Raw genomic sequence first — 72,089 nt, 5'->3', positions numbered from 1 at the left:
AAAAAAAGCTTAATTATACTAGAGACAATAGAGGCAAAAGTATAGGCACCAGTGAAATTGAGAGCTCTGTAAATAAGCTACTGAATTCGATGGAGTTGCACACTACTGAAGGAGGGACTGGTGGAAGAATGAGACAAAATGTTGGTTGGAGCTGTAGTCAAGGGGATTGAGGGTTCTAGTTAGTCTTTAAAATTGTGGAGAGCAATCACTTTGGGATTATTGAAAATTATTACCATTTTCCTACCTTCTCCCTCTTCTAGCCTTCTTCTCTACTCTCTCTCTCTCTCTCTCTCTCTCTCTCTTGTTCTCTTGATCTAAGCTGCCGTGATCTCCAAGGTCGTCATCCCTCCCTCCTCATCTATTGTACCTCTCTAGACCCGTAGGATCGGCCTCTCCTCTCTCCTTTGCCCTCCCCATTTCTCTAATCTGCCATTATCATCCTCACCACCACCATCCCTCCACCCGTGTCCATTGTCATCATTACCATCCATCTACTAACTTAACCAACCTTGACCAAAACATAGCATCATGAAAAGTTAGGACATGAAAAATAAGTTCCCATAAAAAATAGTACTAATTCTACATTAAAGGAAAAGTTGCAATAATAGTTACATGATTCAATTTGCAAGCAAGCATGACACTGCATTAATGTTATGCAAAGTTGAGTTTTTGACCAAAATACTGCTACAATAAATATTTTTCCCAAACTAGATCACTGTTTAAACTATTTTCCAAACTAGTACTACAGGGAAATCGCTTTCTCAGATAGCAACTATTATTTCTCTAATCATCTAGGTCCCATCTCTAAGTAATTGGCGAAAGCAATTAATGAATCGCTCTATGGGAAAGTGATTCACAAATTGCTCTATGAGAAAGCGATTCTTGGGGGAGACTTAAACGATCCATCAACTTATTATGCAGCCACACTGTGGTTCATAAATCACTTTTGTGGAATGCAGCTTAATAATCACTTTCTCTGAAGGCGACTTATTAATCGCTTTCTTTAAATGTGACTTAATAATCGCTTTTCCAGAAAGCATTTCTGATACACGTGTGCCAAAACCTACAACAAAATTTGAAACTTTAACTTGAAATAAAATGTGTACCAAAAATTGAGTCACACAAAAAATTGATACTTACAAAATAAAATCTAGATTCAAAGAAAATGAGTTATATTAACAACTTGACAATCTGAGTCAACTAATTACACACCTACCAATAAAAATTAGGAACTTAACAATATATAAAACTTGCTATAAAACCAAAATAATATTTAGCAAAAAAGTTTAACAAAATCAGAATGCATCATAACTCCCTAGATATTTACAATAATAGAGTAAAATTAAAAATGAAAAAAAAAGTATCATCAACTATCCTCCTAGTAAATAAAAATGAAGGTGTGATGATTTCTTTTTCCTATAAATAATAACTCCTCGTGTAGATGGCTCTTGTGTAAGCTGGGATGTGGGGACCTCTATCTCTCGGGGTACCTCAATCTCGAAAAAGACCTCCAATCCCTCGTGTATAGGTCTATAAGACTCCCCTCGTCCTCTTCCTCTACATCCTTGACCCCACCCTCGTCTGCCACGTTCTATCCCTCGTGCAAATGGCTCTTGCGTCAACTAGAATGTGGGGACCTCAATCTCAAGAGGTGCAGCATCCTCATGAGCTAGAGTTGTAGAATCCTCATGAGCTGGAGCTACAAAGTCCTCATGAGCTAAAGCTGCAGCGTCCTCGTGAGCTAGATGTGCAAGACGACGTGACTCATCAATCTTATTTAATGCTGTCACACATATCTCTCACATCTCTGTCATCGTAAGATGCCCCCTATCATTGCTCCACATCTGTACTGCATTCATACCTCTACTATGAATATCGGTCAAAATATGAACCTACGAGTAAACCGCAAGTCAAATATACATAATACTATGAATAATAAATTTAGTTGTAAAAAACTATACATACCATAAAGGAGAAATAAGTTGCTGAGTGATCGTTCCATACCACTCCATATAGGGGTCAACAAATCCCATCAGTCCAATATGTGGGGCCTCATTCACTACTGTATCTATCCACTGCTCCCACATATGAATGCATGCTACATGTTGCGCCTGCCAATGATAACTGCTTTTTTCACGCTTATTGACCTCATGAAGTGCATCCTCTATATTCCATGCTATTGGAATCTGCTATATGCGACCAAACTGTCGCATAACACGATTAGAAAAATACCACTCCACCACATCAAAATGATACGACTCGATCGGATTGAATCCATTCGCGGCATATTGGGCTCATAGGGTTGAGCTTATTTATCTAGTTATCTATTTGCGTCCTTTTGGGCAGTTGCCTTGTTAGTTGAGCCATGAACTCAAGTATATGCTAAATATGGATTCAACTTGTTAATTGGTTAATTGAGTCTGTTAATTGGTTAATTGAGTCTAGTCAAGTCGATTAATTATTTTAGTCGAGCCATGAGATGTATTGTGAACTCGAGTTCAACTCGAGTTAGTCGAGTGGTATTGGTTGATCGAGTCCTTATCTAGGTTGGCATAGGGTTAGCCTTTATAAATATGTGGAGGAAATCATAATTTGATTATGATCTAATTATTGGAGCATTATTGCCCCTATCTCTCTCTCTCTAGCCGTCGGCTCTCCTTCCTCCTCCCTCCTTGCCCACCGTGCCATCACTCCATTGGTTCGGTCTCTCCTAGCTTCTAGTCCCCCTCTTCTCTTTTACTCTTTCTAATCTCTCTACCGTCGCCCTACCATCTACACCATCCCTAACATTCCACCACCAGTATCCCTACTGGTGCCACCCCATCACTGCTGGCCTACCACTACCATACCTCACCTTGGAGTCCATGCCTCCACCCACGGATCCCAAATACCGTGCAGACCTGATCTCGTAGGTCTGACCCTTCGACCTTTGTCTACCTTTTTTGAAGATATATCCGATCAACACATCTGATTTATGTGCAACTAGATTCGTTGGAAAGTTCTTTCACAGGGCTACCTTGTATCAAAATTTCTCGTTGATTTAACGACTAGATCCTCTGCAATATCTCTCAAAATTTCCATGCAAATTCTGTCCAAAACCGATTGCGAGACGATCAAACCTTCTGAGGGGAGATCGTAACACAAAGCATAGAGGGGAGCTCTAGTCCTCCATACATGACTATCTAATTTACAAATGGCAGGTAAAGTAGCCATGACATCCTCAGTATATGGCTCCCATATCATCTACATTACAATAAAGTAATTAGGGAAAAATAAAAGATGTTTACTTTCTATTATTAATTATCAACTACCTAATCATCACTTTGTTGATCTAATTGAATATCGCAATACATGTGGCGCCGAATTATGCTCAAAAGTCACGTGGCACCGCCATTTTTCACCAAGTGGATCTGCAGGTGGGGTTGGTACTACAGGTTGGTCATGCTACTCAATATGATCACCAACTACTTTGATAGGAGGTGGGAGCCTATCTGATCGTCCAACCTATAGGTGTTCCCATGCCCAAACCTAATTTACCAAAATATATCATCTTATAAATATAAATAGAACAGACAAAATAAATAGAAGTAGATTATACCTACAACAAGACAATGGGCCCAGCTATCTCTAATGCACCGAGGCGAGAAGCTTGATATAACTCTCGGTAAAGTACTGCTGGTGCTGCACTGCCCCAGCTAATGGTGCTAGTGTACTGCAAGTACTATAGTAGAGGTAAATAAATCAACTGAACCGCAGCTCCTGACTTGTCAACTAAAATGCAGCCACCCAAAAGTGAGAAAATATAGGCCTGAGCATATCTCTGTATAGTTTGATTATTAGCATCTGTGGGTAGTGTCGCAAATGTGTCACGCAACTGCATCCGGATTGATGACCTCGCATAGCAGTCTGAGGTGGCGTAACTCCTAAAAGCTCTAGAACAACTCCGGCCATTTGTAATCTGTGCTACTAGTGACAACTGGACCATGGACACGCAAACCCATAAGTATCACCATATCTTGCAGTCACGGTGGCCTCCCTAACTACAAGATAAAATGTGTGTCTCTCGCTGCCAACACTCAACTAGAGTTGTAATAAGTGCTCAGTCAATAGTAATCTCTACTACTCTATAGACAAAGTAGAATATGCTTTGAACAAGAAGATGAAGAACTTGTGAATGTGGCACCCACTATCTCAAAGTTTGTGTAAAACGATGTCGACAAGTGAGGCTATCTAGATCCTGTAATTTGCAAAAATAAAAATAAGTAAGTCATATGAACCACTTAGAGCATGTCATATGAACCATCTATAACAAGGCTTTTAACAATAAAAAATTCTATAACTAATAGTAAACTTTTTTTATTCCACCTTCATTAAGTTTTAAGAGAACAAGAAAATGGTAAGTAAAGATAGCTCTTACCTCGCCTCTCCAAATAGCCTCAAATTTATGTTGTTTTTGCAACCTCAAAATAGATCCATCTATAGGGCTTGGATTCTAATGTGCAGTCATGTGCTCACAATTGCACAAAATTACATTCATAAGTATGCTAAAGATTGTTATGAATCGTGCGTCCGTTTCCAATAAAGCTCGGATGCAGGGAAGCAGTCCGTGCAGTCAGAGAAGAATATTCTTAAATTATTCTCTCATAGTCAGAAAATTATGAAACTATATGAGATCGTTTCGTATCTAATTATCTATGCTTTTGATATTCACACTCTTGGCAGATTCTGATTGCACCTAGGACGAAAATAACAATGTTGCGGTGGAGGTGGAGATGGTGGGTGATGGTGATGATGATGATAAAGGTGGTGGTAATGGTGATGGATTTAGTGTCACAAAGTGATGAAGGGATAAAGATGAGGGGAGAGAAGTTGGTCGAGATCCCAAGGAAGGGGGAGGACCCGACAGTCGAAGAGGATTAGGAGTAACCGGCATCGAGATGATACATGGCTAGGGCTTGAGCAAGGAGGGAAAAGAGCTAGGGTAGAGGGAGAAGGAAGGAAAACTCAATATTCATTCATTCCCCAATTAGGTTGCCATCCACATATTAAGAGGCTAACCTAACAAGCCAAACTAACAATTAATAAACCTGGAAATAATGTATTTTCACTGAGTGTGTTTGAACGTGGGTCGAGTGCGTTTAAATGCACAATTCGCGTCCTCTGTATGTGCGAACGTATACAGGCGTTCAAACGAGTGCGTTCGAACGCACAATTCACGTCTTTTGTATGTGCGAACGTATGCAGGCGTTTGAACGAGTGCGTTCGAACGCGATCTCCTCGCGTTCGAATGCGATGTCCCCGCGTTCGAACGCGATTTCCAGTTCTTATTTTCTGAAGAAAACAACTAAACCAAAACAAGAAATAGGGTCCATAGGTTGTATCTATGCACATGATGACTTAGTGTGATCCGAATCACATCAAAGATCATGATATAAAAAAAGTAACATGACACATAAAATAGTAAACATGCTAAATATTTACAAAAGTGTAAAATTATTATATTTAAAGCAATGTCTATGTTTAACTCTTCATTTGTAACATGACAAGTTGGCCAATTATGGCCTTGCTATTTGCAACGCCCACATGTGATTGCTTGATGCCCTTCCCTTTCATCCATCTTATTCTGAATCCTTGTTGATTTTGGCCACCCTTTACTAATCCATCTCACTAATGGATCAGGTAATAAGGTTGGACCACGTACTTGGGCCAATAACCTTGATCGTTAACGGCGTAAGCTCAGGTCCCCATGTGTTCATATATGCTTCAATTTCATCTCTTTCTGTACTTCGTAAAGAACATGCAGTGGTAATGCCAAAAATACCTCGACGGTGATGAAACCCACGCACAATGTGTAAGTTTGCTATCTCAAGATCTACACAAATAGTAGTAGTGATGTTAGGCATGAACCATTGGTTGGGTCTTAATTAATCATCTCCTTATTTGTGCCTTTTATAGAAGTAGTAGACTGAGTGATAAAATGTTACTTGCACCAAATCTGTTATTGGCAAGAATCGAGCATTAAGCATTACATTATTAACCATTTCGGACAAATTAGTAGTCATGAGTTCGTAACGATGTCCACCATCGTGAGCTAGAGCCTACTTTTCAATTGGGATCTCATCAAGCCATTTCTTTGCATCTAGATGTAACTGTTCAATTCGTGACATCCGAAAGTCAAACTTTTGGACTTGATTTTCTATAGCAATTTGACAAACAAAATTCTTTAAAGTAGTATTGTGGAAATATTTATTAAAATTGCTAACTATATATTGCAACAAATGCTGTGACAAGCCATTAGCTCCTTTCAACCATTGTTAAGAGTCATTCACAACTGCTAATATCTCAGCATGCCGATCTGAAATCAAACAAATTTCTTGTCTTTGATGCACAACAAGATGATGCAAACATGCAAGAAATCAACCCCTACTCAATGCATTGTGGCTCTCTACAATAGTAAATAGAAGAGGAAATATCTAATCATTTCGATTAGTGCTTGTAGCAATAATTACGACATCTTTATATTTACCATATAAATATGTGGTATCAATACTTATTACAGGCTTATAATGTTTGAATATATGAATTGAAGCTCCAAAGGACCAAAAAACATGCCTAAACATCTCCGTATTTGGGTCATCCAATTTGAATTTATCCCACTGGACCATTGTATTAGGATTTTTGCGTTTCACTTCTATCATATATGAAGGAAATAGCTTACATGATTCTGCCTAACAACTAAATAGATTTGCCATGACCTTTTGTTTTGCTCTCCATGCCTTTCAGTATGAAATCCGATAATAATAAGTATGGATAATTTCTTGTTGGAGACTAATTATTTTTATACTTATATTCTTTCTCACAGAATCTATAAGTTTGTGAGCCACAAATTTGATATCTAATTGATGATGATCCTCATTTAGTGAAGGGTTGAGACAACTATGATGACCAATGTATTTTGTTATTTCCCACATCCCATGGCTATTACGAATATATGCTCGTACTCTCCATTAGCAAATATCATCTGTTGACACTTCACATATAAACTGGTAGGATTAGAATATTTAACCTTGTACGAGTGGTGTGAGGTAATTGTATACTTTTTTAAATACATCTACAACTTGTCTTTACTTTTAAATAATAGACTAACACGTGGTCACCACTAGAGGTGAAAACGGATCAGATACGAATCATATAGTGCTCAATCCACATTCGGATCCATATTTTTTTATCTGGATACAGATACTTGATGGATAGCAAAAATTAAAATCATATTCGAAAAAAATGGATATGGATCGGATATGTTAGGTTTTATTTGTACTAATGTAATTGGCAAATTGTGTTTCAAAATATAATTTTTATTTATATGAGCATATGCACAAGTTATGACAATTTATGAGATGTTTGAAATGAAAGATTGAATTTAAAGTCAAAGTATTCGAAATGGTTTTGGAATCGTCATTAAAATGCTTAAACGATGTCATGATGGTCAAAGTAGTATAAAAAATTATCCAAGGGCACAGGAACAATAACTCTGCATTCAATAGTCTACTCAGACGTTTGAACGGACTATTGGGTATTCGAACGCATTTTCCCAAGAAAGAAGAAAATAATAGGCATTCAAGCCCGTTCAAATGGGCCTTGTGGGCGTTCGAACGACCTTGGCTGATTTGACTTAGATTTGAGTCTATCTCTATTTATCTTATCTCTAAGAGAATCTATGAAGAATCTTTGAAGAGATATTTATCTTATCTCTAAGAGATACTTATCTTATCTCTAAGAGATATATATTTTATCTGTAAGAATATAAAAATGTTTAATCTAACCCTAGAAATGAGGACCGCTAAGTATTAAATTAGAGATCATTTTTTAGAGAAACCTGTCGTTCATGATATTGAGATTACCTTTTGGAGGCCATTGCAGATCAATTCTCAACTTTAGATAAAGTGCTAAATCGTTCTCAACTTTATGCATCTGTATCAGATCTGGAAGAACTACGTCTCGAGGGTCACTAAGACAGAAGGATCAACCTCGAGGGTCACTAAGGTTTGAAAACCTATCACGGGAAGCAGTGTGTCGTGGGGTTTAGCGAACAAGATTGATACAGATTGAGTCGTGGGGTTTGACGGGTGATTTGTAAGTTTTCTGTTAACTAGTACAGGTTTTAGTGATTGGTTTTGATCCGAGTTTGATTTCGTAGTTTTTTTACCCAGTTTTGGGTTTTTTCACATAAAATTTTTTTGTGTTTGCGATCGTCTTTTTCACACTTTAGTTTTCACATATTATTATTGATAGCATGTTATTGATTCTATCTCCTAGGGCGTTTCTTATGTTTTTCAATAGGTATCATAGTATATCTAAATATTCACGTAAGTTTTAGTTTTTTTCAGGATAGTTTTTAGATACGAATCAAATAGTCTTCGGATATAGATTGGATCCTAAACGGATACTTATTGGATTTTAAACAGATTATGGCCTTCCAACTTAGACATATCTCATGTATGTTGAAAGACAACTACTAAGAAAGAATCTTACTGATGATTGGAACTATCTTTGAAAAAGACAACTACTAAGAAAAAAAACCTCTCAATAGAATAACAATATGTAATAGACATAGCAATACTTCATTGTGATATCAAATTATAGACTTAGCAAAAACCTTGACCCAAGAATTACAACAACAACAATCGTGAGATTCTCTAACTTTGTCAACCATAAAAGCAAATAAAATATATTTGCACAAGTTCACATTGTCAACCATAAAAATAAATAAAATATTCTTGCACAAGGTCACATTGTCAATCATAAAGCAAATATATATCTTTGCACAAGGTCACATTGTCAATCATAAAGCAAATATATATCTTTGCACAAGTTCACATTGTCAACCATAAAAGCAAATATAATATCTTTGCATAAGTTCACATTATGAATCATAAAATCAAATAAAATGTCCTTGCACAAGTTCACATTGTCAACCATAAAAGCAAATAAAATATCCTTCAACATATAAAGTCTAGACACAAGTTCACATGAACTTCAACAAATAAAATTAACACAAGTTTAAAAGGTATCAACATCTCAAAGTTAGAGAGGAATAAAACCATCCAACTGTCTAAACAATCCTCCTCGTTCAAGTGCATCTGCAAAATAAATGAAACTAGATTAACCAACTTAAAATTAATGTAAAGAAACTAGATTAATCAACTTAAAATATAAAGTGAACAAACTTACAATGTGATTACTCCCTCTTTAATCTAATGAACTTATTGATGGAACTAATGATTGTAAATCAACAACTTCAAATTGTTCAACATCCTGAATAATTGATGCTACTTGTCAAAATAAGAAAAAAATATTAAAATTAGTAAACAATACTAATTTATAAAATGCTATCAAATATTATAATCATTACTTTTTCTTGTAGATCTTATCTAATCTTGAGTGCCTATTAAAACTTCCACCGATTCGGGATCCAATTTGCTACGATAAGCATCAACTACTTGGCCACCTGTACTAAATGCAGATTCAGATGTAACTATGGCGACTGGAATTGCCAATACATCACGGGCAACTCGTGATAGTATATGATACTTTCCACTTCCTTCCGTCTTCTACCAAGATAATAAATCATTACGTTGCCATAGAAGTGAGGCATCCTTAATATATTGATCCAAATCTACCTTAATAGATTGTTGTTGACATTCTTCACTTAAAAATTGCTCCAAATTTTCATCAACATCAATATCAACCCTACCACTCTACAAAGCTTAGCTATTATTTATATTCACATTCGGATCAGCCGGAGAAGAAAATTTGGATGCATATTCATTATACAAATTCCTTAAGACTTCACGAACTTTCTCTAAGTTCCTTAACACCACAAGAGGATAAATTTTAGGAAAGTAATACACCATAAGTTTCATCTTGCACCAAGGATCCAGAATTGAAGCCACAACTAGTATAAGATTGCATTGCTTCCAGTATTTATCAAAATTTTCTTGTATTGATGTTGCCATAGAAAGAACAAGTTCATAAAACTTTTGCACCATTATTTAATTTGCAACTGAATAGCACATAATTCTTTGAAAAATAAGTTAACTGTTGGATATGAGGTTCCTAAAAGCAATTCAGTTATCCTATGGAAGGTTTTTAAACATTTGCACAACATTGTAACTTTTTCCTATTGCTCATTAGTTGGACAAGCAACAAATTTAATTGGATCAGTATAATTAAGTCTCTTAAATGCATTGTTATAATATATAGCATCTTTAAGCATCAAATAGGTAGAATTCCATCTTATAGATACATCAATTGAAAGAGACTTATTTGTATCTAAATTGCATTCTCTTGCTCATTTAGCAATTGAAGAATCCCTTTCTTAGGTTAACATTTAACCATATTACATTGAGAGTGTTACGGTCGCTTTTGGTGAAGATCGGATTCTATCCGAATTGATAATTTGGACAGAAATCAGCATGAAAATTGCGAAGGTAACTGGGATCGATCTAACCGTTGGATTGATCTAAGATTTGGATATGTTGTTCCTCTATGAGTTAGCAATCCAACACAACTAGAATCACGACCATCGGATGAATAGATCGAAAGTTACGTATGAAATAATGACCAAATGTTAGGAGATAGCGGATGGACGTGGAATACATGGTTAGGGTTATGAAAGATCATTATGGTATGGTTAATGGATTAGCGCTTAGAACTAGATGAGGGGGGAGAAGGGAGCTTCCAGGTATAGCTGGTCACTAGAGGGAGGAGGGAGAAGTGACGGAAGATTAACCTCGGCGTAGACGAGAACTTGGGTTGGATACCAAAAGTGAGAAAAGATGAGGGATAAGATGACTAAGCCTAGATGAAAACAAATTCCAATATTCAATAATCAATCCAAACATCCAAAAATCCTAAACAAATCCTATTACAACCCAACTTACTCATCGTGCGTTCGAACGCACCCCGATCGCATTAAAACGACCAAAACTTGTAATCTGTATGTGTGAATGCGAGATCCGGCGTTCAAATGATCGCGTTCGAACGCCATCCATTTGCATTAGAACGCACCTGCTAGAAACTATTTTATTTTCCTAAAACATAAATAGAAACTAATACAAATTGAAGCGATTTTACTATGCACCTAAATCAAAAATCGCAAGAGAGAGAGAGAGAGCTTTACATTGAGAAAAAGGGAAGGAAATGCTATGAGAGACGGGGAAGGAAATGCTGCACTGCTAGTCAACAACCGACTGGCAACCCATGAGGATTGTGAGATAGAAGGAGATGGCAGCAAGAGAGAGAGTGAGGTCAACACTAAGAGAGAGAGAGAGAGAGAGAGAGAGAGAGAGAGAGCTTACAGTGAGAGAGGGAAGGAAATGACGTACTTCTCGTCGACAACCGACCGACAACCCATGGGGACTATGAGGAAGAGAGTCGCTTCGCTCGCTTGGGTGTGAGAGGAAGAAATAGAATACCAAGTGTTGTGGGTTGGTTTTTGTATAAGTTAAATCACTCTCTGGGATTGCGATTGTTAAGTCGCATTTTTCAAAATTGATTTATTTAGTTGCAAAACAAGGCTGTGGGATTTAGTTAACTAATCGCTTTCCCATACAACGATTTGTTAATCACTTTCACCAATTAGTTAAAGATGGAACTTAGATGATTAGAAGAATAATAGTCGCTGTATGAGAAAACAACTTTCCTATAGTACTAGTTTAGAAAATAATTTGAACAATAATCTAATTTGGGAAATAACATTTCCTGCAACAGTATTTTGGTCAAAAACTCATGCAAAGTTAGAATATTAAAAGATATAACACCCAACCCCAAGAAAAGCAAAATTTGTGAAGAAGTTGAACCAATAATTACATTTTATTTGCACAAGAATTATTAATAAGGACAAACATTTTTTTTAATAAAGACGAACTCATCCAATGCATGTGTTGTTCTGCTTCTCTACAATTCTGGACAGCCGAAACAGAAACTTACAAGCATGCTTATGGCAAACAAATTGAGGAAGCTTAATTGTGATCATCTTTGACAAAACCAACAAAAATGGCCAGAACCACCAAAAAAATTACCCCTACACACCACAACAAGAGTTTACAGACAAAGCCAGTCCAAAATTAAAATCTAAATTACACTATAATGTAAACATGATTCAACATTTCAGAAAAAAATAAAAATAAAACCTAAGCGAGGAGCAGAAGACCGAGGAGCAACCGGCAAAGGCAACTAGTGTGGACCCAACCCTACTAGGTGAGACCACAAAAGCACAAGCAACCCTAGAGTGGAGATAGAGGACGAGAGCATAATCAAAAAGATTAGGGAGTAGAGGAGGATTTTCCACTAGATCGAAGTAGGAGTATGAAGAAGTACCAGGAATATAAACAACAAGAGAATGAAGCAAAAATGACTAAATGGCCCCACTCTTATACTGAGTAAATTGCTGAACTGGTAAACAATTTAGTGAAAGATGCTGATCCGGAAAGCAGTTTAGCAGAATCTGGTTCATCAATCTGAACAAAACTCATCCAGCTGCGGCTCAATTTAATTGTTCTTTTGCTTCAGTTCAGTTCATCAATCTAAAAATTTGCCAGTTAGCACTCTACAGACAAGTTAACCTAAATTGTTCCCAATAAATTCTACCTCCAGTGAAGACTAACATAATGATATTGGTTTATCACAAACAGGAGCCATCTCTATTTGGTGATTACATTACCATGCCATGCCCACAAGAGTCCAGGTACTAAGTATGAACAACAATGTAGTATTTATTCTTTATAAAACTGTTATGTTTACAGTAGCCTACATAGATTACTTCTGTAATCTGCAAGAGCACCACCGATCATGTTATTAGTTATTTTTAGCACCAGTTGAAGAAGTGTAGTAAGACTCTCCATTCATGGGTATTGGCACCCCTGATTCTGCAGTCAGAACTTTGTAGGCATTTTGGATTCTTCTAGTCACGGGACCAACTTCTCCATTGCCGATCAGGCGTCCATCAATCATTACAACCTGTACAACGCAAAGCAGGATAACTATGTTTTAGTAGGGGTGAATATTGATGGGAAATTATTCCTCACCTGGCTTCAATATATAAATTTTACTAGATATGGACATTTTACTGGTCCATCAAAGTTCTGATTCGTATTTTTATCCAGCTAGTATTATTTGGATAATGATATAGTTAAAAAAAATTCATCCGAATCTATATCAGATCAGATATTTGTCAATTGTCAGTTTCCAACCATGGGGATCGGGATATGTTTGACTCCTTTCCACTGTTGATAGGTTATCTTTTTTGCCTTTTCATTCTCTTATCATGCTTGGTTTGGACAAAAGAAAATGATGTATGAACAACCATGTGCATTCAACATAATTAAAAAGTACAAAGACAAGAGTGAGATCAGAAATGAATAGATCTATTTTGTACCTTTCAAGTTAATTCCTTTTCTATTTTTAATATGCTAGGGAGTTAACTAATACCACGTTTATCTATGTATGCAGGAATAAAATCTGTATAAACAGTTAATATTGAAAATTGATTTTACGGCACTACAATTTGTAGAGGACTCACTGGTGTAAGCTCACCCATTGTTCCAGTTGTCCACACCTGCATATGAAGATGCACATCATCAGGGAGATTGCAGCATGCAAATACTCACTAATATCTATGTTAGAAAGTACTCAGATAAGACAGGGATAGTAATTGCTTTAACACAACTTTACACTAGATAGAGATCAATGGAGGAAAAGGATCCATACAAGTAACACCAAATAGTTGACTACAGCTATGGTGTTGTCACAGATTAATTGTCTTGTACCGGAAATACATAGATTTGGAGGTTAGCCATCACATTCTTAACAATTAGTATTGCTACCATGCTTAGTTTCTATAAGGATTTCAGCTATTGTCCTTTGTCACACACCCCTTACTGCTGATACTCCATTTACTATAGTGTTAGTAGTGGAACTGTGACGTCCTTCAGCCCACCAAGGTTGTCACTAGTACGTCAGTCATGTATTAAGAATTATTACTCCATCTAATGTAATTCAGGTGAGCTTTGGAGGATAGCTCCAATGGACATAATAGTGTTACTTTTCATAATGCATGTGTTCTGCAAGAATTTATACATAGCTAGCTATAGGATAGCCTTACATACCAGCAACATTACCATCACAGGATTGTACCGCTTTGATGCTATGGCTGGGGCATTTGTCATGCCAACGGATAGCATTCTGAAGCTAAACTGGCGTCTCTATGGAACTTTTGATATCCTTTCTATGTAGATTCATGAAAATAAATTGAGTAGATGGTTTTACAAAAAAGAAAAAAAAAGAAAAATCTATATTATTGCGTGCTATTCCATTCATTAAGACTGTCTTCTGCCTACAAGCTACTCATCACAAAGATTCAATCTGTCCTAATTACCCAAAACTATAAATCAATTCTACCTCATGCACTGGGACGCATTTTCTTTAGAAACTTTTCCAAATTGATATAAAAATAGGAGTAATTCGATCCTACAATTTCACCCTAAATTTAGAGAATTTTTTTTTTTCAAATTTTAGGTAAAAGGGGCATCCAATGAATGCTATTGTGGATCTAGGATGTTGGGGATGGAAAGAACAAACTGGATAAAAATTTTCTTTCACTAATTTGACCCAAAATTCACTACAACTTTCAAGGAACATGTACAAGATGACCAACTAAAGAGTAGACATAAAAGATATACTCTTCTGAGTTTACAATTTCACATGCCAAGACTATTATTTTATATTTGTTCTGATCGCTAGTAAAAACTAGAAAAGTTGCGCATAGCCCAAATAGTTGGTATCTCCATCCAGCTTGAAGATCCAGCTAAAGTGGCCAACCTTCTTCGTCTATGCAAGGAGAAAGGAAAGTTGAAGGATTAAACTTTCCTGTTTTGGGTTCAATTTTTTGGGGTTTTTTAATGAAAATTGCATTTTAAAATGTAAGGCGCCTTGGCTCTTCTGTTAAGCATAGGCATGTGTGTGAGCCAGTTACTTCTAGTGGATCTGATGTCATCTTAATCCCAGCCTAAAGACTATTAGGGCCCTTCTATCAACTCTTGGGCCTAGATCAATGCCATTGATGCATCGAGTGGGATCATCATGGGCTGAAACTCCTCTAAATCTGACATGAGATATCTGGCATCTCCTCTCTGTCTACCTCTCTAGAATTGCACCATTGGCAGTTCCCTTTTCTTAATCAATGTTTATGGCCCATGGCCTCTAACCAAAAAGTAGTCTTATTGGTTAGAGCTATCCTATTCTATTTCATCCTTTGACAACAACTATTGCATTTCTGGGAACTTCAATGCTATTAGGTTCCTCTAGGAACATTCCAGCAGCTTGGCCAATGTGACCGACCTTGCCTCCTTTACAGACTTCATTTAGGCTAATGACCTCACCGATTGCCCCTTGAAAGGGAAAACTTCACCCGACACAACCACCAATCAATAGCCACTCTTTTCAAGCTTGACAAAGCTTTGATTTCTAAGGCTTGGGACCTCTCTTCCCCAATTCCTATTGTGAGGCCCCGGCTTGCTTAATCTTTGACCATGTGCAAATCTTCCTTACATTGCCGTGTCCTGAAGATCTCCTAAGGTCTTTCACTTTAAGAAGGTTTGGCTGCAACACTAGGGCTTCTCCAACTTCATCCTTGTGTGGTGGTTTGAGGCTCTGTCCGCATCAAATGCTACAACATAGTTTCTGCTCAAGCACAGGTTCATTGTGCAAAAATCAAGAGCTGGTGCATATTTGACTTTCATGACATCCAAAAAATTAAAGGTCTTGACTAGCTGGAGGATCTCTCTCCCATCTCTCCTGCAGACCGTTAAAGGTCTTCTCACATCCAATTGCTCAACTAGATTCTGCTTTAGGCTGAGATCTTGTGGAGATAGCACTCCCGTCAACTATGACTCTTAGAGAGGGAAGAAAATACCAATTATGACTCTCGTCAACTATAACTCCCGACAATTGGTGATTAGACCACGCAAAAAGTCTACCCTTGATGGGGCAGGTGAGAAGATTGTGAGAGCTGCTAAAATTATTGAAGGCTGCAAAGTTGTTGGACCTCTCGTGGTAGAAATGAATGACATTGAAATCGCCCATAAATGTAGAAGACATCCTCTGCTACCGAGATTGTGGAAGCGTGCTTGGCCTAGAAGGTGGTCTTTAGATCCGAGCTTGTGGGACCATAGACGTTGATGACCGAGAAGGGAAGACTAGAGTAGCAATCTTGGAGGGAAACAAGGATGGAGTAAGCATCCAGGTGGTGAGGAACCCTAATGGAAAAACACAAAGTTTCAGCCGGTGAGGAGTTCTCTAAAGGAGCTTGATGCACTAATTGAAATCCAAGAGTCCAAGGTGTTTCCATCATGGATCCTAATTTCGGCCGTAGCCGATCTCGATCCCGCTCGAGACAAGTACGGGTAAGAGAGAAAGAGAGGGGGGAAGAGACAAAGGGAAATAGAGAGAAAGAGAAGGATTGGGCTTGAACCATGGGTCTCCTTGAGTAGGTGTAGATGTGGCTGTTGTCCCCATCCTGAGGTGTAGGCCAGGTATATTGAAGGGAACATCGGATGAGGGGCCCATGCTACCGCCCAATCGGGAAGTTTCTTCAGATATCAGCAATAGGATGAGAGGAGAGAGGCGTGGGGGCCAAGTCAATGAGAGCGGCCCGGCAGAGCATTTCCAGCAACTGAGCTCGACCATGCTGGCTATGGTGCACAAGACTGCCTTGATTGATGCCCTGCTTTGTAATGGCAATGCTAGACCAGAGGAGAGCCTCATAGTCATAGCCTATACCACTTTTATCTTTAATTTGTTGTATACTCTTACATGTTTTCTGAATTTAAAATAGCAAATATATATGTTTACCATGGACAGTCACACAAGCTTACCCGCAACTAGTGTGTATGGACTGTGGTTGTAACACCCCAAATTTAAAAAAAAAAAAAAATTTCCCCTGACCGACGCACGTGCCGAGCACGTGCGTCGGCCTGCCACCCTGCCACCCTCCCTCTTTCCTTTTCTTCTTCTCTTCCCTTCCTTGCCGTGCACGCCACCCTTCCCCCCATCTCCCTTATCCCTTCCTTCCCTCACCGCAGCCTTTCTTCTTCTTCTCTCTCCCTCCCTCGTGGTCGCCGACTCGCCGACTCCCCCCCTCCGGTAAACCTCCTTCTTTTCTTCCCTTTCTCCTTCCCCTCCTCGGCCTCGTGCTGTGCCGGACCCTTGCTGCCGCTGCCTCTGCGCTGCGCCGCCGTCCCTGCGCCGCCGCAGCCCCGCGTCCCCGCAGCCTCGTGGGCGCTTCCCTCCGCCTCACCCTCCTTCCATCGGGGGTGGAAGGAGATGAGGTGGACGGGTGGGGGTTAAACCCCCACCCATTTTCCCCTTTAGTGGGCCGACCACTTTGCGGCCCACTAATCCCTTGGGGTGGGCCTGCACCGCATGCCCACCGGCCTGCCTAGTCAGGGTGGCTGCGGGCCGCAGCCCACCCGGCCCGATTTGGGTGGGGCGGCGGGGCGCAGCCCACCAAGATGGGTGGGGCGCAGCCGCGCCCCACCCGGCCTTAGATCCGGGGCGGGTGCAGTCTGCAGCCCCATTAGCCCATGTGGAGTGGGCTGCAGTGCGCTGACCCACTATTCCAACCTTGGTGGGCGTGGCCGGGGCCCCCAGCCCACCAAGGCCCTATTGCTTGTGGGTTGGGTTTGGGCCTACCCTTTTGCCTCTAGCCTAGCCCATTTGGGACCATTTGGACCCTATAACCCTGTTTACCATTTTCACCTAATTTGATTAGCCTGATCCTTAATTTTGGGATAATATAAGATTCCTAGGATACCCTTGACTCGTACCAAACATAAATGTGCTAATAAGATAATTAATTCTATTAGTTCGCTAATGACTTACTTGCGTGAATTAATAGGATTGACACCGCGTGAGGAAGATTTTGGGATCCCGGACTAGCTGACGAGTTTTACCTTACCGTGGAGACCTCCCAGGCGAGTAGAGTTATACAAATCTAGAATAACATGATACAAAAGTAGGAAATGTCGGTATTAATGCATGCGGTTGGTACTCCTGTTATATCTTTTGCATATGTAGTTATTTATAACTACATTCAAACATAGTATCATGAGAAAGATAATGTGTATGATAATGCTTTTTACATGTGTCCCGTATGGTATACCGTTGCATAGATGTATGATTTTTGTGAATATGGACCGTAATGATCATGATGACTATAACATGCTTTATACACGCATAAACACTGCACCACTTCCACCTATCATTAGTAGTCGAATTCTGACTAGGCAGTACCCCTACTCACTCAGCCCAGGGTTAAGGGCAGAGTGTATTATATATGTCTATACTATTAGCGGCCTACACCTGAGGTCGGGAAGCCTGTGTGGCATTCAGGTAGTTATACTGCATAGTTAGGACTAGATCATAATGATAGAAGAACATGATTGTGAGGCGGGGATATAACTCTAGCGGTACCCGACGACGTAGGGTTAGGGCGTCGGTTGATGAGCCGAGGGCTCCTGATTCTCCCGCCGAGGGCGGTGATGATTTAGAGAGAGTGAGATATGGGCTTACGACCGGGGTCCTGAGTCTGATGGCCACAGACAACCGGTCACATGTAGTGTCGCCATACACGTGTAGATGACATTACCGCTAGATGTGTATATATCCCCCCTCGATGTATGTGATGATGGATGATTGTTTCGTAGGAGTATTTACCCTGTGTGGTGAATAGCTCGGTGAGCGATGATAAGTATGATTATTGTTTTGGTAGACATGAGATGACTAAACTGCTATTTTATTGCTATGCATAACATGTAAACCTATGATTGAGATGTGTACGAATAAGAGATTGTCTCAAACTTTATATCTGTGTGAACTGATCATAATATATTTGGTAAACTAGAATGTTCCAAGATAGTGATTGGTAATCTTTATCAACTGCATTGACTTAGTAAATTGTGGTAAGTCATTTTAAATAAGCATGTCGTTATCGTTAGCAAATTTAGGCATACATTGGATATACACCGTGATGTCATTATTTTAGATTGTATGAATCCCTATTGGCCGTAAGCTCACCCCTCGTGGTATATTATTTTGAGCTAGGGGACGCGGGTGCGGGTAGCGAGGAGTAGCCGCTTTCTTTCTTTTTAGTACGTACGTAGTTGTATTAAGCCCCGCGAGGGTATGATAATGACGTTGTATCTTTTTGGACTTTAACATAATATTTTGGATGTATATTTGGAAGGCTTGTTGTGGCTGTGGAACTTGTATCCAGGACTCCTTTAGTTGAGTTTTATGGTGAATTTATGTGGTTGTGTGCCTTGTGAAATCCTTGTACTGACAGGTCATGTGATGTACCGCGTGGGAGGATTTACCCACGCGGTTTACACGTGTATTTGGAGGTTTGGGTGTTTCAACTTGGTATTAGAGCCTAGGTTCACCATAAATCCGGCAAGTCTTCCTATATATCATCTAAATACATAGGAAATGAATAATAATAATGAATACTTAGGAGTAATGAATAATATAGTCACTCACGACTTGCGCTATACTTGTGAATTAAGAGCTAAACCGCTTTGAACTTAGCGGGAATGCCGCCTAGACGTGCTCTGGCCATTCGTGCGGCCGGTCGTGGACGGGCTCGCCCACTGTCGACAAACCGGCGAAAGGTGCTTCGGCTAGCATTGAGGCTCGGGACGGCTTGTCGAGGCAAGCAGAGAGGCTCATCGAGGAGTTAGTGCGAGAGCGCACGGCAGCCCATGCGGGATGCACATACCGAGGGAGCCGCTGTGTCATTTTACTCGCCGAGCGCATCGGGAGGTGGGTCCGCCCGGTCGCCGAATCGGTTCATGCGCCTTAGCCCCCTTGTTCGGCGGCACGACGGACCCCATGGAGGCTAATAGGTGGATGGTGGATGTACGGAAGATCCCGACTGCGTTTGAGTGCCCGGAGAGTCGTCGGGTGACCTTTGCCACCTTCCTTCTCCGTGGGGAGGCGGAAGAGTGGTGGAGAGCCACGAGCGCCCGATGCCCGATCGCCCGGGCGGGGAGTACATCACTTGGAGGGCATTTTCGGACTCCTTCGACCAGAAATATTTCCCCGCATCCTTGCGTTTCGAGCCGACGAGGAGTTTACCCCGGTGAGGCGGGGATATGACGGTGGCTCGGTATGAGGACAGATTCAATGCCTTGTCCCGCTTCGCCCTAGAGTTATACCGGATAATACTTGCTAGGGCTGACCCGGTTCAAGATGGGCCTCGAATCGAGATCCGCAAAGGTGAACATGGTGAAGAACCCGACTTATGCGAGCTGGTGGAGAATCTTTGGGATAGCGAGAGAGGACTTACTTGAGGAGCGCTCACGGCATCGGGAGCGGGCGCAAGTCGTACGGGCCGCTTTGATGGGCGTCCTCGTGGAGGCCATTCTGGTGGGACCTTCCTACGACCGAGGTGTCACCCTTATGCCGGTGGCGCAGGATCTAGTGCTACCCCGAGTAGATCCAGCCCTCAGGGTTCAAGCGGGCCGAGTAGGGCCCGACCTTCAGTTGGTGGCGGGAGGTCAGCAGCAGTCTTGAGCAGTGCGGGCAGTGGTGGTTTTGCACGGCCATCTACTCCTGAGGGTCGGGTTTGTTTTGCTTGCGGAAAGAGGGGTCACATATCTCGTGACTGCCTCGGGGCTCGCGTTACACCGCTTCCCGGTGTGGAGAGTCAGGACATATCCGCACGCAAAGGTGTCCCTGTTAGGCGGAGCGCCGCCCACTCCTACCACGCCCGCTATATCCGGAGCGTCGGGAGCGATCTTGCCCGCGAGTAGGGGTCGTGGGGGGCGCGCGATCGGGACCTCCTAGCAGAGGGCGGGGTGGACGTACCGGCCGAGTTTTTGCTGACCCTACGGGATGCCGAAGCATCCAATGACGTGGCCACAGGTAACCGAGTAAATTAAGCATGCTTTAAGTTTTACGTATGTCCTATTCATACATAATATTAGATCCTCCTTCCTAAGCATGTGCAAGTCTACCTATTGTGGAAAATGTGTTTCCTATTTTTAGTTAAGGCTTACATACGTAATGGCAGGTACTATGATTTTATTTGCACACACTGCTAGGATTTTATTTGACCCCGGGGCCACCCATTCCTTTATTTCTACATCCTTCCTGGAAAATGTGGATGTAGCGCCGGGACCTCTTGTGGAACCCTTAGTCATAGCCACCCCACTTGGAGATTTCCTGGAAGTCCGCCATGTTTATCGCTCTTGCACCTTGACTTTTGGCGAGTGGGACTTTAAGGCAGACCTCCTACCCCTCGAGATGCGGGACTTTGACCTAATCCCGGGATGGATTGGTTAGCCGCTACCATGCCGTATCAAGCGCTACAAAGCAAGGAGGTCATCTTACGGCTTAATGATGGCATGGAGTGTCGATTGTGTAAGAATCGACAGGTGGACCGTTCACAGTTGGTGGCAATCATGTCTATCGAGTCAGCTGGGACCCAAACCCTGACTGACTTACCAGTGGTGCAAGAGTTCCCAGATGTTTTTCCTGAGGACATTCTGGGGCTTCCCCCAGACAGAGGAGTTGAGTTCATCATTGACCCGATCCCGGGCGGGACCCGTCTCCAAGGCACCTACCGTATGGCTCGGAAGGAGATGGAAGAACTGAGAGAGCAGATTGATGACCTACTGAGTAGGGGACTTATCCGGCCTAGCTCATCTCCTTGGGGCGCTCCAGTCTTGTTTGTGAAGAAGAAGGATGGTACCCTCCGCCTTTGCATTGATTATCTAAGAATCGAACCACTGACCGTGAAGAACAAGTACCCATTGCCTCGCATTGAGGACTTGTTTGATCAATTGCGTGGAGCTCGCGTCTTCTCGAAGATCGATCCGAGATCCGGGTATCATCGGTTGAGGATTAGGAAGCGGATATCCCAAAACCGCTTTCCGTACCCGTAAGAGACGGCTGTATGAGTTTTTGGTTATGCCTTTCGGCTTGACCAATGCACCGGCTATCTTTATGGACTTGATGAACCGAGTCTTCCGCCCTTTCTTAGATCGGTTCGTGGTGGTATTCATTGATGACATCTTGATTTACTCTGCCTCAGAACAGGAGCATGAAGAGCACCTTCGTTTGGTACTGCAAATGCTAAGGAGAGAAAAGTTATTTGCTAAGTTCTCCAAGTGTGATTTTTGGCTGGAGGAGGTGGTGTTCCTTGGGCATGTGGTCTCACGAGAGGGCATCCGGGTTGATCAATCCAAGATCACTGCTGTTCTCAATTGGAGGCAACCGAGCACCGTCTCGGAGGTCCGTAGTTTCTTGGGTTTGGCCGGGTATTATCGGCGCTTTGTGGGAGGATTTTCGAAAATTGCCAGTCCCCTCACTAAGCTAACCCGAAAGGATCAGTGTTTTGAATGGACAGCTGATTGTGAGGAGAGCTTCCAAGAGCTGAAGAAGAGACTTACATCTGCACCCGTCCTTGTAGTTCCTCGCAGTGGAGGAGGCTACCAGTGTCTTGTGATGCTTCATACTCGGGCTTGGGTTGTGTACTCATGCGGGAGGGCGGAGTTGTCGCTTATGCATCCAGGCAGCTCAAGAACCATGAGCGGAACTACCCTACCCACGACTTGGAGCTAGCAGCAGTAGTATTCGCCCTGAAGATTTGGAGGCATTATCTTTACGGGGAGAAGTGCGAGATCTTCACTGACCACAAGAGTTTGAAGTACCTATTCACCCAAAGGGAGCTGAACATGAGACAGCGCAGGTGGCTTGAGCTGGTGAATGATTATGACTGCACTATTAACTACCACCCTGGGAAGGCAAATGTAGTGGCGGATGCCTTGAGCAGAAAGTCGATGGGGAATTTGGCTAGTTTGATTACTCAGCAGCAGGACATCCTTCGAGAACTGCAGAAGATGGATGTGCACATCGTAACCAAAGATGTGGGTACTGGACTGCTGGCCCAGTTAACTGTGAGGCCGACTCTAGCGGAGAGGATCAGAGTTGCACAGGCAGAAGACCCCTGTTTACTGCAAGTCCTCCAGCAGGTTCGAGACTCAGGTAAAAAGGGTTTTTGCCTTGATGGAGCAGGAACCCTGAAGTTTGGAGATAGATTCTGTGTACCTGACGTGGGCGGACTCCGTCGGGAGATTTTAGAGGAAGCCCACCAGACATCTTACAGTGTGCACCCAGGGAGACGAAGATGTACCATGATGTTCGTAGATACTTTTGGTGGCCAAGATTGAAGAAAAGCATTGCAGAGTTTGTAGCTCGATGCTTGATTTGTCAGCAGGTAAAAATCGAACATCAGAGGCCGGCTGGGACACTCAGGCCATTACCTATTCCTGAGTGGAAATGGGAGCATATCACCATGGACCTTGTGGTGGGTCTGCCGAAGACCTTGAAGAAAAAGGACTCTATATGGGTGATTGTGGATCGATTGACGAAGTCAGCTCACTTCCTCCCGCCGGCACCACCGATTCTATGGATCATCGAGCCACCTTGTTTCGGGATGAGATCTTTGCTCGCCATGGGGCACCAGTCTCCATTACCTCTGATCGTGACCCTAGCTTCACCTCTAGGCTGTGGCATCATTTTGCTAAGTCACTGGGTACCAAATTGCAATTTAGCACTGCCTATCATCCTCAGACTGACGGTCAGTCAGAGCGGACGATTCAAACCTTGGAGGACATTCTACGTGCCTCAGTTGCAGACTTCGGACTCAGTTGGGACCGACACCTTCCCCTAATTGAGTTCGCCTATAATAATAGTCATCACTCCAGCATTGGGATGCCCCCCTATGAAGCGTTATATGGACGGAAATGTCGGACACCCGTCGGTTGGGATGAAGTGGGGAACGGAAGATAGAGAGCTCGAGCCGATACAGAGACCGTGGACAAAGTGCGGAAGGTTCGGGAACACTTACGGGTTGCCCGAGTCGACGTAAGAGTTATGCGGCCGTCGACGTCGAGACCTAGAGTTCCTAGTCGGGGACAAAGTTTTCCTCAAGGTCTCGCCATGGAAAGGGGTATTTCGGTTTGGGAAGAAGGGCAAGCTGAGCCCTCGTTATATAGGCCCTTATGAGATCTTGGCTCGGATAGGACCGGTTGCTTACCGGGTGGAATTGCCATCAGAGCTATCACAGATTCATAATGTATTTCATGTGTCAGTGTTTAGGAAGTACCTACATGACCCGTCACATGTTTTGAGGGAAGAACCTATCCAGCTAAATCGGGACTTGTCCTATGAGGAGCAACCAGTACGGATCATTGATAGATGCGTGAAGACGCTCCGAAGAAGAGTCGTACCCCTGGTCAAGGTCCTTTGGCGGCATCATGGAGTAGAGGAAGCTACATGGGAGCCTGAGGAAGAGATTCAGTCTACCTACCCTCATTTATTTATCGACTCAGGTGCGTAATTTCGAGGGCGAAATTCCATGTTGTTGGGGATAGTTGTAACACCCCAAATTTAAAAAATAAAAAATAAAAAATAAAAAATAAAAAAAAAATATTTCCCCTGACCGAGCACGTGCGTCGGCCTGCCACCCTGCCACCCTTCCCCATCTCCCTTATCCCTTCCTTCCTCACCGCATGCCTTTCTTCTTCTTCTCTCTCCTCCCTCGTGGTCGCCGACGCCCGCCGACTCGCCGACTCCCCCTCCAGGTAAACCTCCTTCTTTTCTTCCCTTTCTCCTTCCCCTCCGGCCTTGTCTTTGTGCCAGGACCCTTGCCGCCGCCGCCGCGCGCGCGCGCCGCCCTCGCGCGCTGCGCCGCCGCCCGTGTCGCGCCGCCGCAGCCCCGCAGCCTCGTGGGCGCTTCCCTCCGCCTCACCCTCCTTCCATCGGAGGTGGAAGGAGATGAGGTGGAGGGGTGGGGGGGGGTTAAACCCCCCACCCATTTTCCCCCCTTAGTGGGCTGCAGACCACTGCAGCCCACTAATCCCTTGGGGTGGGCTGCAGACCGCAGCCCACCAGCCTAGTTGGGGTGGGCTGCGGGCCGCAGCCCACCAGCCAGTTTGGGTGGGCTGCGGGCCGCAGCCCACCAAGACTCGGTGTGGGTGCAGCCGCGACCCACCTGCCCTTAGATCCGGTGGGTGGCAGCCGTCATGCCCCATTAGCCCGTTGTGGAGTGGGGCTGCAGTCTGCAGCCCACTATTCCAACCTTGGTAGGCTGTGGCTGGGCCCCCAGCCCACCAAGGCCCTATTGCTTGTGGGTTGGGTTTGGGCCTACCCTTTTGCCTCTAGCCTAGCCCATTTGGGACCATTTGGACCCTATAACCCTGTTTACCATTTTCACCTAATTTGATTAGCCTGATCCTTAATTTTGGGATAATATAAGATTCCTAGGATACCCTTGACTCGTACCAAACATAAATGTGCTAATAAGATAATTAATTCTATTAGTTCGCTAATGACTTTACTTGCGTGAATTAATAGGATTGACACCGCGTGAGGAAGATTTTGGGATCCCGGACTAGCTGACGAGTTTTACCTTACCGTGGAGACCCCCTGGGCGAGTAGAGTTATACAAATCTAGAATAACATGATACGTAGGAAATGTCGGTATTAATGCATGCGGTTGGTACTCCTGTTATATCTTTTGCATATGTAGTTATTTATAATGCATTCGGCATAGTATCATGAGAAAGATAATGTGTATGATAATGCTTTACATGTGTCCTGTATGGTATACCGTTGCATAGATGTATGATTCTTTGTGAATATAGTTTGTAATGATCATGATGACTATAACATGCTTTATACACGCATAAACACCGCACCACTTCCACCTATCATTAGTAGTCGAATTCTCGACTAGGCAAGTACCCTACTCACTCGGCCCGGGGTTAAGGGCGAGTGTATCATATATGTCTATACTATTAGCGGCCTACACCGAGGTCGGGAAGCCCGTGTGGCATTCGGGTAGTTATACCGCATAGTTAGGACTAGATCATAATGATAGAAGAACATGATTGTGAGGCGGGGATATAACTCTAGCGGTACCCGACGACGTAGGGTTAGGGCGTCGGTTGATGAGCCGAGGGCTCGATTCTCGCCGAGGCGGTGATGATTTAGAGAGAGTGAGATATGGGCTTACGACCGGGGTCCTGAGTCTGATGGCCACAGACAACCGGTCACATGTAGTGTCGCCATACACGTGTAGGTGACATTACCGCTAGATGTGTATATATCCCCCCCTCGATGTATGTGATGATGGATGATTGTTTCGTAGGAGTATTTACCCTGTGTGGTGAATAGCTCGGTGAGCGATGATAAGTATGATTATTGTTTTGGTAGACATGAGATGACTAAACCGCTATTTTATTGCTATGCATAACATGTAAACCTATGATTGAGATGTGTACGAATAAGAGATTGTCTCAAACTTTATATCTCGTGTGAACCGATCATAATATGTTTGGTAAACTAGAATGTTCCAAGATAGTGATTGGTAATCTTTATCAACTGCATTGACTTAGTAAATTGTGGTAAGTCATTTTAAATAAGCATGTCGTTATCGTTAGCAAATTTAGGCATACATTGGATATACACACGTGATGTCATTATTTTAGATTGTATGAATCCTACTCGCCGGGCCGTAAGCTCACCCCTCGTGGTATATTATTTCAGAGCTAGGGGACGGGGACGCGGTGTAGGTAGCGGAGTAGCCGCTTTCTTTCTTTTTAGTACGTACGTAGTTGTATTAAGCCCCTGCGAGGGTATGATGATGACGTTGTATCTTTTTGGACTTTAACATAATATTTTGGATGTATATTTGGAAGGCTTGTTGTGGCCTGTGGAACTTGTATCCGGACTCCTTTAGTTGAGTTTTATGGTGAATTTATGTGGTTGTGTGCCTTGTGAAATCCTTGTACTGATAGGTCATATGATGTACCGCGTGGGAGGATTTACCCACGCGGTTTACACGTGTATTTGGAGGTTTGGGTGTTTCAGTGGTGCCTGGCTGGTCACATACCATAACCACTTTATTGAACTTAGTGCAGTTTTGCTTAGGTAAACTCTTGATGACAAGTGTTGTTAAGTATTAACAACTCAACCTTTGCAATTCAATCTTAACTAAAAATTAAATTTTGAATTCTTGAGTAAGATTTAAGCAATCATAATTTCTCATGATCCTTGTAATTAAATTTTGTGAATAGAAAAAAATCAAAATCCTTAGGTCCAAAATGTTTAGGTTTATCCATTTCCCTGATATAAAGTTCAGTTTAAACTTTAAAGTTCCAATAGTCATAATTCGCAACTCAGCAACAAACTAGATTTAAGCTCAATTGTACAGCAAACTATGCTCTACTGCTTTGGAACATTCTTCCAAAACAATACTTCAGTTTCCCAATATTTGTCCTATGGAACTGAGAAACAGATGTCTTGGTTAGAAGGGCAATAAATATAACAATAACAGTCTAATATGTCCATCTACATTTATCCACATGGAGCAAAGTCCAGACATGCATACTGTACTTCTCTGCATTAGAAGGGTATTATACTTTTATGTGTCAAACATAACAATTATCAGATTAGACCTCACAATCTTCTTCTTTCCAAGAGTTACCTTATAATATTCTCTATTTCTTCTTCCAGGTCAATTAATCTACCTTTACACTATCTAACTATACAATGCATACAACCTTAATTTTTTCATTGTTCTATATTATAAATCAGTGCCTAGACCCTTACTTTTCCTTTATTCTACCTCCCTTTTGTTTATTGTGTCCTAACAGTCGAAATTCTATATTCTTATGTTCTTTTCAAACAAATTCTATCTCTATTCATTCCATAATTGCAGGTTCATCTCATCATTCTCATGTTGAGACAATAGAAAATATCTCAGGTCATAACTCCAGAAACATTAGCAAAGTAATACTTTGGAAGGACAAACAATAAAATATATAGCATTATGTATCTTGCTTACAAGCTGCACAAGCAGTAGACATTGTCAAAGTGTAATTTTCAGTTGCTTCAATAAAATAAGCAAAAAGCAAGTATCAGTGACTAAGCATTGAATCTCCCTAGATCAACATTTTGCATACCTCATCTGCAGTATGGAACTCAGATAGACTAATACGCCTCTCATGTAGTACCAGTTTCTCTTTCACCACTAGATTCATAACCTATGATTTCAATGAAGATCTGCAATCAATTGACTTTCAGGAGAAAAAAAAAGTTCAGAAGAGGGCCTTTGCCACAAACATTTTAATGACTAAATCTTTTCAAGCTATGAAAGCCATGTGACACTTATTTGGTACAACTAGTGTGTTGCAGACCTTGTTATCATTTCCATATGGCTGCTAAGTCTGAGTAGGCTACGAGTCTCCTAATTCCAAGGGAGGTTAAATATCAGTGTAATTATACTTACAGTTGCACGAGTTATGCCTGGAAGGCAGTAGTCTGCATGAGGTGTGTGTATATGCCCCTTTTTGACCAAGAACTGCAGAATTGTCAATTTGCATAATTAGAGTTGTGAGTAATCCCAAAATTTACTTTCTTCATTATTATAACAGTGTCTCTGAATTCCTAACATAACATCCTCTTACAATGTTTGTTGCATTAGTTTCCGATACAAAACCGTCTTGGTCTAGCATGATTGCATCATCTGCCTTCGCAAGGTTTCCTTCTATCTGTAATAGTTAGAAAGTCGCAACATTAGAAAATAAAAAGATAGAGTAAATGTAACATAGTTAACTTATTTCAAGAATTATAAGTAGTTAAGTACACATCTAAGAGGCGAACCTTTGCCAAGATGTTGTTGATGAGATTGTTGTGATGAATCTTGGAATCTATGCTCTGAAAAAAAGATAAACGACAAACTAGTTGATTTTTCTACCGAGAAAAGGTATAACAGAATAGATAAGTGTATTCAACATATTGTCAAAAGAAGATACAAAAAAAGATTAAATAAGGTAATTAAGTTTAATAACAACAACCTACTCCTTCGAGGTAATTAAGCAATCATAATTAAGTTTATCCTCGTGGATTGTCATGCCAATCGGCATGGGTCGATACGTATCATGTCAGTGAATTATCGGCACTGATATGGAGGGAGTATTTCAACGCTCATTCACGGCCACTCATTGATGTGTGCCACCAAAATTGAGTATATCTTACTTTAAAGAAACTTAATTTGGGGTCTCTTTCATCCCTTTTGATACCATTTTGCATTTTTATGCTTGAAATATATAAATTATACTTCAAAGAACTCAAAGGGAAATTTTGGTTTTCTCCGAGTTATGTGCCCCAACAAAGAGGATGATAGAAAAATTGGAAAGAATCATGAGATTAGAATCTAATCACATATGTTACACTAATATATAGTGTTGAAGGACTTTAATTTAGCCTCTAAAGGCCTATTTTTAAGTCCCTAAAAAGGTTTAGATTATTTTTCGGCATGTCAAGAATATTCAATGTGCCAACGGTACATCGGCTCAACATGGCACGTGCCAGCGATATGTATCTTGCCGAGCCAAGGTTGGTATGTTTCGTGCCACTAGCACAATAATCCTTGGTTATCTTCAATGCTCAAATCACTTAGACAATCGAGTTGTTTGATTATTCCTTCACAAAACATGACAACTGACAAACAATATATATTTAACATATCTCAAAAGTACCATTTAGGTAGAAGGCAAACACCAGCCATCTGCAAAGCACCTTAAGGCCTACTAGCAGCCATGTACCTATCTGATGCTTTATGTAACATAGTTGCTAACATTCCATAGTAATAATAAAATATCTTTCTCAGTGTTCACTTTAACTTTAGGAGGGTGGTTAGGTGTACAAGATCGATTTGTCGGATGAGCAATTTCATCCAATTGACTATGAATAATATAGGTGGATTCAATGACAACATATTTGACAAAAGTGTGGCTAATTGGCTTGCATGCCCATGTCCATGAAGTGAATAGGGGCCTATTCACCCAAGGGCCAAGGGCTGCCACTTGCCCTCTCCATTAACAGTAGCCAGCGGCTCCACCTCCCCCACCACCCAACGATTCTCTCTCACTAGTGAAATCCATTTCCACCGAGCATTTGGAAAGCTTTTCATGTGAAAAATAAATAATTAAGTCCTGGAATGATCTCAATAGACAGCCAAAAATTAAAGCAATTGTATCTTCTTCCTTCCCTTTAAATATGCTCTCTTCTCTCCCTCACTGCACTCATTGGAGCAAGTCGTTCATCTCTAGGTTGGCGGCAGCTAGGCCTCCCTCTTTCTCTCTTTCTCTCCTTCTCTCCCTCCTTTCCCTTCCTCTCTCTCTCCTCTTACTCAGCACAACATTGTTGAGCTTGACCCAGCCAGAGGGAAGGCAATTGCATCACACTCTTATTTTACCTAATTTCTTTTATTGATTTATTTTCCTTCTTTAAATTTCTTTACTCCATTTCGTTGTTAGCCTGCGAAGCATGGATACGGATACAAGATACAGAGATACGATGATAGGGATACGGTGATACGATCAATTCTTAAAAGTAGGATATGGATGTGGCATAGATATGCCAATAAATAAATAATATATTTTCAATCTATTGTCAACCAATGATAACATAAGAGGAAATATAGCTATCAATTTCGTAACTACAAGCCTAAAACACTAGAATAATTTTATAACAGAAACTAATATGAAATTCAAATTGTTATTGAAAGTTGAAACATATCGGAGAAATTAAAAATTAATTTTTCAAATTTGGATACTCCTCCAGCCATATCCGATACGTATCGGGTCATATCGGTTGGAAACTAAAAATTAATGCATTATGTTTAGATGTACATATGTTAATTATCCCCAATTAAGTTAAGAGTCATGATAAGGGTAAATATGAGTAATAAATGTCAATCTATGTAAGATTTATGATTTATGATATTCCCCATCTTGATGTATATAAAAAAAAATATATATATATATATATAATTATCATAAAACATTACTTAATATATAGTATATCTAATCTTTAACTTACATTCAACGATTGTCATGCTGACCGGTCTTTACATGTATAATCCAACGAGATATGGATGGAGGATCCAAACAATCACTATTCAAAGCCATCCGATATATAGGATATGTGAATTTCATTATATCTGGCTGCAAATATTATATTACTTAATTACTATAGAGACTGTTGTTCATTTAGTTTTGTATGATGATATTACATTATATGTTGTGAAAATTGGCATTATATGTTTTATTCATATGCAATTCCAGCACAAGTTTTTAACCTCCTCTGACTTATGATAAGGTTTAATCAATGAGAATTAGGCTCACTCGACCACCAAGTGGAGGAGCAGGACAGAGAGGCCAGTCACGAGGATGCAATGCTAGGTGACATGTACAAGAGCATTTTTCTATTGGATGTACACATTAGTAGACATAATGTGATAGTGTGTGACAGTTTATGTATTTCTAGTGTTGTATGTGGTTGTAATAAAACAGGTAGGGATGTGTTTTTGATGTAGTGGACTGGAAGAATTTTCTTCCTCCTTAAATCATACACGTTGTGCTTGCAATAAAAATCATTGGCCTAAGAATTCCATCAATACCTGCATTCACTACATTAAAGGTTGTTTCAATGCTCAATTAATCTCTTACCTACATGTATGTTATACTTATAGGCTTATAGCAACTCTACGCTACTGCATGAGTTCACCTTTAACAATACCACAAAATACAATGTGCTGGATGGATCTCGAACCAACTCAACAACAGCCAATCCAGAGGGACATACCAGTATAAGATATAATACATATCAGACTGTACTCGGACATCAAAAGTATAACAAAAGAAGAGAGATGTACTTCAGAGTTCAGTCTCTTTATATGAGTATTAAGGGCTTATAATGAGATCTTGCTTTTCTAGACCAATAGTGTAAGACAATTATATGTACTTCAGAGTTCAGTCTCTTTATATGAGTATTAAGGGCTTACATAATGAGATCTTGCTTTTCTAGACCAATAGTGTAAGACAATTATGTGTACTTCAGAGTTCAGTCTCTTTATATGAGTATTAAGGGCTTACATAATGAGATCTTGCTTTTCTAGACCAAATAATGTAAAATATTATACCTTACTTTACCAAGAGAATTAAGAAAGTATGATACTTTTAGGTATGAATTCGATGCTTTTCTAGACTAAGTTCAGTGCTTCTAGGCAACGATACCGTCGCCGGTCGACACGGGGCGTGTTGAGCGGCACGCCCCTATGTGCTACTGACACGTATTTAAAATATTTTTAATAAACTTTTTAGGATATTTAAAGATATTTTTCTGTCTTCGATATGTTAATTTTTAGTTTTTAGTTTATATATATATATATATATATATATATATATATATATTAAAAGTTTAAAACCTATATTATAACGTTTTATCTTTAGAGTATTTTTGTAAATGACATATTTATTAAAGATAAAGTAATAGTTAAATATAAATATTATTCAACACATATTATGATTGAAAACATTCATTAAAACTAATGTTAATGATTGAATTCATAATATAATTGAACGCATAATATTAATCAATAATAGTTTAATAATTAAAATTAATATCTAGCTGAACATAAAATGACGAAGTGAATCAAATACTTTATTTGTCGGCATAAGAATAATACGAGAATGTTGTATTAAATACTGTCAATATTTTTCAAAACTCATTCACTGATAGTATTGCTCGTTGTAACGTTTCACATAGCCTTCATACAAATAGAAATTTTATAATTCTCCTATGATATGATATAATATGAATATTGAATATGCACGGGAATGAACAGCACCGACACAGGCACAAACACACCATAAGTATATGTAGATGGTAGATATAGAGTATAATAATGGTGTTCTAACTCTGATGGGTGTGATTGATATGATGGTAATTATGATGAACTCATATCATCCTGTGGGTGCACCTCTCCTAATGTCCTGGTAACTGCAAACTCAAGTCCTTTGTAAAAAGAATACCTCTAAGAATATTGTGTAACAGGGACGTATGTATCTTCTCTATTATCACTGCCGCCAAACTGAGTTTCGTTATTATCATCATCACCATCACCATCATCATCATTATCATTTCTAGTCTCATTATCATTAATTTCTAAGCCTTCTAAATGATCAATTGATTAGTTGATTTGATAATGACTGATGAAAATAGAAAAAAATATTTAAAAAAATAGCTCCACATGGCACAATGACTGGCACGGGGCTGTGCCGAATGGCACACAGCCGTGCCAACCCAGCACGGGTCGGCACGGGGGTGTGCCAATGGCACACCCTGTGCCAAGTGCCGTGTCATTACTAGCACGGCCATCCATGCTTCTAGGTAACAATTATAACTTAAAAAAGTTGATGCTTTTCTGGACAAATTTAAGAAATTATACCTTACTTTGACCTAAGTTAACATGGGAAAAACCTAATGATCTAACACTCAGTTACTTTATTGTGATTATCAGAATGATGAGTTAAAGATGGACTAATGTAATCCTAGTCCTTCAAAACCCTGATAAGAGTGAGCTCGCATAGTTAAGGGCTGGAATCTTTCTCCTTATCTGGGCAGCCTATCTAGGAAACATCACACTGAAACTTGTTAACCAAAGCCAGAAAATAAAAGCAATCTAAGTGTTCCAGGTGGATGAGAGAGAAGATAATAAAAGGACAACTTACCATTCTCCTGTGTTTGAGGGAACAGAATAAACCTAAAAGATCAATCACTAAGCAAAATAGTTGTACAAATTCACCTTTTCTTCACTATTTCCTATTGTATATTATTATCTGCTGATATTTAAAGCCTCAGTTGTTCCTGTTCATCTCATCAAAATTTAATTTTTATTTCCATGGCAGACAACAGGATTGATGATTGACTTTCACAGAAATAATTAACTACATCGGAAATTTGATAAGAAAAAGAATAACAGGAAATATATTGTGGATCTTACATTTGGTGAATTACGACGTGTGGTAGCAGTAGCCAATTTTATACCGCCTGAGTTGTCATAAACCGGCGGTTTCCACTCAGCAAGCACTGTATTGTTGAAAGAAAGTTCATTGGACTCAGCTGTTATATATATATGGATGTTCCAAGGCCCGTTGAGATGAGCAAGACTTTCAAAATTGTTAAAGCTCTTAGATTAAACAAGATGAGAAAGGAAAAATATGAGCAGTACATGCGAAATTTATTATCATATGGTAGGGGAAAGATTGGAAACAGACAGGAAAACTTCCAATCCAGCCACTTTACCATCAAATGAAGAACCCATGTTCTCAGCTTAGAGATAGAAAGAGAGCAGTAAGAATTAGACTAGGATCTCCAAAGATGTCTTTCATGTTTATTCCTCACCCAACAAGATAATAGTCCATAAACCTGAATCTGAGCCTTTATCTTCATGTTTATGGCATCAATGTTCTTGATTTCTGAGTCACCTTTATTGGTTCTAGCAACAGTAAAAACTTCAGCAGAATCCAGCAGAGATGCAATTTCATAACAGTGCTGACTCAATGAAGCAACGGAGGAAGAATTCTTTTTTTTATTTGATAGAGCAAGACTGACTGCAGTAGGAAGATGCAGAAGGCTGTAGTGCAAGAGAAGGCAGCCAAAAGGGAAGAACAGAGGGAGTACAGAAGAGTAGTATGCTATAGAAAAGATAGAAGTGTGGAGAGCTAGGAGGAAACACGAATACTTCAAAACTCAAGTTGTATCATATTGGACACTATCGAATACAATACTTGTCAGATGCTTTACAGATACATGTCGGATAGTCGGATACTTCCTTTATGTATCTGATTTTTTCTAAATAAAAATAGAAAAGTGGATACTCTCGGATACTTTCAGTATACTTATATATCTTTGAAAGTCCAAAGGAAAGTCAAATTGGATGTTTTCTATTAGGTCAAGAAGGTTCTCTTTGCAGCAAAACTTATCCTAGATCTTATTTTATGTGCACTACGAATTTTAAGGGAAAAAATATTCGGAATTCATGCCACAGATGTTAAATCAACTCATGCTTTTTAAATCAATGTTCTTTGCTCTTAATCCAAGTATTCAATAATTTATTATAAATGATTATCTTTGTCAATGAATAAGTTAAAGGAGCTTAGCCACTATCAGAAGTTATAATAATACAATCTTAATTCAATGTAATATAAGCATACCCAAATATTCTTTTTTTTGTTATGTAGAGATATACACCCCACATATCTTTGGTGTATCATCACATCCTTGTCGTAGGTTTACAGAATCCGTATATCTGTATCTTATCATATCCAAATTTCATATCTTTATCTATGCTTCATAGGTGGAGAGCCCATGATCAAGGGAGAGTAGGAAATTCATCTGGCTAGAAGGAAGATGCATATTTAATTGGAAAGTATTCAATGTCATGGTCAAGGTATATCGTTGGTACTCCCTTCACATCTCCTCCCTTTCCCTTCTACATCCTCTCTCTATAGCCTCATCTGCTTCCTCCAACAGAGATTGGACCTTGTTGGAATCCAGCTTGGCATGCCTTAGTTTGCCACCTCAGTTCTCCAACTTAGCCATGCCCTCAACAACACCTCTCTATCTTTTCGTCATGTTTGCATTTTAATCTTGAACTTCTTAATATACCAACTATGCTATGAGAACTTTTTTTTGAAATCAAGCATTCTTGCTCAATCAAAGCATGCAGTATTGGCCGAACGAGCTGGTTTTGGCTGGGGTATTGGCCGAACAAGCTGGTTTCGGCTGGGGTATCGACCGATACCCGAGCCGTCGTTTTGCGCTAGGATAGGTCAAATCCGACCCGTCTCCTAGCCTTCTCTCTCTCTCTCTCTCTCTCTCTCTCTCTTCTCTCTTCTCTTCTTTCTCTCTTCTCTTCTTTCTCACCTCTTTCAAGTTTCCACCACTGGCGACCGAGTAGATCTCTTGCAACCTCGAGTGAGTTTTTTTTTTTTCAGCTTTTTCTTTCTTATCTATCATTCCCTCTCTCTCCCTTTCTCTCTCTTTTCCCTCTCTTTCTGCTGCTACAGCAACTGCAGAAAGAGAGAGGGAGAGAGAGGAAAAGAGAAAGAGAGAGAGAGGAAGAGAGAGAGGGATGCGACAATAAGAGGGAGGGGGGAAGTGAAGGGAGAGAGGAAATGGAGAAAAAATTTAAAAAATTTAGATTTTTTTTTTTTGAGTTTTCGGCAATAAAGAATTTGAGAGAGGGAGAGGGGGAAAAGAGAAAAATAGAGAAGAAAAAAATTGAGAGAGATTTTTTTAATTTAAATTATTTTATATTTTATTTTGATTTTGATTTTTGTTTATATTTCATTACAATGAAAATTGAAATGACTCCAAAAGAGAAATCACATGATACCGACATCAGATGACAACATTGCAACACTATTGAGTAAGATAAAAAACATGTTAAATGCAACTAGTGTAAAAAGAAAATGAGTAGGGGTGTCAACCGTTTGAAGTATGGTTTCCAAAAAGTTCCCATCAGTGTCATGTGTAAAGTCTAAATTTTAAACCAACTCATACTATTAGAGTTATTTGATTTTATTTTTATTTATCTATTTAGATATATGGTGACTTTGTATAAATAGGGCCAATGCCCCTTTATCATTCAATGAGAAATACATTCACCAAAATCCTCTCCTCTTCTCCTCTCTCTTCTCTCCAAACCTATTCTAGGTTTGGATCTTCTATTGTTACATGGTATCAGAGCCTCTCGATCATTAGGAACATTTCTTAAGATTGGATCTCTCCTTCTCCAACAATTTATCTCAATCTCTTTGGATTTTTTTTTCTTTCCTTCACCCTCTTCGAGCTCAACAGTTGCCGCAGCAGCCTCTCCCTCTCGCTTCGCCATCTTGTCTGCAGCAGCCACCACTGCAGTAGCCACCATCGCTACAGCAGCAGCCACCGCCACTGCAGCAGCAGCACCAGCCACAGTCAGCGGCAGCGGCAGCGGCAGCGGCAGCAGTCAGCCATAGCTGTGCTTCTCCCTTGGCACGAGCTCCTCTCCTCACCATCACCACAGTCGCAGTCTCTTCCAGCAGCACTGTTTTCAGCGAGCGCCCACCAAGTGTTCAACGAAAGTTAGAGTCCACAACTCTCTTTTTCCGCACAGCAACCCATTTTTCAGCTAGTGCCTACCAAGTATTTGACGGAAGTTCACTTGTCCTCAGCTCTTTCATTCAGCAGCACTATTCAAAGTTTTCGCTCACCAGGTGTTCGACAAAAGTTTAGTGCGTCAAATGCAGCAGCAGCATAGTAACAGAATTGGTTTCCAGCAAGTGCCCACATATTGTTCGACGAAATGTCAGTGTGTCGAGCTCTTATTCTTTAGCAGTTCTATTTTCAGCAATTGCTCACCAAATGTTCGACGAAAGTCCACTAAGTCGAGCCCTCAAGTTTTCAGCAGACTTGTCCAAATTTGACATCTATTTGGTAGCGTGTCAAGGTTAACAGCACTGTTCACCGAGTGTTTGACGAAGGCCTAAGTCAGAAAAATTTTGAAACACCCTCAAGGTGTTTGATAGGTTGTCTCTTCTAATGGCACTCCTTGTGTTTTGGTAGCCGTGAGAGCCTTAGCTTCACTGGTGCCTCACATCATATGACTAGTGACTCGTCCATTTTCACTTGTCTCACTCCTACCCCCACCGATCTTCCTCATGTTCATACTGCTAATGGGACTCATTATCCCATCTCTCATATTGGTTACATTACCCCGACCACGGATCCTACTAGTCGTTACCCCAACCACGGATCCTACTAGTCGTCTTACTTTATTTGATGTTTGGCTTGTTTCTAGTTTTACAATGAGCCTTATTTCTGTTACTCAACTTTCTGACTCTGGTTACACTGTGTCCTTCTCTTTTACTTCGTGTGTTGTGCAAGACACGTCAACAGGCCAGAGGATTGGGACCGGTAGTCGAATTCATGGGCTCTACTATCTAGTCCAGCTTCATCTTCCTCCACCTAGTCCTAATGTTTGTCCTGTCACTCCCCTATCTCCTTTAGACCTATGGTATCGGCGTCTAGGTCATATATCGAGTCAACGTCTCAAGACATTATCCAAATCTAGATCCTTTGGCAGTAGTCATTTTTCTTGTTTGTCTCCTTGTACTGGCTGTAGGTTGGCAAACATCGGGCTCTTTCTTTTCCTCTTAGTGAGAGTATCTCTGATTCACCTTTCGATCTTGTGCACTTTGACATTTGGGGTCCTGCTCCCATTTCTTCTGGTCTTGTCTTTCTCTATTATGTATGTTTTATTGATGATTTCTCTCGTTTCACCTAGATTTACCTTATGCGTCAGCGTTCTGAGGTATGTCAGATCTATCGTGATTTTTCTTCTATGGTTCGTACTCAGTTCGGTCGATCTATTAAGATCTTCTGATCTGACGGTGCTCGAGAGTATCTTTCCTCTCAGTTTCGTTCTATTCATGCTTCTGCAGGCACCCTACCTCAGTAGTCGTGTCCCTATACCCCTACTCAAAATGGTATTGCCGAATGAAAGCATCGTCATCTTCTTGAGACTACTCATGCTCTTCTCTTTGAGGCTTCTGTTCCTCGTTCTTATTGGGCTGAGGCCCTTCTTACTGCTCTCTATCTAATCAATTGAACTCCATCTTCAGTTTTTGGTGGTATGACTCCGTACGAGCGTCTCTATGGTACTTCACCATCTTATGGTCATCTTCGTGTCTTTGGGTACATCTATTTTGTTCTTCTTCCTCTGGGTGAATGCAACAAGTTGTCCCCTCGTGCAGCTAAATGCGTCTTTCTAGGATATAGTCCTGAGCATAAAGGCTATCATTGTTATGACATTTATGCTCGTCGTCTAAGGATATCACGCCATGTCACTTTTCTAGAAGAGATACCATTTTTCACCTCTAATACTTTGGCTCCCTCAGACTTATCTTTTCTAGATCTTCCTACATCTATCCTATCTTCCGTCCCCTCAGATGTCCAGCTCTTTTAGAGGAGTACCCCCCTCCCATGACGAACTTCCTATACTTCTACACTCGTAGGTCGCGTCCCCTCCTAACAGTTGAGCATCCCTCTACTGGTAGTATCCCTCCAACCATTCCATCCTCTACTGTGACGGCTCTTGCACCCGTTCCTCGTTATCCAGAGTGTGAGCATCGCCCTCCCGATTGGTATAGTTTTCTGATGTCTTCTGCTACACTCTCCCTAGTTTCACATCTTTCTTGCAGCCATCCACTCCACCCCTCAGCCTAGGTTATATCGTGAGACCGTCCAGGTTCTAGAGTGGTAGCAGGCTATGATAGATGAGCTTCAGGCAAGCAGATGCATACTTGAGATGTTGTCCCCCGCCCACCCGACATCGTGCCTGTCAACTGCAAATGGATTTTTAAGGTCAAATATCAGCCTGATGGATCCATTGCTAGGTATAAAACTCGTCTGGTTGCTCGGGGCTTTACTCAGGAATATGGGATAGACTATGAGGAGAGTTTTGCTCCTGTTGCCCGAATGACCTCTGTCCGTACTATTCTTGTTGTTGCTTCCAATCGCCAGTGGCCTCTTCATCAGATGGATGTGAAGAATGCTTTTTTTCATGGTCTTCTTGACGAGGAGGTGTACATGGATCCTCCACTTGGCTTCCCCTTTCCCCCAGATCACATCTGTCGACTACGACGAGCTATCTATGGGCTCAAGCAGGCTCCTCGTGCCTTGTTTGATCGATTTCGTAGCGTTCTCATAGCCTACGGATTCCAGGAGAGTCCCTCTGAGCCATCTATGTTTCTGCGGTCTTCTGCTCAGGGTCGGGTCCTCCTTCTTCTATATGTCGATGATATGATTATCACCGGAGATGACTCGGCCAGTATCCGCTCTCTTCAGCAACATCTTCAATTAGTTTGAGATGAAGGACCTCAATCCTCTTCGGTACTTTCTAGGTATCGAAATTGCTCAATCATCTCATAGTCTTTTACTATCCCAACAGAAGTATATTACGGACATTCTCAGTCATGCTACTATCACTAACACTTGTCCCGCTGCTACCCCAGTCGAACTTCATGTGAAGCTTTAGCCCGATGACGGTCAGCTTCCTCTAGATCCGACTAGATATCATCAGCTGGTCGGGGCACTCGTCTATCTGACTATTACCCGGCCTGATATCTCTCATGCAGTTGGTCTTGTCATTCAGTTTATGCAGGCTCCTTGAACTGCCCATTATGCTGCTCTTATTCGTATTCTTTGATATCTTCATGGCACCATTACCCGCTCTCTTTTCATGCCATCGACTTTCATTTTAGCTCTGCGAGCTTATTCCAATGCAGACTATGCTGGTGATAAGTCTGATCGAAAGTCTACTACTGGCTTATGCATTTTTCTAGCAGACTCTCTAATTTCTTGGCGCAGCAAGAAACAGAATGTAGTGTCTCTCTCCAGTACTGAGTCAGAGTATCGTGCTATGTGTACGGTAACTAAGGAGATTGTTTTGCTCCGTCGCCTCCTTAATGATATGGGTGTTCTATTGCCCCTCCTAACTCCTCTTTGTGTCGACAATGATAGTGCTAAGAAGCTCACTGAAAATCTTATTTTTCATGAGAGGACGAAGCACATTGAAGTCGACATGCACTACACTCGTCAGGAGTACCGAGCTGGCATCATTTTTGTCCATCGCCTTAGCACTGAGGAGCAGATTGCCGACTTCTTCACGAGGTCACTTCCTCTTCCTCGTTTTGAGTATTTAGTTAGCAAACTCTCAATTTATGATCCACCTTGAGTTTGAGGGAGGATATTAGAGTTATTTGATTTTATTTTTATTTATCTATTTAGATATATGGTGATTTTGTATAAATAGGGCCAATGCCCCTTTATCATTCAATGAGAAATACATTCACTAAAATCCTCTCCTCTTCTCCTCTCTTCTCTCCAAACATATTCTAGGTTTGGATCTTCTATTGTTACATAAACTAATGATGGTCGTATCACTGGCACACATTTAACATATTTTTAATAAAAAATTTAGGATATTTAGAGATATTTTAGGGTTTTCGGTATGTTAATCTTTAATTTTTAGCTTAAATATAGATATTAAAATCTACATTATAGTGTTTATTTTTAGATTATTTTTGTAAATGACCTACTTTATTAAAAATAAAGCAATAGTTAAATATAAATACTATTCAACACATAATATGATTGAATACAATCATTAAAACTAGTATTAATGATTGAATACTCTATAATATAATTATGTTTAACACTTCATGAGAACTTTAGAGGCATTTAAAAGAGTTAATGGATGAAAATAAGAAAAGACAAAAAGAAATAAAATTAGAGGACAAAACATGAGTTAATTATTTGATTTGATTGAAAATTAGAGAATGACAAGAAAATTAGACATGGGTTGTCATTTCTAAAATGACTAAAGTTAATTGATGATGATTGATGAAAATAACTAAAAAAGATGTCATATCATATTTGTTAAGAAAATAACTAAAATTGATTTAATGATAAATTGATGAGAAATTTGGCACAGAGACCGGCTCGACCATCCTTAGTATAAATCAGCTCAATAGTACACTTAGCATGTTCAGAAAGTAAGGGAAAAACAAAATCTCTGCCTAAGTGGCACAATCAAAAGTGCACATCATAAAACGCTACAAGAAAGAAATGATAAATTGATACCTATCAGAGTACATCCATATAGATTGAATGCTGGACTCATCCCGGACGTAACCTAGAAAGGGGAATGAATTGAGTTAGTTGAAAAATTAAATGCCTTAAAGGATAAAGATACTAATATTATGTGAAACAGTTTTATGCCTAAAAACATAACCATCACTAGTAGCTTAATATTTTTTATCTGCAAGAAATAGACTACCTTTTTTCCACGTGTAAGAGTGAGTCTGATGTGAGCATTATCAAACATTCCATTGGAAATGAGAGTTTTGAAGATGGCCTCCTTAATCTGAGCTTTGATTGAAAAATAAAAAAAAGGAAGAAGAAAAAACACAAACTCAGCGAAGTTAGAACTCCAATTTTTTGAGCCAAAGTACCGTTTAGTTACAATCATAAATTGTAATATCCATATTACAGCATGTTTCTGGTCAAGGTTTAGAGTAACATTAAAAATATAAAGCAGTGAATTTTAGGAGTACCGCTTCACAATTTGGAACATTGTTGAAGGCCAAAGCTTTGGCAGAATCAGACAATCTGTTATGATGAAAAAAGAAAGCCAATTAAATCTAGAACATATCAATAGGGTGGAACTGACTTGTAGCAGGCGGAGGAAGAAAAAAGCTAACAAGAAAACGTAAGAACACATTAAAAGTGACAACTGAAAAGCATATTCAGTGTGACATACAAGTGTACTTTTCTCATCTTATAAAAAGTTAGGAACAACACACCTATCTAAATGCTCATCAAGCTTAAAAATTTTTCTACTATACACACGGAGCCCCTCCCACACTGCATCACCCCCTTGTACAACTGAATCAAAAACTGAAACCTTCACAGCATTATAGTTAGACTAATATTGAAGAAAAAATAAATTTGAATACAAGGTTTGTCAATAGTAGTCATTTGTCATATACCCTTGCACTATCACGAGGTAAGAGCTCATCATCAACCCAAACAAGAATTTTCTCATTGGCAGGGACAGGAAGACCAGGAAGAGGTAAAGAAGGTTGCAAAGATGTTGTTTTTCTAGTTTGACGTTTAAGCAGGTTGTAGAAAGGCATGCTCTGCTCTAGCAAGTCAAATAGGCCAGATGGAAATATCTGCAAAAGAGTGCAAGATAATTTCTCATGTCAATACTAGCTTGGAAACAAAAAGACACATATGAAAGGGCAATGAAAGAATGAAAAAGGTATTTGACAATACAAACTTAATATAACATGTTCACTAGAATGGAAATATAAACCAAGGCTGGCCAAGATTTAATAGTTCTGGGATCATCAAGTGGGCTGACGTCTATATTACCTGTTAAACTTCACATTAGTCATCCAAAATTTTGAAAAGAAAAATCACTAATCTATTGTGACTCTATACCACAGGAAAAAAAGAGAAAAAAGAAGAGTTTACTTCGAGAACAAATTAAATATGTTTTTCAATCTTGTTTGCACATTAATAAAATGAACAGTATCAAAACATAACGTAATATTCTCTTCGGGAAGCTGTCCCATCAATTATTGGTCATATAAAAGAGTAATAAATAAGTTGCCATCTCATAAAAAATGATGTGATTTTATCTAGAACAACACAACTAAAATATCTAAATAAATAAGTAGATAAAATTGTTTTTAAAGATTTCTGCTTAGTGCAACAGACAACAGGGCCAACTCTAGCACCATAGAATGAATCTAGTATATTCATAAAACAAAACATAATTGTGTAATCAAGATATTCTTACCAAGGGATAAGAATGACGTTTTGAGAAACCTGTTGACTTGTGCACACTTCCATACCACCAGGGAGCCCATATTCCATCAAACTGTTTTGGACCAGCTTCCCACCTGACAACAATTCCATGTAAATTATATAAAGTTATAAATATACTTAAAGTGAGTAAACATGACACTACATCAACAAAAAGAAAATCTTTAGATTTGAGAAACATAAGTTTTCTTTATCTTTAAGGTTGATTACTAGAAAAGTGAGGAAGCATGATGCTACATTGACAAAAAGGAAAAAAGAAAATCTTTAGATTTGAGAAAAGAAAATCTTTAGAATCGATAAATTGTGAAAAGCAAAGCATTATTGTGTACGAGAAGGATTTAAGTATCAATTGGCACAGCCCATTGCCATACTCAATTGAAATTTTGGCCCAAACCCAAGTGCCCAACTAAGTTTTGACTAAGTTGGCCATGAGAGACACCAAGGTAATTTGGAGAGACCTATTTATCTACTGCTGAACTGCTGCTGCAGTGATAATAGTAAAGCAAATTGCAGCAATTTTTGTTGGCTTTAGAGAGAGCAAGTCACCTTCTTGCAGCCCTCTCTGACCCAAGAAATGACCTTGCTACTAGATTGGACCAATGGGACCATGCCTTAATCACAAGTTGCAAGAAAGAGAGGAGCTCACTCCGCCTTCAGTGTGTGCATATTTCTGGGCAGCAGATCAGGAAGGCAAGCAATTTGTCTTGAGCCCTCCACCACTCATTTTTATACTTGTTATACTTGTAGTTGTGTCCCCTTTGCCTCTATATAAAGGGCTAGCCCCTCCACATGTAATGCATGTATATTGAAATTATTATAATAAAAGTGTCTTTACAATTCCTGCAGCCTCTCTTCTCTTCTCTAACAAACTCTAATTGGGAGAAGGCTCGTCCTACCTTGTGAAGAAGATAGGGCGCTGCAGACTCGCAGGCCACAAAAGCCTAAGTCTGTAACAAGTGGTATTAGAACGGTGATTTGCTAGGAATGTCATCCTCTGAAGTTGCCATTATCAACAATTTGGCATTGCACCTAAAATGAGTACTTCAATCACAACAAGGAAGGAGCCTACAATGGATTTTCTACCGTTGGAGGATCGCTTGTTCACAATAGAGGATTGATGTGTGCCCCTATATGACGCCATGTTGTTATTAGAGAACCTTCACATCGGCTTTGAAAAAAATATGCGAGTTGTGTAGGAAAGTGTCCAAGTTGCCATGAGTGCTTTCAAAGATCAATTCCATGAGATTAGGGTAGAGCTTGCTCGATGAACAGATAAAAGAGTTGCTGAAACCAAGGATGGTCGTGCCGACCGGCACGGGGCGTGCCGGCGGGCGTACCGGCACGTGGCACGAGGGTGCCGCACGGCACCCCTCCTAATGCATCGCCGCTCACCATCGACCTCGTCGCCGATCGCCGATCCGGATCCGAACCCACAACTTAAGTTTTTAACCCTCTCCCAATCTCTCTCTCTCTCTCGATCTCTCTGTCTCGATCTCTCTTCTCTCTCGGGGGCTAGGGCACGAAGCGACGGCCACGACGAGCGACGGGCGACGGGCGGCGATTGGCGAGCGATGGCGACGGCGACTACAATGGCAAAAGTGAGTATTCCTTACCTCTTTCTCTCATTCTCTTACGCGTTGGCTGAAACAACCAACTTAGAAAAGCTGGAGACCAAGGTTGACAAGATTGACGATCTCAAGACCAAGATTGCTCTCCTTGAGAGGGCTGTCAAAAGCGGAGGTGTGCCTGCGAGGGATATACCCAGGTCATGCATCCGTAAACCTCGTTATTTCAAAGGCATGTGTGATGCCAAGGAAGTTGAGAACTTTCTATGGAATGTAGAGCGCTACCTCAAGGCCATGCGTTTTGAGGACGAAGACGAGAAGGTCCAAACAGCATCCATATACTTCACCGACAATGCTATATTATGGCATTGGCGATCAAGAAGGATCTTTGCCAAATCAACTCTTAGACACCTCTTTTTCGAAATCTCCAAAGCTCTCACACTTGTCCAGCTTGCTCCACAACATCATTAGTGTGCTTGAAGTGATCACCTTTCTTCAGAATATTCCTAATACTACTCCTAGTAGGCTGGCATAATATTCTTCTTATTGCCTTAATCATCTGATAATCCACTAACTGAAGAGCTTGAATATCCAACACCTCTTCATCAGGAAGAACAGCAACCTGCCAATTACTGTCAGAATCCCCTCTGTCCACCTCTTCTTCCACAACATTCTCCATACCTTCAAATTTAACTTTCTTCTCCACTTCCAACATCTTCTCCCAAGTTCTAATTTCCACCAAGATAGACCTCTCTTGCTAGACCCTCTCAATCAGTCACATTCTCTAAATCTTCTTTTGAGACCTCAGTGTTAACTTCACTTCTCTGGTCTTCCATGCAAGGTTCAACAACTTCCTTACTTTTAGAAGAAACCCCTTTTTTGGCAGGGAATTTCTGAGCACCATAGAGCTTTTGAGACCCGGAAACATGGGTCTTCTTATGAGAACAGGCCTCCAAAGGAGATTTCCCTAGGGTTTCCCACAAATTTCATTGATGTTTACATATAAAAGAGCTCAGTTTTATGATAGTTTGTCATGACCTGTGTAGGTCCTGCCAGATTATGTAAAGTATAGTATAATTGTGAATTTAAATATTCATATTTTAATATGCTTATTTAGATGATAGTATGATTTATCTTTGGGATGGATTATCTTAAGTATAGTTTTATCTTTGTGTGACGGTTGTGTCCATCCTATCATGTTCGTTGAGCGTGCCGTGTGAGCGCATGAGAGTGCATGTGGGCACCGAAAGGAGCCATTACAATGCACTTCTAAGAAGTCAGAACTAGCAATAGGGTCCTTCTCCACCTACATTTTCACTTCATATACTAAACCACCAATAGAAAGTTAGAAACCTTCAGTGTTTGAGAAAGTCTCTGGGCATCATGAGCATCACACGCAACCAAGCAATCTTTAGATTTTGCAACTAACTAGAGTTCTATTATCAACCACATCCAGAACACCAAAAGAAGAAATGAATTGTGAAAACTTCTTAACTCACCTGTATTGCAAAAGGAAACCAAAAGGACAAATTCAGACTAAATCCTTTCTTCGTCATAGCCCTCATTTCCCTATTCCATTGTATAAAGGAAAATGAAGCAGTACCAAAAACCTTCTCTCCCAACCTCCTCCATTCTTTTAGCATTTGGAAACTCCACCCTTAGCCCCTAACACTCCTAGCCCTCCAATCAGTTTTCCATTTCCACATATTTCGCATCGCCATCTCAAGCGCTTTCACCAAGATCCAACGTTTGGAGATGGTTGCCACCATACACCTACCTAGGTTAACCTCACTAATGCAAGCCTCCTTTGAGGTCCTGAGCAAGATACAAGAAGATGTATCTTGTTGCAGATCCATACCGCTCACTCTCAAAGTACAACAAAAGAACAATCGATGACCTAGCTTTCTACAACTATATTCTTTTCAATTAAGTTGATAGTCTTTATTATCCTATTATAATGGATGCTATACAATCAGCAGAGCTCATGTTCACTCTTTTAGTTTAAATGATATTGCTACTAAAAATCTCGAGTCAAAGGTAGATAAGCTTCACAATTACATTAAAATATTTAAAAATTATTAAGATAAATTTGGTTGTACACTGTTGTGTAATAAGTGGATTATATATAATAGGAAAAATATAATTAATTTCTAGGTGTACTCAGGCATTGAGATAGTATTTTTAAAGCCTGTGGAAGTCACTACTCATTTCTAAAATACAAATTATATTTTTCAGCAAATGGATGATGTAGTAGAAAAAATAGGTGAAAAAAGGGTAGTCCAACTTGTTATCTATAATGGAGCAAATTTTAAAGTTGCTAGAAAATTACTTATGCTGAATAGACAATATTGGTATTGGATGACATATGTTGCACATTGTCTTAATATCATGTTGAAAAACTAAAATTAACAAAGTGACATATAGAGGTCAAAAGTTGACAAACTTTATACATAAGCATGGCTGGATTCTTAATTTACTTAGATAGATAATTAGTGATAGAGAGATCATCATACTTAGTCTCAAAAGGCATTGGAAAGCATCATATGAAACAAAAATGATATTATACATATGTTCACATTACAGGATGGTTTATAAAAATTAAAAAACATAAAGTGGTTTAGACAAAACTTCGAATAGCATGGTTCTTGAAAATATATTTTGCAATAATATCACAATTGCCACTGCATTATTCAAGACTCTTATTAAAATATTACGACTTATAGATAGTGACGACAAATTTAAGATGGGTTTCTTGTATGACGCTATGGACATAACAAAACAGCTACATCAAGATATACGTATTGTTAGTAGGCATGTTTGTAATTTACTAATTCACTTTAATGTATAAGTATTTTTGAAGTTTGATTGCTTATAAATTTTATATTACAATATCTATAAGGTATTTCTTTAATCCAAGATTTCAATTCTCTGAAAAATCGCTAATGTTACTAAGAGGGTAATCAATAGATTGGAGCTTGACATTCATAAGCAAATCCTTTACTACAGAGAAGCAAGTTATGATTCAATTAAATAATTTTATTACTACTTGTTTTAAGTTTCAACCTAATCAATATCTTATAAAATACATGCAGTAATATATTTCAAGTTAAGAGATATAGATTGAGAGCTAGACAATTTAGTACTGCTAATTTGTTACAATTAGATGTGAGGAGGCACCAAATTTAACATTAATTACAAAGAAGATCTTAAGTCAAACTATATCTTTATCGTAGTATGAAAGGAATTAAAGCACTCTCTCGTCGATTCACACCAAATTACATAACAAATTGGCAATTAAGAGATTGAAACCATTAGTGTTCTGCCATTATAGTATGAGATTGGGAAGAGAAATTTAACAAAGCAGAAAATAATCAGCTGATTAATTTAAATCATACTTTTGATGAAAAAGATCCTTTGACTCTACAAATCAAAGAAGTGGATGATAGATTATTAAATGATAGAGACAATCCTTGGTTCGACAAGGCATTATAGGAGTGAGAATAATGAGGGTAGATGCTAGTACGTGTTGTTCAATAGCGAGAAATAATAGAGCCAATAGTACTAGTGATAACCCTGATGATGAACCTAGTAAGATCGTCCCTTCTACACATAAAGATTGAAAACAAAAAATGAGAATGTACATATATTACAAGATATTGCTCCATATGACAATAATTCATCGACTATTCATTATTTAGAGTCATCACAAGATTTATATGCTAATTATTATCCTTCTCAAACACGACAAAAAAGGCAATCATTTGACATGACTAGTTTGATCCCGTCAATCTTTGAAATATCAGACCAGGTATCAATATTTACAAACTTATGGTGATAATGCTAATGACGACTATAAAAATTTTCTAGATCTAGCTCAAAATTATCATAGGTTTGAGTAAGTGAATATTTCTTTTTCCAATTTGAGGCTTTATATGTGAGTGATTCTTGTTTTCTTATTTTTCTATCATTTTTCTAAAATTTTGAAATTTTTTTATACTTTTAAATAATGTTTAGAATTTTATATAATTAAAAAAAGTCTAATACCAAATCGGTATATATGGCCAATGTACATTGTTTTTTTAGGTGGCCAATCCTGATACCCATATTTGGAATTTTGGTCTCTAATAGTTCTCCATGTTCCCTTACTAACCACCTCGTATGCATAAGCAAGTATGCTAAGATCTCCATAATCAGTAACCCAAGTTACCTTAATAATATAATTCTATAGCCAAGGTGGATTCCAAGTCCTGTCTACTAGCAGATCAATCCACAGCATAACAGGCACAACACCACCATGATTCTGCATGAATCCAAACATCAATGTTTCAAAACAACTGCAATACCACCCACTCACCTTACATGAAGCATCCCTAGGCCCCAGTTAGTCTGCTAAGGTACATGCCTTGGTTTTTCATCATGTTAGGATTTCAGTACGTCATGAATTTCAACCTCAGTTTAGATTTACCAAATCTTGTGGATTTCTAATGGTTAATTTTAACTTTTATCTATTAATTGTTTAATTTTTTTTTGTTTTGCATAACCACCTTGATTTCTGATTCTTCCTATTGTCTAAGGCTCTAAGCATTTGCCTAATGGTTAGCCCTAGGTGCTTATCCTTCTACAGTTCTACCTATGGCTTATTGTAGCTTTAAATTGAGCTAGCATAAGTGAGTGATTGAGATGTCCTACTCTCTCCTGGTTCTCAATGATATTTCTGCGTCAAAGCCTCAAATGCTAGTAAATTTTTTCAACTGACCATAAGGCTAGCAGTTTACATTTTAGTTTAAACAATGTAAAGGTAGACAAGTTGCTTGCACTCACTCAATATTGTGGGTTTGTAACAAGATATGACTAGCATGATATAAAATGAAAGAATCCTTCATATGGCACCCACTGAGGCTATCCCGGAGTTGAACAGGTTGATTTGTGAATCCCCACCTATTCAACACTTCTCTCCACTAAGTTTGTGGAGCTTGGAAAAAGATTCCAAGATCAAAAGCACCCTTCATAAGGCACTTTTATGACAAGGCACAGGAGATGAACATCATCTGTAGCACGATATGGATTGTGCAGCTTATCTATGTGAGTTTCCAGCAACGATGGCCATGCCAGTGGCACGTGCCGTGCCGTGCCACCATCGGCACGGCACGTGCCGGTCGGCACGGGGCGTGACACCCCGCCGTGCCAGTGGCACGCCCCGCTGTGCTACTGGCACGTATTTAAAATACTTTTAATAAACTTTTTAGGATATTTAAAGATGTTTTTCGGTTTTCAATATATCAATTTTTAGTTTTTAGTTGAAATATATATATTAAAAGTTTAAAACATATATTATAATGTTTTATCTTTAGATTATTTTTGTAAATGACATATTTATTAAAGATAAAGTAATAGTTATATATAAATATTATTTAACACATACTATAATTGAAGACATTCATTAAAAATAATATTAATGATTGAACACTTCATAATATAATTGAACACATAATATTAATTGTTAATAGTTTAATAATTAAAATTAATATCTAGCTAAACATAAAATGACGAAGATAATCAAATATTTTATTTGTCAGCATAAGAATAACACGAGAATGTTGCATTAAATACTGCCAATATATTATAAAATTCATTCACTGATAGTATTGCTCATTGTAACGTTTTACATAGCCTTCATACAAATAGAAATTTTATAATTCTCCTATGATATGATATGATATGAATATTGAACATGCACGGAAATGAACGGCACCGACATAGGTATAGACACACCATAAGCATATATAGATGGTAGATATTGAGTATAATAATGGTGTTCTAGCTCTGGTGAGTGTGATTGATATGATGGTAATTATGATGAACTTATATCATCCTATGGGTACATCTCTCCTAATGTCCTGCTAACTACAAACTCAAGTCCTCTGTAAAAAGAATATCTCTATGAAAATGTTGTGTAATAGAGATGTATGTCTCATCTCTATTATCACTGCTACCAAACTGAGTTTCGTTATTATCACTATCACCATCATCATCATTATAATTTCTAGTCTCATTATCATTAATTTCATCTAAGCCTTCTAAATGATCAATTGATCAGTTAATTTGATAATAACTGATGAAAATAGAAAAAAATTTTAAAAAAATAGCTCCATATGGCACAATGACTGGCACGGGGCTGTGCCGAACGGCACACAGCCGTGCCAACCCGGCACAGCTCGGCACGACAGGCGTGCCGGTCGGCACGCACTGTGCCACTAGCACACCCCATGCCAAGTGCCGTGCCATTAATGGCACAGCCATCCATGGTTTTCAGTACCATAGGTGGTATGAAAGACACCTAATTCATATAGGATTATATGGCATGATATCCATAATACACCAAAGTTTTTCCTCTTTATTTTTTTTTTAATGAGGAGGTCTATAGACTGAGACGCCCTAGTATTGGTGCCAACAACTTACTTCAAGAGAGGATGTTGAAGTAAAATAGCTTGCTGCTTCACCTTTAATTTCTCACTGTGTAATTTCATTCTTTGGTTTTCTTCTGCATAGTGCCGATACTAAATTGTCTTTCTAATACATACTTCTGGTTTATACCAATCGCTTAGACAACTGTACAGGACATACCTTAACGTACAATGTACTCAATAAACAGAAGAAGCAACAACCCTGCCTATGAAATGTCAAATGATAGATTAGTCATTCTGGGCCTCTATCTTGGTCACCTGCCATACATGTAGCCAGATAAAATAAAACACAGAATGAAGACAACTTAAATTGTTCCATTACTTTGATTCCTGTAGTGCAGATTCATGCAATTAAATAAATGAGTAACTTGCTAACTCCAATTCTCTAGCCTAAATTATTCAGTTCAAGCACTTTAAATATTGACTCAAGGAGACAAAAAATATGAATCCTGAACAAAGCTAAACAGGTTTCTCTGTGCTAGCAGATGCACCTTTCATGCTAATCATAATGAAACCGTAAAATCATTTAGAAATGTAAATACTGTGTTCCATGGATTATATTAAGCCCCCAAAACATTAAAAAAAGAAATCTGAATTGCAAGCATACAAGCTATGCTTCTATCAAACTAACTGTTCACTAACTAAAGCATTGATGCCTAAAAAGTAATGCTCAAATCCTGAACAGAGCTAACCAAGTTTCCCTGTGCTAGCAGATGCACTTTCCATGATAATCATAATGAAACCATAAAATCGTTTAGAAATGATAAATAGTTAAATACTATATTCTGTTTATTATATTAAGTCTCCAAAACAATTAAAAATGAAATCTGAAATACAAGCTATGCTTCTTTTTTAAACTAATTGTTCACTAACTTGAGCATTGATGCCTGAAAGGGAATACTCAAATCCTGACAAAGTCCACGCAAAACAGCCTGCACAGGAATGCAAATGTAATGAGAAATAGACGACAAGGAAATCTGAAAATTTAGGAACTCTAGTCCCAGTTGTTAAGACTAACAACCAACCTGGAAATCTCACTGTTAATTGTTAGTGTAATAGTTTGTAATGGCAAATTCGTGGACACAAAACACTAGTATTTATGTTGTACAATCTAGGGTTTAATGTATGATCAAGTCACACTATTTATGGAAAACTTGTCTATGCGAAGAAATCAAAGAACAAAGACCAAAAGAGCAAAATTTAGCAATATACAAAACTCAATTCGAACTGAGCTTTGGTCGATGCAAACTGTGGCACACTTCAGCCCAGAATACTAAAGGTATATAAGTTTGGTGCGAACCAAGATAGGTCCGTTCAAACCGATGGCACAAGACAGCAAAAGAAACATCTAAAATTCTTTCAAACTTAGAGATTCCTTTGGTGGATTTTCCTAGTATGAAGTATTTGTATTTCCTAGTCACAAGATCATCTCCAAACAGATTTCTATCATAAGATTAGGATCTATTATATTATTTTTTTTGCAATTGGTTGAATATATGTTACTATGAGCTCCCAAAAGTTCCCACTGGATCTGAAGCCTTTTGCTATATTTATACCTTGTACATACAGTTTTGCAGTTCTACAAGAAATAGGAAACTTTACTAAAGGTAGAATAGGAAGATATCATAAGCTGTGAGGCATTCTGGATATGACTCAATACTTATAGGCTTATAGCCACTTTCCATTAAGTTGGAATTGATTTCACCATATAATGTCTAAGGTATAATATGTTGTTCTTGATCTAAGTTGTCATGATGTCAATATCATAGGTGGGAAACTAAAAATAAAAATAAAAATAAAATTAAAAAAAACAGATTTTAGTATATAATCATTTAGCAGCAATGTCAGGTGGAAATAAAACTTACCTCAGGATGATTTTGCAAATCCTCTGCATCTATTATAGGTGGAGCATTTCCAAGCTCACATAGTTCACTATATATGGAGACAAGGCCTGCCAAACCCAGCTCTAGAAAAGATAATGGTGCAACCTTGTCGAATGATGGCTGACAAGATATATGGAAACCATGATTCAATAAGCAACCAGGAGCACAAGTAGAAGTAATACGTATTGAAAGAGAAGAAATTTTTAAAACAGTACAATCGAATTTAGTCTGAACAAAAAAAAAAAAGTTTCCGCATAAAAATGTATTGACAGGAAAAGATAATGGTGCAATCTTGTCAAATGATAGCTGACAAGATACTTGCAAACCATGATTCAGTTTCAGTAACTAACAAAGAGCTCAAGTAGGAGTAATATGTATTGACAGGAAAGAAAGCTTCAAAGAGTACAATACTACAATCCAATATTCTCCAAATGATAAAATAAATTTGCGCATTTATGATGTTTTTTTACAAAGGAAGTTGCAATCTAAAAGAAAGGAAACAAAATCAGATATAGGTGAAGCTTCACAAGTTAGAAAGTGTAACAACGACCAGCAACTATGTATCCATGGCCAAAGGGGAAGAGGAAGCTTCTAATGCTGCTTTATGTCTCAAAAAGGATAGTTGATCAAACCGAAACCAACATGAAATGACATAGATCATCCATAACTACAACAATATACAAATACACAAGAATGTACGTGGATTTTGTATCTTCACTAGTAATGAATATTCTCTTAATATCTAACAATGTGATCATATGAAGCTTTTGATTCTAAGAGTTAATATGCTTAATAAGCACTCACCGATTGTATAGTAAGCCAGCCAATTTAATCGCATGGGTGTAACTAGATCTTCAAATGTGTTCATTTATGTTCTGATTCTAAATAAATCTGTAATTATAAAGTTCACTCATCAAGAAAACAAATATCAGAGACTAACTTAATTGCCTATAGCTAATGACAGTTAGAACTTAGATCTATAATTAGATTCTTCATTCTTCGATATGATAATTAACTTGATAAAATCAAATTGATCATGATTAACAGATCAAAGGAAAAGGTGCCTAAGTGAAGTATTACTACCAAAATATTTCGCAACATAAGTACAAGACAAGCATAGCACTATTTTACCATAAGCACTTAGGAAGAAGCAAAATAACAACAAAAGAAAAGGAGAAGATTGGCTCAGGCAAAGGATGGAATAGTATTCATTTCATTCTAGCAAAAGAATCTTTAAAAGAGAAATGGCTATCCTATGATAAAAAGGAAAAGAACAAATCTAATATAAGCACAATGAGAGAGCAATAACTTTACAACAAAGACAGGAAGAAATCCTTGAAAACTAAGATTTCATATTTAATGTGTTTGCTTAGCACTAACAGACAACATTACCATCAATGAAGAAGAGTAAATTTACAAAGAAAAAGACCTAAGAGCTACATAAATGATATTCTACATTGAAAAATAATAACATTGTATGCATACCAAGATATTAAGAGGATTCCTTATCAGTATGAAGTGCTTTCCTTTCTTCATTAAATCACTTGTCAAGTTAGGAAGACGTTGTTTAGCCATGTGCTACACATAGGGAAAATAGGACAAGAAAATTAGAGCTTCCATGTAGACAAGATCAGGATAAGAGTTACAAAAGAGTAAGTCATCCAATACTAGTAAAACAGGTTCAGAAATTGCACATTCATATGAACACAGTGAAGTACATTTAAGTTTCAAGAACTCATATTATATCAGTTATATAACCTACTAGCATTAAGTATGCAACACTAGCTGATAAGACAATCTTATATCTTGATCACGAACTTAAAGAACCTGAATTCAAGTAGGAATAGTGTTTTCTTTTCCCACAAAATAAATTGGTGAAGTCAATGGCATGAATACTAATCCAACCAAGTATAATTCAGGAGAATTAGAAATGAAACATAGGCTAGCTAGTAGGAACAAAAACAGTAATACTTGCCACTAGAAAGGGTTCCTCAATGCATGAGAAATCTACAAGTGCATGATCTAGGGAGGGACAATATATGCAGCTTTACTGAGTTTTTGACTATTTTAAGTCTGCTGCTATTTTTTTCGTTAATGATTCACTTCAAAACTAGGTGTGTTTTGCCACGTCAGCAAAACTACTATATTGGAAGTGACTTTCAAATATAAGTAATTTTCCAAGTCAATGACTTATATGAAAATTTGAAAATTATTAAGTAAATTGTTAAGTCTTGGGAGAAAAATTTTCACATAAGTCGCTTTTTGATGCAATGATTTCTATTTGAAAGTCGTTGAACTGGAACTTATGTGGAAATTTCTCTCCTAAGACTTAGCAATTTATTTCGATATTTTCAAATTTTCATATAAGTAGCTAAACTGAAAAACAACTTATATTTAGAAGTCGTCATCCCGTTCAACAGTTTTGCTGACATGGTAAAATGCATCTCGTTTCACATTTAAGTTTTGAATTGTAACTGTTTCATGACTTTCATCAAGTGAACAAAATTGGACAACTTTCTTACTGATCCATACAAAGCCTCAAAAGAGACTCATGATGGAGAAATTGGAAAAGCTAGTATTTTGTCATTAAAATATTTGACTTAAAGAAAGGAGAGAACAAAGTGATAACCTCATTGATCCGGATTATGTATTTGATGATGAAGATCAACTGATGCCTTAGATCAAATAGATAGAGGATAGAGTTCTCGATGATAGAGATAATTCATAGTTGGTCAACATCCTACAACTACAAGAGGCAAAAGCAAGGGTAGGGCCAAGCCATTCTGGAACTGAGAATACAAGTACGATGTCAAGGACGACGACAATAATGACATTGCAAAAGCTATCCTATCAACATATAATCATGTTGCATCACAGGAGAGGTCAATTAGATACGGAGGAGATCAACCTAGACCTACTTATCTTAGTAGGGAGTGAGAAAGTCAAGGAGGTGATATATATGGTGCACATGGACAATATTAGGGTTCTTGTGCTCCCAATGATTCTTCGTGTCATATCTACTCGGAAGGGTCGAGGCATAGTTATAGTTATAGAGATTATGGTGGTATTCAATCTAATGAGTGGGATGCTTATCAAGAGCATCAATAAATTGCTTCTTCCCACGACATGGAAGGATTGACAAGATAGATATTTTGTGTTTGGTCCTCATCATCAATATTATTTCATCGACGTGATAAGAATGACATGAGGATAGCAACAGCCACTAAAATTTAAACATAATCCTCAACGAAGTTCCATCCATTGGTAGTGATTATTGATTTGTTTCTTCACAATATGAGTAGTAGATTTTTTTTGTGGTTTGCCTTAATTTCTGTAATTTCTAAAACTTAGTGCTAATTTCCTTAATTTTCTGTTATTTTTTAGAATTTCCTAGAGTTTTTATTATTTTTATTATTTAAAAAAGGTTGAAACTTGAAAATTTTATTCTTTAATCCTAAACTTCAAAACAAACCAAAACTTTAAGAAGTTCCATCTTTTTCTAGGGATTGACACTAAAATTGAAACTTTGATCCAGTGTATTGAAAGGTAATCGTAGGTTGCGAGCGGTCATCCTACCGCCTAGCACCAAGGCAGAAGGTATATGTCAAGAGAGACTAGCATCTTAAAAATAAGTATATATGATATATAATAAATATTAGGGTTAAATATATTTTATCATCTGCACTTATACCCAAAATCACTTTACCCTCTACTCCCCTATATTTTAAAAAGTCTCAAACCAATATCTGTACTTATAATTAATGTGAGACCATTAGTTTTATTAAATTTAACTGAACAGTACTAAAATGACCAAAATATCTCTATCGTGTTTTTTAGACAAGACATGCATATTTTTGAGATAATGTCGCTAATGACCAAAATAGTCATGGTGCTCAGTTAAATTTGACAGAAAAATTAACAATCTTAATCATAAGACAATAACTAATTTGAGTCCTTTTAAAATACAAGGGAGTAAAATAATTTTGGACATAAATACAAAGTAATAAAATGTGTTTAACCCTAAATATTAATATAGTACATTATATGTATATAAAAATTTTATTAGTGCAATTTATAACCATAATTTTTAATTTTTTAAGAAAAGATCACAATTCACAAATATGTCTATATATGTGTGTGCGTGTGTGTGTGTGCATATTTTATTAAATATATCTAATGCATGGTGCATGACGGCTATGATTAGTTAGAGACAATGAAACACGGACACGGCAATATAACAAATCTTAAAAAAGATATGATACGAACACAGCTAGAATACGGCAATAAATAAATTAATAAATAATATATATATGTAAAATTATAAATTATCAACCTATATATATACATGTCAATCACTAACTCATAATGATTAAATCACTAAATAAAACTATTTATAATTTAAATTTTACTCACTGCTATGTTGTAGTGCTGTATAAAAATTAAAAAATTAAAAAAAAATACACCCACCCACTAATCAAAATAGGAATCCACCTACCCCCCTCCCCCTCCCTCCCCACACACACCTACCCACTACTCCTCAACTCAGCCACAAAGAGAGAGAGAGAGAGAGAGAGATACCTCAGTGGGAAGGGGAGCTCATCGAGAGCGTCGTTGATGGAGGAAGAGCTCATCGAGAGCGTTGTCAAGGGAGGAGATCGTCGAGAGTGTTGTCGAGGGAGAAGGAGCTCGTCGACGTTGAGGTAGGTTTCGATTTGGGTTTTTCTTGTTTTTAGGGTTTGAGTTTTGAGAGCTTGTCCACGACGTATCCTTTTTTTTTATAATTATTGGATACTCGACGGCATATCCGACACGTGTCGACGGGGTATCCATGTCCCCGGCATGTCGAAACACGGCCACAGCATCCATTTTGCCATGTAGGCGCTTTGGAAGTTAGAGGGAGGAAAGATTGGGTGAGTGGGACATGTGGTAGCTAGTGAGAGAGAGAGAGAGAGAAGAAGAATAAGGAGAAGGAGCTAGCCGTCGCCGTTGCCCGCTGCTCATCGTGCAACCCAACCACCAAACCATTGTCACGTACTCCCTTTGCGAGTGGCTGATGCCCTGCCCCACTAAGATGGTCTGGCCGCTTTCAAAAGCATTGCTTCAAACCATATTATTATAGATAACAAAAACAAATAGGTAACAACATAATGTAAATTTTAAGAACATCGACAATAAGGCAACAATATAGCATTTTTTACGAAACAAAATTCTGCGGGACTTACTTTTTAGTGAAATTTACATACATGAGTATTATTTTATTATTTAATAAGCATGATAGATGTAAAACTTAGTTGATGTTAATGAAGTTTTACATTAACATTTTGAATACTTTAAATATTGTTCAATTTTTTTTCTTATCTACATGACTCGATAGCTTTGTCCCATTTCGCCTAAAATTTTGGTTAGGTTGAAGAAGAAGATTGAGAAAGAAACTTCAAGGAAAGAGAGAAGGGATCAAATAATTTTGGAGAGAGAAAAGAGATAGGTTAGAAAGAGAAAATTCAGACGAAGAGGAGAGAAGAAAAAGGAACCGAAAGAGAAAGATTTTGATTAAAAAATTGTATTCCACCACACTTAAATATAATATCTGCATAACCCTTTAAATAGGTTATAGAATCAATTCTAGATGATTCTAATAGGACTTCAACTCCTAATAGGACTCTAATTGACTCTATTTAACCCAAATCTAGTAATATTTAGCCTAATTAGCTAATCCAAACTACAACTGACTCAATGCGGATATCCTCCCCACTATAAGCTAACCATAACCATCAATTGTTGATCCCAATTGATCAATTACATAAACAAATTAAATTGAAAGTAAAATTAGTCTAATTAAGTCAATTAGACCAATATTAGATCCACTTGGATTCAAGGAACTTCATCTAAGTTAAATTGAAGATGGTGTCTAATACAATCTGACAGCAAGGGTCGAGTCAGTTAGGTTAAGACGAGTTGAGTTTAATTGGTTGCTTTTGCTTATTGTTTTTAAAATTAAATTAAAGCGAATAATTCACGTATATAAACCCCGTAGAGCAAGTTGGGTCCGACCCACCGTGTCTCTACTATAAATAGGAGTGGTCGTTGTCTACTTGGGACCATCATGAAAAGAATATTGGTTTATTCAATCTCTTATCTTTCTTTTAACCTTTTAATCAAGCTATTTATTTTCCTAGAAGTATATCTAACTTAGAAACCCTAATTCTACCTCCAAACCCTAGCCATTCTCTACCTCCACAAGCCAATTACTCATATGACCGACCTCCACCACCTCAACTCACAGCCATCCACCATTCTCAGATGACCGCCGCATCGTCAGTTTACCAGTTTCTATCTGGTTTCAACCCTTCTCCACTATTTCCTTCATATCTTTTTATCATGATCTTGGAATCACTTCATTTCAAAACTATTAGATCTGAGACTCATGAAGCTACCTCCAATAAAAATTATAGATTTTTTCTACGAACAGATTGGCCTAGATCTGATTTGTAACAACAGTATCAAAACCAAAGTTCCTCGGTTAAACACGCGATCCAAAGCAAATCTAAAGGAGTTCGCCGCCACGGAAGACCAAAAACTCATCTCCATCCCTGTGGAAGCTTCATTGAGGCCACCGCCATTGATGAACCACTCGTGTGGGCAAAGATGCTAATCGAATCAATGGAGACTTTGAAAGATCTAACTAGGGAAGCCATAAAATCTACCATAGAGAGCACCAAACGGCTCGACAAGTAGCTGCAAGCCTTGATAGAGGCTCTCCTGACACAGCACCACCGCCCACCGCCACCACTCGCAATGGAACAATCGCCTTCATAATAAATAATGCCAAACCGAGAAGATGATGGAAGGAATCACCAATCGCAGCAAAGGCACCTCCTCCACCGCGGGTGGAGCCCCTGCCATCTCTACAAACCCACCCTAACACTGCAATGATCTCGAAGCACACCCCAGCAATAGCCCTGACATCATCTTACATGGCTACAGTGGAAACTAGGGTCCGAAACCCTAATTCTCCACCGGCGTCGTTTCACGAGCTTTCGGCCCAAACCACTATCGCCAATCTCTTCCTTAGGTCCTTCACACCTGAGCCATGGCCACCGTTCGCACGAACGCCGACCAAAAGACTGTCATCGATGGCCTTCCACGCTGTAGCAAATTCACGACTAATGCAATCAGCTCCATCCTATGAAGCACAGATACTTCATTTAGGCCTCCGTACCAGTATCAAATACGTATCGGATACCGATACGGCCCCGATACGTATTCAATATAGCTAAAAAAGTATCTAATTTAAAATAATTAATTTTAATTATCCGGTACGATGGAGATACAGCGAAATACGGCGGGATACATTTTTGACTTGTTTAAGTTAAACGGGTCGAGTCTACAAATAAAACTCATTTAAAACCCATAATTGACCCGTTAGTATTTAACTAACCCGATATCGCTCAGACGCTCAACTCTCTCGTTCCCTTCTCTCTCTCGTGACCTAGCCGAAAAAAACCCTTCTCTCTCTCACGCGTCGACGGCGACAAAAACCTTCCTGCCTCCCTCACACGCCGATGACGAAAGCCTCCCTCCCTCCTCCCTCACGCACCGGCGATGAAAGCTTCCTCCCCTCCCCTCCCTCGCACGGCAACTCCCTCAGTAGCGACTACCCCTCGCAACAATGATTCCCCCTCGCAATAACGACTCCTTCTGGTGATTGAGGTACCCTACTTCATCTCCCTCCCTTTCGCGACCATCGACGGCCACGGCTGACTTCCCTTACATGAGGGCCAAAGCCAATGGTGGTCGCTGCAATCGTAGTTGACGGGTGGCCAAACTTGATGACCACCTTCATTGTGAAATATCCCCATTGCATTGGGACCCTGAATACCAACCACAACCACCAGAGGCCGATAAGACCGGCGGAGACATGCCATGGCTGCCCATGCAGCAAGTTGAGCCCGAGATCAACAATTTTCTTCCATCGCCAATTGCGAGCATCCGCCGAAAACCAATTGCCACCAGCTAGGGACCCTGCCTAGCTGCCACCGAGGTTACAGCGACCTGGCGGCACCCATAGGCCAAAACAATAATTCGGCCCTAGGGATATGGTTAGGGCAAAATTGTGGAAGGGATGAAGTGCACACTTCTCGAAGTAGGCTGAATTTTCGCAAACCGATTCGACCACCTCGCATGACTCAGTTTGGGACTCGTGAGCAGGATTTTGAGCCCGAGTACGAGCCAAAGGATGACTGGTGGAATGACCCGATGAGCCCGCATCAGTTGATTGAACCAAACCTGCATGCAGCCCGAACACGACACGAGCCAGACTCATGGACCCATGACCCATATGACCAGCATCCACAACGAGGCCATCCGGCTCCTGATGACAGACCATATTTGGGAATTCAAGCTCGAACCGTCAAGCTAGATTTCCCAAAATTATCAGAAGGGGACTTGCTAAACTGGACCTACCTAGCATAGCAGTTTTTCTCATCTCATGGCACTTCCAACCACCAGAAAGTCTAGCTTGCATCATTTCACTTAGAGAATGGCGATCAGGTGGTACTAGTCTGCAAAGCGAACTTGACCCTTCGAGTCTTGGTAGACTTTTGCTAACACAATTTGTTTTCTAGGTATGTTGAGGCCATTAAGTGTGTCAGTGGCACACCAACTTAGCGCGTCATATGCCAGGATACATGTCATGCCGAGAAGGCCTACAGGCCAAGTGCATCTAGAACAATAATTCTTGTAAGTACCTCGTGATAATAAAAGGAACCGACAGTTTCATTTGAATGACTTCCCTACTTAGTCAATTAAGTTTATATAAACTTTCTATGTTGCGTAGATAACAAGATTCTCTAAGTTCATATAGAGCATTTGCTTCGTTGTGCTAAGAAACTCTGTTCAAGATGAAGTTATACTTGCAATATAAGTGAACTAGGAAAAAAAACGGTGCCTTGAAAACATATTGAGTTTATTATAGCCAATGAGCATATTATTCCAAGGGGGAAAGTTTTAATATGTTAAGTAATTATAATGGGACATAATAACTTCCATACTTCTTAGTGAATCAGATTTACTCAAAATGCAATTTGCATTACATTGTGTTCAAATTAAGATTAAAAAAAATCACCTTGCAATAACGATATTTCTTCTCTCCAGGACCAAAAATAACCTCCTTGACAACCTTATTTCCATCAGGATCCTACATCAGGATAAAAAAGTTCAAAATGAGGAAAGTAAATGATAAAAATAATTACTAACTGTTGTGCAACTCACCAATAAGGTAAGATCATTTGTTAAGAATGAATGAAGAAGGCATAATAACAACAGAAGGAATGACGTAATTTATTTTGACTATAGAAAACACTAGTTATGACAATCTAAGAATTTGAATGCAAAGAGCCACAAAGAAGGTGGAAATTGTTGATGGTTGTTATCTCTAGACGAGCAATATCATGGAACAGGAATTCCTATATAGCAATTACGAACATGCATAACAATTAATGGGCGGATGCTTAATCTATTAAATTCTTCACTAATCAACTTACCATTTTAGACAGAAGCTCATCAAGATAAGGCCTTTCAACACCCGTAACCTGTAAGAAATTTGCATAGAGAGGTTCATCTAGCACCTCTGTATCATCCCTCTGAAACATATCAGAATATCAGGATAATGCAACTGCAAATGCAAAACCAGTCTAAAAGAAGCATCTCAAGTTACTCCGAAATTGACCAATAAAATTTATTTAAGAAATTACTACAGCAGCAATATGTACTTTTTATAAAAGTATAAGGCCAAAAAAGCATGTAATGCAGAAAAATAAAAAATAAAAAGAATTTCCTCTTTTTGGAAGCTTAACTTTGAAATAATAAATGCTAATCCTTTAAGCATCCTACTATAGACTTGCAAAACAGAGTACCTTTTCAAGTTGCCATTAGGTAAATAGATGAAATGATCAAGTCAAGAAACAAGCTAGGTTAGTCCTGTCTATGTTAATCGATCAATCCAATACTGAAAGTAAGCAAGGATAGCTTCACAGGTCTAAAACTTGTCAAGTAAGAGACATCCAATGCAACATGTGACCTTCTCTCTCCTTCTTTTTCTTTTTCCTTTTTTCTTTTTCTCTAAATCTCAACACCATATTTTGATTTCTAAAGGAAATGCCTCCTCAAACTTCAACTAGTATCAACACCTGAGAGAGACATCACAAGTCTACTCTATACTCGACAAGAATCAACCATCCCATATTTGGGATGTGTTAGTGGGCAAGCAAGCAAACAACTGACCAGCGATTTCGCATAACCAATCAAATGGGACTAATCAGCAAACACATGAAGTGCACTAATGGATGCAAGGTCTCAAAGATGTACATTTGTAACACAGAAAAGAAAAAGAACAGAAGAAGAGCATACAGAACGAGTGAGAGAGAGAGAAGTGAGACCTGGGCGAAGGAGTACATGAGACTGGTGCTGAGGGATCTGGGAGCCGACCACGAGTGGATCACGACTATCTCTTCTCCCTCCATCGCCATTAGAGATGGTTGTGTACCAACTTGGGAGACGAAAAGAGGATGGGTTCCTCCGGTTAAGTAATTGGTTTAAAGGAAACGAAAAAAATATGCAAAAAGCCCCTCGATTGTCAAATTGGCAGAAATAGGCAACTAGTTATCCAATTGCAATTTCAAACCTTTTTTTAACTAATTTACTCCTAACAAATCTCAAAAGGACTGTTGTATCGTAAAACAACAGAGCTATTACCCGCAAAATTATCTTATTACCTTATTTACTAATTTAGACTTAACAAACTAAAAAAAGACTATCGTGTCCTCCTTCTTCTTAGCGTTATTTCTCATATATCTATTCCCTATCTTTTTCCTCCTTATTCTCATTCTTTTTTCATCTTCTATTTTTATCACTAACAATTCAAATACTCTTTCTCCTCTAAAATATCATTTGGCAATCCTAGAAGATAATTTCTCCATTAAACATCTCTTTCATCTTGTTCTTTGATGATCGAAATATTTTGAAAAATAATCTAGAGATCAGATGTAATGTAAACACATAGATTATAAAAGTCTTTCATGTTATATATATAAAATATGTGTAGATTATAAAGGTAGGTGATGCACATATATAATGTGATACTGGTACCCTCACACTTAGAAGGAGGCAATCACAAGGCTAGTACGTGAGATGCTAGAGCAAAGGATCGTCCAACCGAACCATAGTGCCTACTCTTCACCAGTACTTCTTGTGCGCAAGGACAATTTATGACGGTTCTATGTAGGCTATCGCGCCCTCTACTCTATCACCATCAAAGATCGGTACCCTATTCCAATCATTGAGGAGCTCCTAGGTGAGTTGGTGGGTGCAACCATCTTCATCAAATTGGATCGTGCGGCAGGATACCACTAGATCCGAGTATGAGCAGAAGACGTTCATAAGACAACTTTTCAGACTCTATTTCGATCATTGAGGAGCTTCTAGTTTTCTTTGATGATATTCTCATCTATAGTAGAATCCGAGAGGAGCACATGGACCACCTACACACAATTATGGAGATCCTGGACTCGCATGGCCTATGAATCAAGAGTAGCAAATGGACCTGGGCTTAGCCTTGAGTTGATTATCTGGGCCACATAATCTCAGCCAATGCTGTAGAGGCAAATTCGGAGAAGATTACGGCCATGGTGAGTTAGCCTAAGCCGAGAACACCCAAGGAGCTTAGAGGGTTTCTTGGTCTGATCGGATAATACCAACGGTTCGTGTAGGGATATGGATGGATTGCGGCACCTTTGATTGCACTCCTGCGCAAGAATGGGCTCAATTGGAGTGAAAAAGTTGAATTTGCATTTTTGGAATTGAAACGAGCTATGACAAGTGCACTAGTGGTTGCCTTACCCGACTTCACTAAGACCTTCGTGGTGAAATGTGATGCATCGAGGACAGGTCTAGGAGCGGTTTTGATGTATCGAAGAGATTGCGCCATCTCAGCACCTATGAGCGCGAGATGTTAGCTGTGGTTCATGCAATTGAGAAGTGGAGACCTTATCTACTTGGGCATCGCTTCATTGTGTGCATCGATCAGCGATCGCTATCATACCTCCTAGGACAATGAATCTATACTCCAGCATAGCAAAAATGGTTAGCCAAGTTACTTGGGTACAAATACGACTTGGCCTACAAGAAGGGCAGCAAAAATGATGTTGTAGATGCTCTATCAAGACAACTAGAATTGGCTGAACTAGCAACCTTGTTTGGTCCAACATTTCCTCTCTTGGACAGAATTAGGACTGCCACCAAAGAATACTCAGAGCTCCAGAAGATCAAACTTCAAATTGAGCAAAATCAAGCTAAACCGGACCACACCATGAGGGATGGTCTGATTCTGATCCAAGGGCGCATTATGGTGCCTACAAATGCTAAACTTAGAAGAGCTTTAGTCAACTACTTTCATGACTCTCTAGCAGCCGGCCATAAAGGTATGACTAGAACTTATCTTCATCTTAAACGCAGCTGTAGATGGATAGGGATGAAGAAGAATACGTGAGCCTATGTCAAGGCTTGTGATACATGCCAACGGGTCAAGGCTGAGTCAACCAAGCCCGCTGGTTTGCTACAGCCCCTACCTATACCAGATCAATTCTAGGAGAACCTCTTACTTGATTTCATCGAAGGCCTACCAACGATTCGAAAAAAAATATGTGATCATGGTTGTGGTTGATTGCCTCAGCAAGTACGTGCATCTCATTACTCTAAGTCATCCTTACACGGCTCGGACAACGGAGGAAGCTTTATAACGTGAAGTGGTTTGTCTCGATGAGGTTCCATGCTTTATTGTGTCCGACCGATATCCTATCTTCATTAGCAAGTTCTGGACTGAAATGGCACCTCTTCAAAGGACCGAGTTGAAGATGAGCTCCGCCTATCATCCTCAAACTGATGGGCAAACTAAAAGAGTTAATCATTGCTTGGAGCAATATCTGCATTGCTACGCTAGCGAGCAACCACGAAAATGGCTAGAAATCCTCCCATTGGTGGAGTGGGCATACAACACTGGCCACCATTCCGCTACTGGTGTCACACCCTTTGAAGCTGTCTATGGAAGACCACCATCCACTCTTATGGCATATCTTCCAGAACGAGTTTAGAGAGGACAGAAGTAGAAGAAACTCTAATGGAGCGGGATGAGCAACTCAGGAAATTGAAGCTAAATCTAACTCGAGCTCAGAATCTGATGCGTCAAATTTATGATCGCAAACACACAGATTGAGTTTTTGCTGTAGGAGATTGGGTCTTTGTCAAACTACAACCATATCACCAAATTTCAGTTCGATCGGTGCCCAACCAAAAATTAGCTCACCGTTACTTCGGTCCATACCAGGTCGTGGAGCGAATACATCATGTATTTCACGTGTCGGCTCCACGAGTGCGAGTTGGAGCTGAGCAGGTCGTGTTGGATCGACTTCCTGAGCCTATCATAGAATACCATGATCTAGTTCCACTTCGGACTCTAGCCAAGAGAAGGATATGGGTGGGAGGTCGACTTGAGACCCAAGTCCTAGTAGAGTGGATCGGTGGACCAGTTGAGGACCCAACATGGGAGTTGGAGTCAAAGCTGATGCAATGCTCTCCAGAATATTCACCTTGAGGACAAAGTGAATGGAAGCGTGGTGGAGTGTTATGACCCAAGCCCAAGCTGATCTAGCCTAGCCAAGCAAAATCACTTGATCAACTATTGGATGCACAAACTATCTATCTTTGATTTGTTTATTTCCTTTAAGTTGTTCAATTAAGACCTTATGGTCTGTTGCATTTGCTTATTACACCTAGTTGGTCTAAGTTTGCTTATTAGCATTAGTCAGTATAAGGGTTAACCAGCCTAATTCGGAATAAGCTACTTATAAATTGTGGTGTGCAGCTCTTTTGCTCATTATGAAATGAATTAGCTAGTTTTAGCCTTAAGAGTATCCACAATCTAAATAGCCTCCTCTAACACCTCTGAAATTTCCCTCCGCACCTCTATTGCAACCGTCCTCTACCACTCCTCCACCAGGTCATGGCCACCCTCTCTCGACCCAAACGAGAGAATTACCACACCTAGAAGCATCTGCAACTTCTTCAAATCTAGATCTGCTTTTTTAGAATTTAGGCCGCTACACAACCCGAGAGAGAGAGAGAGGAGGTGTTGGCCTAAACTACGGTCGCAGCCCCTCCTCTGGCTGCGATGGAGGCTCCCCCACCACCGCAAACCATCCCCACAGCTGCTGTAGCGCTAGAGCAGCCCCCAGTAGTGGCCCGCAGGTCATCTTCCCCACCCGCATTGGAAGCTAGGGCCAAAAACCCTAACTTTCCACTAGCAGTGATCCAAGCCCCACCGGCCCAAACCATCATAACTGATCACTTCCTTGGACCACCCATGCCCGAGCCATGGCCTAAACCATATGCACTAGTGCCTTGCCTCGAACCACTTATGGCTAGGATTTGGGCCGAGCCACCAGCAGCTACAGTAGACTATGGCTTGAATAAGTAGGCCCTTGAGCAAAACCCACTATGGGACCCTCCTCCTCGTGGTACACGAGACCCAAATGGAGATCAAAGACATGCAGTTCGAGAGCGACGAAAGGTATACCACGGACACCTTGAGGACAAGGTGGTTGGAAATGTAGTGGATAGATGCAAACCAAGTTAGATTGAATTGTATCATAAGGATATTAGGCTCGATGAATCAAGCCTATTTATCTTTTAGTTGAATTATGCTTCTGTAAGCCCTTAAGGCAAGTCTAGTTAAATCATATAAGCCACTAAGATAAATTTAATTAAGTCATGTAAACTACTAAGACAAGTTCAGTTAAGTCATGTAAGCGCATAAGGTAAGTCCTTGTTTGAGTAGTATAAGCCTTTAGGGCTAAGTCCGAGTAGAACTTATTATACCCAACCTCTATATATAGAGGGGCTAGGCTTCTTTGTTTATTCATCCAAGCATCCAAGCATTGAGAATTAATTGAGTTTAGTTATTTTTTTATTATCGTATTTACCGTTTTTATTGTAGCCGTTAGATCATCCTTATCTTCATAGGAGTACATCGTAACTTAGAACACTTTCAAACACCAAAATCCTAGACACCACCTTCCTCCAGCAGCCACCCTACTATATAGCCGTCCATCACCACCCTTGGCCATCCCCCACCCTTCAACGATCGCTACAACGTCGGATATTTATCGTTCTGCCTCGTTTTGACCTTGCTTTACTATTTTATTTATATCTTTTTATCCAAACCTTCAATTTATGTGAAATTAGAACTATTAGAACCCTAACTAATAACGCTACCACCACTTAAATTTTTATAATTTCCTTATGTAAATATTTTCAAATATGGTTCATAACAGATGCACTATGCTCATGCACAAGTAAATTCATTTCTTCTTGTGCATATATCAATGTCTTTTTAACCTACGAGAAATAATTTTAAAAAAAAAATTAAAATTAGTCAAGGTTGATAATATCTATATAAAATTGAGAAAGATAAATATTAAACATTACCAAGCTTGGCCTTATTTTATAGATTCTTCTTTATTGTGGATTGATGCAACACCTTATTTTTTACCCACTTGAACAGCTGAGGGAACACGTTTGGGTTTGACGGCTTTACAAAGTCAACATGCTTATAAAACTAACAAATGAGCAAGATGACGACACCATTTAAATAACATATTTTTTCCTTCTCTTTTCTTCTTCATTTCTTTCTCTCTTATGTGTCTTATCTATAGATCATATTAAGAAGTCATGAACAAAGATGTCCATGAATACTTTAAAAGGCCTTCAATATCCTCCAAATAATGTGTAAGGCCGGGTGGGCATGTGTAGTTACTTCTTTAGAAAAGTATGCTATTGCATATGGATAGTATAAAAAGTGAACAAAATCTTCAACATCACTTTCCATATTGCTAGGTGATAGCTTCTCCAACATCCTAAGAATGACAAAACGATCTAATTTCTAATTATCTTCATCCAAATGCTTTGTAACAAATTCCAAAAATGGTTCATTCCTATTGTAATCTATGTCAATAGGAAGATTAACAATTGACATACTAATAATAACAGCTACATTCTCCTTTGTTAGTGGTAGAACGAGATGCCCAATCTTGAAGCAACTCTCATATAACTAACAAGAGAGCAACTCTTGCACCAACGGCATGTTATGATGCGAACCAGGTTAGCTCTGATTATATCAAGGGGATATTGGACTCAATGGGTTAAGTCTATTTATTTTATCTGCTTTTATAGTTTAGTTAGAGTCTTAGTAGGTTAGAACCTTATTTAATTAGCTAAATCTAGCTCTGGACAGTTTCGGAAAAATATTCAGAAGATATTCGTCATATCTCTGAATATTATGAAACCACTTGGTAAGATTGACGACGTCTTGATTTATAACTTTTGTATTCAAGGTTTCTCAAGATTCAGAATGGCAAAACGAAAGGCTAATCTGAAAAGGATAAGAAAGATTAGTTTAGTTTAGTTTGTTTAGGACTCTTAATGTTTTATTCTCTATAAATAGGGCCTTAATGTTTTACTCTCTATAAATAGGGCCTTATGGCTTGTATCTTAGGTATACATAAAATAAAGATTAATTAGCTTTTATCTTGCGTCCTAGTATCTCCCCTCTTATCTTAGCCGAAGGCTACAATCTCCCTTCTCCCTCTTTACCAACCAACGCCGCCGATTTTATCCAAGTGGTTTCATAATATTCAGAGACCTAACGAATATCTTATGAATATTTTTCCAAAACTGCGTAGAGCTAGATTTAGCTAATTAAATAAAATTTTAACATACTAAGACTAACTAAACTATAAAAGCAAATAAGATAAATAGACTCAACTCATTAAGCTCAATATTCCCTTGATATGATCCGAGCTAACCTAGTTCGCATCATGTTGGCATCAATTTAAGGAAATTCTACCAATCTTACAAAGGGTGTATGCATCAGGATATTATTATGTGGCTCCCTCATAAATTTTTTTGTAGCTTCTATGACGGCACAAGTTTAGCATCTAGAGTATAAATATACCGAACTAATCAACGGTTGTATAACAATATAAAACACTTATGAATTCAACGTTTTAGTTAGGGTTATAGTAAAATATACTCCTTTTGGTAATAAGTTTGAGTGATATTTTATTTTGATAAATAAAATTTGACACTGGGCTAGTTTGGTCAATCGCCCTAAGTCCATTTCTTATGATTATCCACTGCCAAGGGACCCGACCGAGGGACGACCGAGGGACGACCGGCTTGCACGACCTGATCAGTAACGAGAATTGAAAATGCTTAAGCCTTAAGGCCAAGTGGAGCAATTTACTTGGGATAATCTTGTTTAATCTGAGGACATGTGGAGCAACTTTTGATTATAACTTCTAAAATTATTTTTCTATTATTTGGATTTTTAATTTATTTTTCTGTAATATAGAAAGAAGATCAAGAAATTGGATTGACGTATCAACTTTACCCTTTTATCTAACGAATTAATTTAATTTAATATTTAAAAAATAATACTACTATTAAATTATTTAATCAAATATCTAGTAGTAACTTAATTTAACAAGTAATTCAGTTATTTAACATAAGTACCGAATAATGAAGTTCATTAGATATTAGATTATTTAAAATATAACATAATACATAACTTTATTAAACAATTATTCTATGTAACACAAGGACATCAAAATTGGAGTTTTTTTTTTCCTAAATTACGGCTATAGGGAAAAATATTTCCCGTTGTACAACTTTTGCCAGCTCAACATATCACTATCTCAAACTGCGAATTTGTCTCAATTAATCACTAAGTTAATATGCTGAAAAACTATCAGGAAGAGCGATTAGTGAACTGCTCTTCGAGAAAACTTTTCAGTTTATTAATCGCTCTCTTGGAAAGTGAGTTATTGTAATAGACCAATTTGCTGGAATACAATTGTTCTGTATATAAAAGCCTGTAGTGGAAAGCGATTAATTAATCACTCTCCAAAAGAGCATTTTACTGAATTGCTTTTCTGGATGGCAAATTACTTAATAAAACGCTCTCTAGGAAGGCATTTTATAGCTATTTAAACACAAAACACTTTGTCATTTTGCACTTGGTCATTTTTACCCAAAAGCCCTCTCCTCTCTTACTCTGTCGAGTCTTCCTTCTCAGCAACCACAACCTTCCTGGCGATCACAATTTCCCAGCAAGCTTCTCACGACACAATCTTCCTTGTTTTCTCAGTGATCTCTCCGCTTTGACCAAACCCTCTTCCCAGCAATAGACCTCTTAATTAGTAGCATTACCCTTAGTAACCCTCTCTTTGACTTCAATATTTGTTTTGTTCTCGTTAGTACGGCTGTCAAAATAAACAAGCCAACTCGAGCTCGACTGATAAGCCTCAAGTAAGCTTGGCTCGAAAATAAGCTGAACCAAGTTTGATCTTCAGAATAGGCTTAAAAATATTTTCGAGACAAGTTTGATCATGGACCAGCTCAATCAAATAAGCTCAACAAAGCTCGATATAACTATAATATATATTATAAGTAATATTTTTTATATTATACTATAATTTTATTATATTTTAAAATTTTCTTAAATAGATTGTAAATGTACCTTGATCTTGTGGAATTTAGTTTTGAATGAATTCTGATCATATCCTATATTTTTTAATTACATAGACAGTTCTAATAGTTTATATTTTTTAATTGGACCTTATTTTAAGTATGATTAAAGTCTAAATCAAACT

General features: G+C 39.0%; 1 protein-coding gene across 1 annotated transcript; it reads right to left on the bottom strand.

Moving 5' to 3' along the window:
• Positions 1 to 12,621: 12,621 nt before the first annotated feature.
• On the bottom strand, positions 12,622 to 63,960 carry LOC140791211 (branched-chain-amino-acid aminotransferase-like protein 2). The gene is made up of 19 exons (XM_073141632.1): positions 63,765 to 63,960; positions 62,871 to 62,969; positions 62,453 to 62,524; positions 54,814 to 54,906; positions 53,311 to 53,448; positions 52,319 to 52,377; positions 43,391 to 43,493; positions 42,573 to 42,758; positions 42,387 to 42,487; positions 42,138 to 42,192; positions 41,861 to 41,947; positions 41,665 to 41,716; positions 33,980 to 34,065; positions 28,792 to 28,845; positions 28,596 to 28,679; positions 28,418 to 28,489; positions 28,092 to 28,172; positions 13,583 to 13,618; positions 12,622 to 13,020 (listed from the first exon to the last, which is right to left on the bottom strand). Exons 1-19 carry the CDS (start codon positions 63,852 to 63,854, stop codon positions 12,859 to 12,861), a joined length of 1,710 nt encoding a protein of 569 aa, XP_072997733.1. The 5' UTR covers positions 63,855 to 63,960; the 3' UTR covers positions 12,622 to 12,858.
• Positions 63,961 to 72,089: the final 8,129 nt, after the last annotated feature.

The sequence above is a fragment of the Typha latifolia genome, chromosome 6 (genome assembly GCF_019914945.1).
Source record: "Typha latifolia isolate L0001 chromosome 6, TyphaL0001v2, whole genome shotgun sequence".
Lineage (NCBI taxonomy): Eukaryota > Viridiplantae > Streptophyta > Magnoliopsida > Poales > Typhaceae > Typha > Typha latifolia.
This window is presented reverse-complemented; position numbering and strand designations above follow the sequence as displayed.

Coding starts and splice junctions, on each gene's coding strand:
- LOC140791211 (XM_073141632.1), bottom strand. CDS start 63,854: ATGGCGATGGAGGGAGAAGAGATAGTCGTGATCCACTCGTGGTCGGCT. Junction 62,970..63,764: donor TCATGTACTCCTTCGCCCAG/GTCTCACTTCTC, acceptor GATATGTTTCAG/AGGGATGATACAGAGGTGCT. Junction 42,759..43,390: donor AACGTCATTCTTATCCCTTG/GTAAGAATATCT, acceptor ACTCTTTTGCAG/ATATTTCCATCTGGCCTATT.